The sequence below is a fragment of the Coregonus lavaretus genome (assembly GCF_964263955.1).
Source record: "Coregonus lavaretus genome assembly, chromosome: 27".
Lineage (NCBI taxonomy): Eukaryota > Metazoa > Chordata > Actinopteri > Salmoniformes > Salmonidae > Coregonus > Coregonus lavaretus.
Window position 1 is genome coordinate 42,137,941 of NC_140014.1, and position 66,040 is coordinate 42,203,980.

Sequence of the window (66,040 nt, forward strand, 5' to 3'; positions counted from 1 at the left end):
TATGGGACGGAGTGGACTGAGCTCCATATGGGACGGAGACGACTGAGCTCCATATGGGACGGAGACGACTGAGCTCCATATGGGACGGAGTGGACTGAGCTCCATATGGGACGGAGTGGACTGAGCTCCATATGGGACGGAGTGGACTGAGCTCCATATGGGACAGAGTGGACTGAGCTCCATATGGGACGGAGTGGACTGAGCTCCATATGGGAGTGGAGTGGACCGAGCTCCATATGGGACGGAGTGGACCGAGCTCCATATGGGACGGAGACGACCGAGCTCCATATGGGACGGAGACGACCGAGCTCCATATGGAACGGAGTGGACTGAGCTCCATATGGGACGGAGTGGACCGAGCTCCATATGGGACGGAGTCGACTGAACTCCATATGGGACGGAGTGGACTGAGCTCCATATGGGACAGAGACGACTGAGCTCCATATGGGACGGAGTGGACTGAGCTCCATATGGGACAGAGACGACTGAGCTCCATATGGGACGGAGTGGACTGAGCTCCATATGGGACGGAGTGGACTGAGCTCCATATGGGACGGAGTGGACTGAGCTCCATATGGGACGGAGTGGACTGAGCTCCATATGGGACGGAGTGGACTGAGCTCCATATGGGACGGAGTGGACTGAGCTCCATATGGGACGGAGTGGACTGAGCTCCATATGGGACGGAGTGGACTGAGCTCCATATGGGACGGAGTGGACTGAGCTCCATATGGGACGGAGTGGACTGAGCTCCATATGGGACGGAGTGGACTGAGCTCCATATGGGACGGAGTGGACTGAGCTCCATATGGGACGGAGACGACCGAGCTCCATATGGGACGGAGTCGACTGAGCTCCATATGGGACGGAGACGACTGAGCTCCATATGGGACGGAGTGGACTGAGCTCCATATGGGACGGAGACGACTGAGCTCCATATGGGACGGAGTGGACTGAGCTCCATATGGGACGGAGTGGACTGAGCTCCATATGGGACGGAGTGGACTGAGCTCCATATGGGACGGAGACGACCGAAAGCTCCTCTGTTTAGTCAGGCTTTGATGTATTTTTTTTGGCTTCGTTGTCGCTGCTGATTAGGCTTCAAACACCTTTAGCCTGCATATGCATATAAGAAGCCCTTGTTCATTTTAAAATGTGTTATTCTGTCTTTAAAGGGGTTTCAAAAGGCTCTTGGTATATCTAGCACTACGAGTGGCTCTGCCATGCCTCTGGTGTTTGAATAGCTCAAGCCAACTAGTTGTTCAATGTGTGTTCATGTTTTAATCTCATTCACTCAACAATGGGGCGATTCCACTAAATCTACACTGAACAAAAATAGAAACGCAACATGCAACAGTTTAAAAGATTTTACTGAGTTACAGTTCATATGAGGAAATCAGTCAATTGAAATAAATTCATTAGGCCCTAATTTATGGATTTCACATGATTGGGCAGGTTTGCATGGACACACACACACTTGGGAGCCAGGCCCACCCACTGGGGAGCCAGGCCCAGCCAATCAGAATCCTTTTTCCCACAAAAGGGCTTTATTATAGACAGAAACCCCCCGCCTCCGCCACACAGGTAAAAAAGCTGGATGTGGAGGTCCTGGGCTGGCGTGGTTACACGTGGTCTGCGGTTGTGAGGCCCAGTTGGACATGAGTGTGTTCTAACAGGGTGAGGAGGCAAAGTAACCTCAGACCACGTGTAACCATGCCAGCCCAGGACCTCCACATCCAGCTTTTTTACCTGCGGGGCGGAGGCGGGGGGGGTTTCTGTCTATAATAAAGTATGACTGGCGGGGTATTGGGGCTGTGTGGTGATCAGTTTCCATTACTACAGTTCGCTATAGGCAGTAGGGATGTTATCTCAGCCTGAATGATGCTGGGGATACTCCTGTAGTGGGATGGTTGTGGTTGTCTGGTTGTGAAGGACAGTCTGTGAAAGGGCTGTCACAAAACAGACCTGCCCTTAGATCTTTCCAACAGCTAATTGGCCTGTGGATGGAGTTTTTCTATGTTGAATGTGGCAACAAAAAAAAAAAGTATTGCAGGTCACATCCTACATATTGCTTTATATTCCTTTGGAAGTCGGGTAGGATGATTATTTGGCCGATATTAACTGTGGATGGTTGGCGTTGTTTACGGTCTGGGGCAGGCCCAGCAGGAGATGTGGAGAGGGTGACCTCAGGCTACTTAGAGGTTAAATCAGAGTGTATCTAGGTCACGGGCTATGATTTTAAGAATCGTTGGTTGTGAGGGACATAGCACAACTCGACACACACATATATACATTTGTACGTGGGCTAACGTAATTGCAAGAGGAGGGGCTAAACATATAAAAGTCACAGAGGAACCTTTTGACTGGAATAAAAAGGACAGTTTTCAGTTTCTTTGAGCCCACTTTCCTTTGGAGAAAATTACAATAGCCACAACATTTAAAAAAAAACACGTGTAACTGCAATATTGGCCCACCAGCTTTCAACAAGGCATTATTCTACACTTTTTTTGAGTTTAGGGGGTGTTTTCCTTAGAGCTGATTACAATAGCAACATCATCAACACAAATGTTGCTGTATTTCTGTCAGGCAGCACTGAATGAGAGCACATTTGACTTGGAAAGTTGTCTATTGATCAGCTACCAAAAAGCGAAGTTTACATTCATCACGAATATTCATAGTTGGTATTTTCCGCCTGCTGTATCGCTGCGTTTACAGGTCTATATTTCCCAAGATGCTTTGAGATATCCTAATGCTGTTTGTTTCTGTATGCAGGGCAGACAATTCACTACTTTGTATTCTCAATTTGAACAATATCAGAGCAATATTGGGTTACATGAGCTTATGTGTCTCGTCTCGTCTCGTCCCCCCAATATTTTTATACAACCATCCATTTCAGATACAGTACCAGTGAAAAGTTTGGACACCTACTCATTCAAGGGTTTTTCTGTATTTGTACTATTTTCTACATTGTAGAATAACAGTGAAGACATCAAAACTATGAAATAACACATATGGAATCATGTAGTAAACAAACAAAAAAAAGAGTTAAATCAAAATATATTTTATTTTTGAGATTCTTCAAAGTAGCCACCCGTTGCCTTGATGACAGCTTTGCACACTCTTGGCATTCTCTCAACCAGCTTCACCTGGAATGCTTTTCCAACAGTCTTGAAGGAGTTCCCAAATATGCTGAGCACTTGTTGGCTGCTTTTCCTTCACTCTGCGGTCTGACTCATCCCAAACCATCACAATTGGGTTGAGGTCGGGGGATTGTGGAGGCCAGGTCATCTGATGCAGCACTCCATCACTCTCCTTCTTGGTAAAATAGCCCTTACACAGCCTGGCGGTGTGTTGGGTCATTGTCCTGTTGAAAAACAAATGATAGTCCCACTAAGCCCAAACCAGATGGGATGGCGTATCGCTGTGGTAGCCATGCTGGTTAAGTGTACCTTGAATTCTAAATAAATCACAGTGTCACCAGCAAAGCACCCCCACACCATAACACCTCCATGCTTTACGGTGGGAAATACACATGCGGATATCATCCGTTCACCCACACCGCATCTCACAAAGACACGGCGGTTGGAACCAAAAATCTCCAATTTGGACTCCAGACCAAGGACACATTTCCACCGGTCTAATGTCCATTGCTCGTGTTTCTTGGCCCAAGCAGGTCTCTTCTTATTGGTGTCCTTTAGTAGTGGTTTCTTTGCAGCAATTCGACCATGAAGGCCAGATTCACACAGTCCCCTCTGAACAGTTGATGTTGACATGTGTCTGTGTCTGCAATTTCTGAGGCTGGTAACTCTAATGAACGTATCCTCTGCAGCAGAGGTAACTCTGGGTCTTCCATTCCTGTGGCGGTCCTCATGAGAGCCAGTTTCATCATAGCGCTTGATGGTTTTTGTGACTGCACTTGAAGGAACTTTCACAGCTCTTGAAATGTTCCGTATTAACTGACTTTCATGTCTTAAAGTATTGATGGACTGTCGTTTCTCGTTGCTTATTTGAGCTGTTCTTGCCATAATATGGACTTGGTCTTTTACCAAATAGGGCTATCTTCTGTATACCCCCCCCCCTACCTTGTCACAACACAACTGATTGGCTCAAACGCACTAAGAAGGAAATAAATTCCACAAATTAACTTTTTAAGAAGGCACACCTGTTAATTGAAATGCATTCCAGGTGACTACCTCATCGTGGTGCTCTTAAAGCCGTCGTCTCAGTGGACTAGACACTAGACAAACCCTCTTCCATCCTGATAGGTTGGCGCTTCTGCACATGCTCACTCTGTGCCTGTTTCCCCATGTCTCCTGTCTGTCTGATATCTCCTGGTACCACTGTCCAATCTACAGCCCAAATGAGGACTCTTGTCAGAGGTTCATCCCCTTCATCGGGGTAAGTGGCTTTTTTTCCCCTTTCACCTTATTGTAGAGACGGATACATTTTTATCCTTCAACCTGATCATTTCAACTTGTGTCCATGGGTCCATATTTTTCACCCTGACCTCCCTCCCCAGATGGTGAACGTTGGAATGGTGGAACAGTCATCAGCGACATCAGGTTAGTGATGGGTTTCACACCAGTGGCTGTTTGCATGTTACTACTTTCATGTCGTCAATCAGAACTTTTTGATGTGATACTGTATTTATACTATATGGTTTCCTGGGCACCAATTAAACCTAATCCTGTACATTTCATCTAGGCATAGGTTTACTCTTGTGTCCCGGGAATCTGGCCCCTAATCTAATCTATCACGTGATGTAATTGTACCCCTGTGTGTTGTCCAGCCTGATGTAATTGTACCCCTGTGTGTTGTCCAGCCTGATGTAATTGTACCCCTGTGTGTTGTCCAGCCTGATGTAATTGTACCCCTGTGTGTTGTACAGCCTGATGATGATTGTGATCCCTGTGTATTCGTCAGGTGACTCGGACGATGCAGCTCCCATGGCGACGGCCCTCCTCTCCTCCACCCCTCCTCAGGTGTCCCCCGCCCTGAAGGAAGCCTCGCCCACCCCTCCTTCCTCCCCCTCTGTCCACAGCTCATACAGGTACAGTACAGGTACACCACCACAACTGCTTCTGGAGGAGTAGAGAAGATAACCGTCTGGGGGGGTTGAATAGTTTAGATTGTGGCGTCCATATTGTTCATTTCGCCAACGGATTTGATTTTCTACCTTTCCCCCCCCCCCATCTTGTACCATTCTCCCTTTTCTCCTCATGCCCCCTTCCTCCCTCTGTGGTGTGATGTCTGCTGGGTGTTGTAGTTCTCCCCAGGGGGAGCTGATGGGACTACAGGTTGACTACTGGGTGGCTCCCTGCCCGGCTGACAGGAAGAGGGACGTGGAGAAGAGGGACTCTTCCTCCTCCTCCTCCTCCTCTAAGAACACTCTGAAGTGTACGTTTCGCTCGCTGCAGGTCGGCAGGCTCCCCCAGGCCGGGGCCCAGCCGCAGACCACCATGTCCATGACCGTCGTCATGAAGGAGAAGAACAAGAAGGGTAAAGGTTATAAATAAAGTAAATCAAGTATCTTTATGGCTAAGAGCTGGGATTGACCGTAACGCTCCTCATGAAGGCCAACTGCAGACTCAACACAGACACACTAGTGTAGGGTTTCCCCGTGACACTCCCTTTAATGAATGGAATCACTCCTGTATATATTGTTATCACTGATTAGTGAAGCTATTCGAAGGACATGAATGAAATCACAATTATCTTGAAATGTAAAGCCCGAATCCTAACTTGAGTTTTTGCGAGAAAAAAATAAATAAAAAAAAACGTTTGTCGTCATCGTTGATTGTGATGATTAGCATTCACATCTTAAGTTAGGAATCCTGACTCTTCTGTTCTCTCTTCTCAGTCATGTTCCTGCCAAAGAAGACTAAAGACAAGGACATGGAGTCCAAGAGCCAGGTCATCGAGGGCATCAGTCGACTGATCTGCACAGCCAAGCACCAGCAGACCATGCTGAGGGGTAAGACTCCTCCTAATCTCCGGACCCAGACAACCAAATCTAGTCACGTTAGCATTCATGTGTTTACATCTGACTCGTTTTATACCCAAAAGAGTTTAGACCATCTTGTCTTTAAACAGATGCTGACAAGTCTATCTGATTCAGGTATTAAATAGATACCCAAGAACTAGTATAAGAACATGTATTGTGGGCCTCCCGAGTGCCGCTGCGTCACTACAGACCCGGGTTCGATCCCAGGCTGTGTCATTACCTGGTCGTGATCGGGAGTCCCATAGGGCAGCGCACAATTGGCCCAGTGTCGTCCGGGTTAGGGGAGGGTTTGGCCCCGGGGGGGGGGCTTTACTTGGCTCATTGCTCATCTAGTGACTCCTTGTGGCGGGCCCCGGGGCCCCTGCAGGCTGACTTCGGTCGTCAGTTGAACGGTGTTTTCCTCTGACACATTGGTGCGGCTGGCTTCCGGGTTAAGCGGGCGGGTGTTAAGAAGAGCGGTTTGGCGGGTCATGTTTCGTGGGACGCATGACTCGACCTTCGCCTCGACCCGATCCCTTTGGGGAGTTGCAGCGATAAGACAAGATCATAATCACGAAATTGGGGAGAAAAAGGGGCTAAAAATTAAAAAAAAATTGTATTGTAATATATTATATTCTGTGATTCAGGAATGTATGTATGTATGTGTATATATATATATATATATATATATATATATATATATATATATATATTATTATTATTATTATTTCATCTTCTCTCTTCTTCCAGTGCTGATTGATGGCGTGGAGTGGAATGATGTCAAGTTTTTCCAGTTGGCAGCACAGTGGTCGTCACATGTCAAACATTTCCCCATCGGGATCTTTGGACACACTAAAGGCCCTTATTAACAAGCCACGCATTTTCGACTGGTCCCAGATCTGTCTGTGCTCTTTCCAACTCCTATGGTCATTGTCAAGCCAAACGTTGGCAAGGCAGCACAAACAGATCTGGGACCAGGCTACGCACCCCGCTGTCTTAATTTAAGCCCCAGCTTTACCTATTGTTTAAGTTCATACTTCTTTTGTGTTTTCTTCTTCTTGTTGTTGTTTTTATATATTATAAAACTTCTCAAGGCAAGGCTGTCGCAAGGAGATTTAGTTCTCACCAAGCTTTTTAAACCCTGCTGATGTTTTATAGACTTTTGAAGAAGGAAAAAGATGAGCGGAAACCTAAATGAAATAATTGTTTGGAAAATGAACGACTTAACTCTTAACTAGCGATGCGCAAACCTCCGGCACCCTCCCTCCCCCACTTTGCTTTTTTTATGTGGCGAAGATGGATAGTTTCAAACACTTTCCCAGGCACGTCCTAATTCAAGATCACTTCGTAACCAAAGGCACTGAAAACGATGGACAACACAATAACATATGTTATCTTGTCAGCCTTGGAAGAAGTGGTCTGGATCCTCCACTGAAATGACTTTAACCACCCTAGACACCCCTAGTCCTGGGGTGTATTCACTAGGAACCAAAACGGAAGCAAACATAATGAAAACGGGACAGGAACCTACCAGAATGTGTCCAAAATAAACTATTTTTCGTTGCAAAACGTTTTGTTGCACTGCGGTTTGCTACGCTGTGCACTAATGAATACTCCCCTAATGTCAGTGGCTCCTGTTGTTGAAGCAGGCCACAGACCCTTTTCACTCATCGGAAGAAGAGTGAAATGTGCAATAGACTTAGCCTGAAATCCAGACCTGCTTTGTGCTATTTTTCCACTCCTTTTACTCTGTGTCATATGTTTGGCAATGACAAGGAGTGGCATGATTGCACAAACAGACAGGTACCCAGGCTACAATATACTGTATATGTCCTGTACATCCAATCGATTATATGTAAACGCAGCTCATAATTGAGATGGAACCGACCCTGCACTGACTAATGGTTGGTGCATCCCTTGCTCTCTCGCACTCTATCCTGTCCTCTTATCTTCTTCTTTAGAAAGGGAGCAGTGGACGTACCACCAGCCATCACCAAGCTATCCCAGAGAATATCTCATACATATCCCCTCCTTCTTTATCCGTCCGTCCTTGTAACCCCATCTCTTTATCTCACAACAACCACACACACACACACACACACACCTTCTGGCAGAACACTAGACATACAGTTAAGACTGCAACTCACAGATGACCTGATCCTACAGCCATTATATTTAGAGAATTGGGACAGTGACGTTTCTGCATTATGATGTATTTACACGACACCTCAACGTTCTATGGCAGCCATGTTAGCTCCCCATTAAACATTACATATGGAATATTTAAACAAAGCTATTCAACTGAATGTGTAGGATTAGAACAATATTCAGAATTCTAAATCTGTGGCTTTGTTTACCCGCTCCGGATGATAGTCTACTACTTCATGATGTAGAGGTGAATGTATACATTGATGAAAACCTTAATGTAAAGCACTTTTTTAAAAATGTTTAGGTCCATTCTAGAGGGTCAGTGTTTTTAAACCCCCCCCCCCCCCCCCCCCGGAAGAAAATGGGGTGGGACTACGTGAACTTGTCCAATAAGAAACTTGTTCGCAATGGCGCGTGCCACTAATGAATACACCACTGATGCAAACTAGCTGCAGATCACTAATGGCACATAGACAGGCATTATATGTAATCTGTCATATTTCTGAGCTGACCAGACATAAATAAATAAAAACAGTACGGTTAATTTAACGTGTGCATTAAAAAAGCCATACAATAAAACTGCACTGCGTCACTGCTGTGACATCAGATCGTCCCTTATTTTGCTTGGTCTCTTGGATGCCACTCAGTAAAACACTTAGTGCTATTTACAATACTAATTTCAAAACACTTTTTTAAAAAACAGTCGGGCTTCATCATATTTTCAGAAGTTAGAGAAGCTTTTTAAAAACTGTAGCAACCAAATTACTACTTATTTGTTGAAGTATTGTCAACCACTCCTTATGTAAACGTTGTACTAGTTAGTACAGTCCTTGGTGATACTTCCTCATAGTAACACTATGAAATACATTTATAGCCTACTGTTGTAGCAGCGATTTCATTGTGTGCCGAATATTTAAACCATTACCAAGATAATAATAATAATATGCCATTTAGCAGACGCTTTTATCCAAAGCGAATTACAGTCATGCGTGCATACATTTTTGTGTATGGGTGGTCCCGGGGATCGAACCCACTACCCTGGCGTTACAAGCGCTGCGCTCTACCAGCTGAGCTACAGAGGACCACAAGATGATTTCTTCTTGACGTACAGAAGTGCCTCGAAATGCCCCCAACCCTACCCTGCTCAGTATACCAGGGGGAGGTATCCCCCAACCCTACCCTGCTCAGTATACCAGGGGGAGGTATCCCCCAACCCTACCCTGCTCAGTATACCAGGGGGAGGTATCCACCTACCCTGCTCAGTATACCAGGGGGAGGTATCCCCCAACCCTACCCTGCTCAGTATACCAGGGGGAGGTATCCCCCAACCCTACCCTGCTCAGTATACCAGGGGGAGGTATCCCCCAACCCTACCCTGCTCAGTATACCAGGGGGAGGTATCCCCCAACCCTACCCTGCTCAGTATACCAGGGGGAGGTATCCCCCAACCCTACCCTGCTCAGTATACCAGGGGGAGGTATCCCCCAACCCTACCCTGGCTCAGTATACCAGGGGGAGGTATCCCCCCAACCCTACCCTGCTCAGTATACCAGGGGGAGGTATCCCCCAACCCTACCCTGCTCAGTATACCAGGGGGAGGTATCCCCCAACCCTACCCTGGCTCAGTATACCAGGGGGAGGTATCCACCAACCCTACCCTGCTCAGTATACCAGGGGGAGGTATCCCCCAACCCTACCCTGCTCAGTATACCAGGGGGAGGTATCCCCTAACCCTACCCTGCTCAGTATACCAGGGGGAGGTATCCCCCAACCCTACCCTGCTCAGTATACCAGGGGGAGGTATCCCCTAACCCTACCCTGCTCAGTATACCAGGGGGAGGTATCCCCCCAACCCTACCCTGCTCAGTATACCAGGGGGAGGTATCCCCCAACCCTACCCTGCTCAGTATACCAGGGGGAGGTATCCCCCAACCCTACCCTGGCTCAGTATACCAGGGGGAGGTATCCACCAACCCTACCCTGCTCAGTATACCAGGGGGAGGTATCCCCCAACCCTACCCTGCTCAGTATACCAGGGGGAGGTATCCCCCCAACCCTACCCTGCTCAGTATACCAGGGGGAGGTATCCCCCAACCCTACCCTGCTCAGTATACCAGGGGGAGGTATCCCCTAACCCTACCCTGCTCAGTATACCAGGGGGAGGTATCCCCCAACCCTACCCTGGCTCAGTATACCAGGGGGAGGTATCCCCCCACCCTACCCTGCTCAGTATACCAGGGGGAGGTATCCCCCAACCCTACCCTGCTCAGTATACCAGGGGGAGGTATCCACCTACCCTACCCTGCTCAGTATACCAGGGGGAGGTATCCACCTACCCTACCCTGCTCAGTATACCAGGGGGAGGTATCCCCCCAACCCTTCCCTGCTCAGTATCCCAGGGGGGAGGTATCCCCCCAACCCTACCCTGCTCAGTATACCAGGGGGAGGTATCCCCCAACCCTACCCTGCTCAGTATACCAGGGGGAGGTATCCCCCAACCCTACCATGCTCAGTATACCAGGGGGAGGTATCCCCCAACCCTACCCTGCTCAGTATACCAGGGGGAGGTATCCCCCAACCCTACCCTGCTCAGTATACCAGGGGGAGGTATCCCCCAACCCTACCCTGCTCAGTATACCAGGGGGAGGTATCCACCTACCCTGCTCAGTATACCAGGGGGAGGTATCCCCCAACCCTACCCTGCTCAGTATACCAGGGGGAGGTATCCCCCAACCCTACCCTGCTCAGTATACCAGGGGGAGGTATCCCCCAACCCTACCCTGCTCAGTATACCAGGGGGAGGTATCCCCCAACCCTACCCTGCTCAGTATACCAGGGGGAGGTATCCCCCAACCCTACCCTGCTCAGTATACCAGGGGGAGGTATCCCCCAACCCTACCCTGCTCAGTATACCAGGGGGAGGTATCCCCCAACCCTACCCTGGCTCAGTATACCAGGGGGAGGTATCCCCCCAACCCTACCCTGCTCAGTATACCAGGGGGAGGTATCCCCCAACCCTACCCTGGCTCAGTATACCAAGGGGAGGTATCCCCCAACCCTACCCTGGCTCAGTATACCAGGGGGAGGTATCCCCCAACCCTACCCTGCTCAGTATACCAGGGGGAGGTATCCCCCAACCCTACCCTGCTCAGTATACCAGGGGGAGGTATCCCCTAACCCTACCCTGCTCAGTATACCAGGGGGAGGTATCCCCCAACCCTACCCTGCTCAGTATACCAGGGGGAGGTATCCCCTAACCCTACCCTGCTCAGTATACCAGGGGGAGGTATCCCCCCAACCCTACCCTGCTCAGTATACCAGGGGGAGGTATCCCCCAACCCTACCCTGCTCAGTATACCAGGGGGAGGTATCCCCCAACCCTACCCTGGCTCAGTATAACAGGGGGAGGTATCTACCAACCCTACCCTGCTCAGTATACCAGGGGGAGGTATCCCCCAACCCTACCCTGCTCAGTATACCAGGGGGAGGTATCCACCAACCCTACCCTGCTCAGTATACCAGGGGGAGGTATCCCCCCACCCTACCCTGCTCAGTATACCAGGGGGAGGTATCCCCCAACCCTACCCTGCTCAGTATACCAGGGGGAGGTATCCACCTACCCTACCCTGCTCAGTATACCAGGGGGAGGTATCCACCTACCCTACCCTGCTCAGTATACCAGGGGGAGGTATCCCCCAACCCTACCCTGCTCAGTATACCAGGGGGAGGTATCCCCCAACCCTACCCTGGCTCAGTATACCAGGGGGAGGTATCCCCCCAACCCTACCCTGCTCAGTATACCAGGGGGAGGTATCCCCCAACCCTACCCTGGCTCAGTATCCCAGGGGGAGGTATCCCCCAACCCTACCCTGCTCAGTATACCAGGGGGAGGTATCCCCCCAACCCTACCCTGCTCAGTATACCAGGGGGAGGTATCCCCCCAACCCTACCCTGCTCAGTATACCAGGGGGAGGTATCCACCAACCCTACCCTGCTCAGTATACCAGGGGGAGGTATCCCCCAACCCTACCCTGCTCAGTATACCAGGGGGAGGTATCCACCAACCCTACCCTGCTCAGTATACCAGGGGGAGGTATCCCCCAACCCTACCCTGGCTCAGTATACCAGGGGGAGGTATCCCCTAACCCTACCCTGCTCAGTATACCAGGGGGAGAAATGTATTATTCCAAATAGTCTACGACTCCTATGGTATACGTCTCAATTATCTCTCCTTCCTCCTGAAGTGTGCACTCTTTCACTACTCCCCACAAATCTAAAAGCATTGGATTGGTGTAGGCGCGGGTTAGAGGGAGTTTTCCATATCCTGTTTATCTTGGGAAAATGGATTGTAATGAATGGAAGGTTCCCTTATTAAAATAATAATATGTATTGTTGTGTTTTTTTTAAGACTACCACTGTAATCCCAATGTCGGGAATGAAAAAACTACACACTACAATGTGTGCTTTTGATTTACTTATTTAAAATGTGATATTAATCTTATTTAGGTTGTGTTTGTTATCTGTGAGTTTTTTTTTTTTTTTTTGTGCAAAATCAAGTGACAGTAATGTTTAATTTATTATTATGGTCAGCCAGCTTTGCCAAATGTGATATCATTAAAAAAAACATGTTGTCCAATGCATGGTTCAAGTGACGTGAATTATGTAGGCATATTATTGGGAGGCAACTTTGTCAAAGTTGGCTAATTGACTTGAATGGGGGGGGGCATCCCAAGGACCCCGGATAGCGGGACGGGTTGCGAGGTAAAAATATTTTTATTTTTATTTCACCTTTATTTAACAAGGTAAGCCAGTTGAGAACAAGTTCTCATTTACAACTGCGACCTGGCCAAGATAAAGCAAAGCAGTGCGATAAAAACAACAACAACACAGAGTTACATATGGGGTAAAACAAAGTCAAAAATAAAACAGTAAATATACACTGCTCAAAAAAATTAAGGGAACACTAAAATAACACATCCTAGATCTGAATGAATGAAATAATCTTATTAAATACTTTTTTCTTTACATAGTTGAATGTGCTGACAACAAAATCACACAAAAATTATCAATGGAAATCAAATTTATCAACCCATGGAGGTCTGGATTTGGAGTCACCCTTAAAATTAAAGTGGAAAACCACACTACAGGCTGATCCAACTTTGATGTAATGTCCTTAAAACAAGTCAAAATGAGGCTCAGTAGTGTGTGTGGCCTCCACGTGCCTGTATGACCTCCCTACAACGCCTGGGCATGCTCCTGATGAGGTGGCGGATGGTCTCCTGAGGGATCTCCTCCCAGACCTGGACTAAAGCATCCGCCAACTCCTGGACAGTCTGTGGTGCAACGTGGCGTTGGTGGATGGAGCGAGACATGATGTCCCAGATGTGCTCAATTGGATTCAGGTCTGGGGAACGGGCGGGCCAGTCCATAGCATCAATGCCTTCCTCTTGCAGGAACTGCTGACACACTCCAGCCACATGAGGTCTAGCATTGTCTTGCATTAGGAGGAACCCAGGGCCAACCGCACCAGCATATGGTCTCACAAGGGGTCTGAGGATCTCATCTCGGTACCTAATGGCAGTCAGGCTACCTCTGGCGAGCACATGGAGGGCTGTGCGGCCCCCCAAAGAAATGCCACCCCACACCATGACTGACCCAACGCCAAACCGGTCATGCTGGAGGATGTTGCAGGCAGCAGAACGTTCTCCACGGCGTCTCCAGACTCTGTCACGTCTGTCACGTGCTCAGTTGGAACCTGCTTTCATCTGTGAAGAGCACAGGGCGCCAGTGGCGAATTTGCCAATCTTGGTGTTCTCTGGCAAATGCCAAACGTCCTGCACGATGTTGGGCTGTAAGCACAACCCCCACCTGTGGACGTCGGGCCCTCATACCACCCTCATGGAGTCTGTTTCTGACCGTTTGAGCAGACACATGCACATTTGTGGCCTGCTGGAGGTCATTTTGCAGGGCTCTGGCAGTGCTCCTCCTGCTCCTCCTTGCACAAAGGCGGAGGTAGCAGTCCTGCTGCTGGGTTGTTGCCCTCCTACGGCCTCCTCCACGTCTCCTGATGTACTGGCCTGTCTCCTGGTAGCGCCTCCATGCTCTGGACACAGCAAACCTTCTTGCCACAGCTCGCATTGATGTGCCATCCTGGATGAGCTGCACTACCTGAGCCACTTGTGTGGGTTGTAGACTCCGTGGGGGTTGTAGACTCCGCTACCACTAGAGTGAAAGCACCGCCAGCATTCAAAAGTGACCAAAACATCAGCCAGGAAGCATAGGAACTGAGAAGTGGTCTGTGGTCACCACCTGCAGAACCACTCCTTTATTGGGGGTGTCTTGCTAATTGCCTATAATTTCCACCTGTTGTCTATTCCATTTGCACAACACATGTGAAATGTATTGTCAATCAGTGTTGCTTCCTAAGTGGACAGTTTCATTTCACAGAAGTGTGATTGACTTGGAGTTACATTGTTGTTTAAGTGTTCCCTTTATTTTTTTGAGAAGTGTATATACAGTGTGTGCAAATGTAGCAAGTTATGGAGGTAAGGCTATAAATAGGCTATAGTGCAAAATAATTACAATTAGTATTAACACTGGAATGATAGATGTGCAAGAGATGATGTGCAAATAGAGATACTGGGGTGCAAATGAGCAAAATAAATAACAATATGGGGATGAGGTAGTTGGGTGGGCTAATTTCAGATGGGCTGTGTACAGGTGCAGTGATCGGTAAGGTGCTCTGACAACTGATGCTTAAAGTTAAAAATGGCGGAAGTGGATGCGGAGTTCGAATCAAGCAGCGCGTCGAGCAAAGCTGGTGAAGACGAATGTTCTGAATGGACAACAGCGAAAACTGGAACAAACAGGAAATTGTCTAAAATTGGAGTGGAGGATACGTGTATGAATTATAATGAATCACTTCTTGTTGGGCTGCGTTTGTTGAGTAAGGATGCATACCTTACAGCCTTCTGTCTGTACTGGGTCTGAAGTTCAAATGTATGCAGATGATACAGTGATATATGTGCATGCAAAGAGCAAACAACAAGCTGCACAAGAACTCACTACTGTAATGGTCCAGGTTACAAAGTGGCTCAGTGACTCGTGTTTGCATCTCAATGTGAAAAAAACTGTTTGCATGTTCTTCACAAAGGGGGCAACAGATGCTACTGAGCCAGAAGTCTATGTGTCAGGGGAGAAGCTCCAGGGGGTATCTGATTTTAAGTACCTTGGCATCATACTTGATTCCAACCTCTCTTTTAAAAAGCATGTGAAAAAGGTAATTCAAATAACCAAATTCAACCTAGCTAATTTCCGATTTATACGAAATTGTTTGACTACAGAGGTAGCAAAACTGTACTTCAAATCTATGATACTCCCCCACTTAACATACTGCTTGACTAGTTGGGCCCAAGCTTGCTGTACAACAGTAAGACCTATTCAGTCTGTCTACAAACAGGCTCTCAAAGTGCTTGATAGGAAGCCCAATAGCCATCATCACTGTCACATCCTTAGAAAGCATGAGCTCCTGAGTTGGGAAAATCTTGTGCAATACACCGATGCATGTCTTGTATTCAAGATTCTATGGCTTGGCTCCCCCTCCACTCAGTATTTTTGTTAAACAGAAAACCCAAACATATGGCAGCAGATCCACAAGGTCTGCCATGAGAGGTGACTGTGTAGTTCCCCTAAGGAAAAGCACCTTTAGTAAATCCGCTTTTTCTGTGAGAGCTTCCCATGTCTGGAATACACTGCCATCAGACACACATAACTGCACCACATATCACACTTTCTCAAAATGCTTGAAGACATGGCTAAAGGTCAATCAGATTTGTGAACATGGTCCCTAGCTGTGTGTTGCCGCTTTCCATGTCTGTTGTCTGTAACTTGTGAGGTGTGGAAACACTTTGTTGCTTTTATGAATTTTGTCTTGTTGCTTTTTGTTCTATGTTGCTCGGTCTGTATGCTACGTCTTGTTTGTACTATGTTGCTATGTCTGTATGATATGTCTTGTTCTATGTTGTTATTGTCTATATTGTAATTGTTTTTAATAACCTGCCCAGGGACTGCGGTTGAAAATTAGCCGGCTGGCTAAAACCGGCACTTTTACTGAAACGTTGATTAATGTGCACTGTCCCTGTAAAAATAAACTCAACTTAAAATACAGTGAGGGAAAAAAGTATTTGATCCCCTGCTGATTTTGTTCGTTTGCCCACTGACAAAGACATGATCAGTCTATAATTTTAATGGTAGGTTTATTTGAACAGTGAGAGACAGAATAACAACAAAAAAATCCAGAAAAACGCATGTCAAAAATGTTATAAATTGATTTGCATTTTAATGAGGGAAATAAGTATTTGACCCCTCTGCAAAATATGACTTAGTGCTTGGTGGCAAAACCCTTGTTGGCAATCACAGAGGTCAGACGTTTCTTGTAGTTGGCCACCAGGTTTGCACACATCTCAGGAGGGATTTTGTTCCACTCCTTTTTGCAGATCTTCTCCAAGTCATTAAGGTTTTGAGGCTGACGTTTGGCAACTCGAACCTTCAGCTCCCTCCACAGATTGTCTATGGGATTAAGGTCTGGAGACTGGCTAGGCCACTCCAGGACCTTAAATGTGCTTCTTCTTGAGCCACCTTTGTTGCCTTGACCGTGTGTTTTGGGTCATTGTCATGCTGGAATACCCATCCACCACCCATTTTCAATGCCCTGGCTGAGGGAAGGAGGTTCTCACCCAAGATTTGATGGTACATGGCCCCGTCCATCGTCCCTTTGATGCGGTGAAGTTGTCCTGTCCCCTTAGCAGAAAAACACCCCCAAAGCATAATGTTTCCACCTCCATGTTTGACGGTGGAGATGGTGTTCTTGGGGTCATAGGCAGCATTCCTCCTCCTCCAAACACAGTGAGTTGAGTTGATGCCAAAGAGCTCCATTTTGGTCTCATCTGACCACAACACTTTCACCCAGTTCTCCTCTGAATCAGTCAGATGTTCATTGGCAAACTTCAGACGGCCCTGTATATGTGCTTTCTTGAGCAAGGGGACCTTGTGGGCGCTGCAGGATTTCAGTCCTTCACGGCGTAGTGTGTTACCAATTGTTTTCTTCGTGACTATGGTCCCAGCTGCCTTGAGATCATTGACAAGATCCTCCCGTGTAGTTCTGGGCTGATTCCTCACCGTTCTCATGATCATTGCAACTCCACGAGGTGAGATCTTGCATGGCCGAGGGAGATTGACAGTTCTTTTGTGTTTCTTCCATTTGCGAATAATCGCACCAACTGTTGTCAACTTCTCACCAAGCTGCTTGGCGATGGTCTTGTAGCCCATTCCAGCCTTGTGTAGGTGTACAATCTTGGCCCTGACATCCTTGGAGAGCTCTTTGGTCTTGGCCATGGTGGAGAGTTTGGAATCTGATTGATTGCTTCTGTGGACAGGTGTCTTTTATACAGGTAACAAGCTGAGATTAAGAGCACTCCCTTTAAGAGTGTGCTCCTAATCTCAGCTCGTTAACTGTATAAAAGACACCTGGGAGCCAGAAATCTTTCTGATTGAGAGGGGGTCAAATACTTATTTCCCTCAATAAAATGCAAATCAATTTATAACATTTTTGACATGTGTTTTCCTGGATTTCTTTGTTGTTATTCTGTCTCTCACTGTTCAAATAAACCTACCATTAAAATTATAGACTGATCATTTCTTTGTCAGTGGGCAAACGTACAAAATCAGCAGGGGATCAAATACTTTTTTCCCTCACTGTATGTGGGAAACCCGTTTGAGGTGTCAAATGGTAAAGTATGCGCTGGGAGAAGTGGAGTCTATCAGAGTGACCAGGAGTGGTCTTATTTTTGATTCATTGTATTTCTGAAGAACAGAGGAAGATTGCAGTGGGGCCTCAAAAAGAATCAGAACAACAGAAATGTTGTGTTTTGAACTTCAGAGTAGAGCACCCGTCAAAGGAGTCATCTCAGGAGTGACGACGGATGTTCAGGTTGAATACCTGAAGAAAATTCCTGGTGTGGTCGGGGCCCGACGCCTGACCCGCTGGGTGAATGGAGAAAAATAAGAAAAGTCTGTCGGTCCTGTTGTTTTTTGAAAAAGAGCAAATACCTACCCATGTGAAGCTGGGTTATGTAAGATATGCCGTAAGTGCTTTCGTCCCCAAACCATTGCAGTGTAAGAATTGTAAAGGATTTGGCCATGTTTCAAGTGTGTGCAGAGTATAAAAAATCAAATCAAATTGTATTGGCCACATGCGCCGAATACAACAGGTGCAGACATTACAGTGAAATGCTTACTTGCAGCCCTTAACTAACAGTGCATTTATTTTTTTATAAAAAAGTATAATAAAACAAAAAAAAAGTGTTGAGAAAAAAAGAGCAGAAGTAAAATAAAGTGACAGTAGGGAGGCTATATATACAGGGGGGTACCAGTGCACCGGCTAGTTGAGGTAGTTGAAGTGATATGTACATGTGGGTAGAGTTAAAGTGACTATGCATAAATAATTAACAGAGTAGCAGCAGCGTAAAAAGATGGGGTGGGGGGGGGCAGTGCAAATAGTCCGGGTAGCCATGATTAGCTGTTCAGGAGTCTTATAGCTTGGGGGGTAGAAGCTGTTGAGAAGTATTTTGGACCTAGACTTGGCGCTCCGGTACCGCTTGCCGTGCGGTAGCAGAGAGAACAGTCTATGACTAGGGTGGCTGGAGTCTTTGACCATTTTGAAGAACGGTGTGTAGAAGGCCGACGGTGTTGCATTTGTGGTAGGGGATCATGATCCTGAGTTCCTGGAGTGCCCTGTAAGGGTGAAGGAGATTGAGGTGACAAAAGTTAGAGCGGTCAATCGAATCTCCTACGCGGAAGCGATTTAAAATCATTGAGAAAACAAGTGATTCTAGTGAAGATATGGTAGTGGACCCACCACAGCCTGTAGTAAATGTCTGCTGCCAGTCAAAAGATACCCTGTGTGTTAAAAAAGGTAGATTTTTGTGGCGTTCATTGCCACAGTTATAAACTGTACAGCACAAGTGTCAAAGAAGTCTTAAGAAACTGGACATTATTGTGGCTGCGGCAGAAAAGTTTTTGGGACTTAAGGATTTTACGTCTGAAGACTTTCAAGGTGTACTGGTGCCGGAAGATCCGCCCTCCCAGGTTCCCCTTGAGCCTGTGTAGGGGTCAGAGCCGTTTTATTTTTTAACAGAAAAGTTGTCCGATTTAGTTTAGTATTCTGTTCCATTTTTGGGAATCCTGTTTCCATCCCGCACAGTAAGTGGCGGGATGCACATTAAATCGTGCGATTGCCAATATTCCATTGAAGCAGAAAGAAAGAAAGACTTGAATGGGTCAGCTGGCACGTGATGATGTTTGTGACAGGGATCTAGGATCTTGAAGCAGGCAGAATCGCATTAGTGGAAACCAAGACTGTTCTCAGAGCAAGCCTGGTTGTAGCTATTGTAGATGTGTTCGAGTCGTGTCAGGGACAAATTCAGCATTTTATCTACCCCTAACCCTTTTCCTAATTCTCCTAACCTGCCACACTAGTTCTCCTGACCTGCTACGAAAATTCACTTCTGTTAGTCAAACCCGGCAGACCTGCCCTGACAGCAGTGTGAGTATCCACTAATGCGATATATTGGCTATGTCGTAAAAATTCGTGAAAACAAAGATGTGCTTTTGTCTTCATTTAGGGTTAGGCTAGCCCAAGATGTACTCTTAATCAGCCTACCATTACTTTGGGATTTTGGCAATGAGGCTCTTTATCTACTTCCCCACAGTCTGATGAACTCATGGATACCATTTTTATTCCTCTGCGTGTGGTTTGAAGGAAGTTGCTCTCTAGCGTTAGCGCAATTGCTAACTAGTGTTTGTGCAATGACTGAAAGTCTATGGGTATCTGAGACTTCCAAAATGTGATTTGATTTCATTCATACTGGACACAGACACATAAAAATGGTATCCACAAGTTAATCTGACTCTGGGGAAGTAGATACAGGTTATATTGCCAAAATCCTGAAGTTTCCCTTTAAGGTCTAAGGACCATATGTTATTTTCAGATGTAGACTGGCTCTGGCAGTCAAGAGCCAAATACTTTATCTAAACATGAATCGAATCTCAATTGCGATATGGTTCTAGAGACATAAATCCCTTTACTATCACATCAAAATAATTTCACAAATTAAAAATATACACTTACTGTACTGTTTTAACCGGCTTTATCACAGTATTTTTCAGAGACAACACGTTTCCTACACACAGGTGTTATGCGCACGCTAGATAGCTAATTAGCACAGGTGGTCCCTCTGTCTTCCATACACACACGTAGTAACAAGATGATATGGCCGTGTGGGAACCTTTATAAAGGTGTGTATCAATTTAACCTTTTGTTTTTTGAAAATGATTTCTCCCTGATATGAAAGATAAGGTCCTATGCTTCCAAAAATGGTTAAGGTTAGGTTTAAGGTCACACTTTAAGAAAGATAAATTGTATAGGCGGGGTTTATGACTGAAGGGGAGCGGAGCAGGAAGCGACTGGGACTACGCGGAGAGAGAAGGAGCCGCTGCTAATAAACGACATCAACAGCGGTACTCTCGGGGATATCTCGCTCTTCTCCATAATGTAGGTTGGAGACCAACAGATTGCAGATATGAACTTGGAAACATTTACAATATATTGCTAAAGTGCACAAGTTGGTGAGGAATCGCAAGCTATCTTCCTGTTGTGTCTAGCTGACAAGCTAACCGGGCTAGCTAGCTAACGGCTCCAGGAAAAATGAAGGAGGTGAAGGGTTGCGGTATGAGGTCCTCTGTGGGCTTTCTGTCCCAGAGAAGGCTTTTCGGGAACCCGCTGATGAAGGAAGAATTCCAGAGACTCCGGTTGGCAGGATGCACAAGCCTTTACAAGAAGGATATGCTGGGACATTTCGGATGTGTAAACGCCATAGAGTTTTCCAACAATGGAGGTGAATACCTTGTGTCCGGTAAGTTGGTAACTAGATCACTAGTTATGGAGTTGCTAGCTAGCTACAAATTCCAGCAAGCTAGCACGTCAGAAATCAAGCTTAGCTGGTCGAGACAGCGAATATGCACATTTGGCTCTCTCTCAATTATGACCACGAAAAGACTGGCATGTACAGGCCAAGCCTGCATGGGTTAAAAAAACGGACATTCATTTTGGCTAACTAGGTTAGCATGTTATCCATCTGACAAACTACCACAACATGACCTAAGAGTTTTATAACTAAACCAAGATAGACCACAGCCTGTCGTTTCAAATGGGAACAAATGAGCCATAGTGGGCAGAACAACCAAGGAGGTGGGCAGAGCCAAGCACGACCTAGCGAGATCCTATTGGCGCGTTTTTTTTTGCATGCATTTGCATGTTTCCGTTAGGGAACGCCTACTCTGAAGTGCGCGTGTGCAATAACGCACTCCTAAACAATGCAATTTTTTTTTAACTTTAGCAAAGGGTAAGGTCTACAAAAACTTTGTCCACTGTGTTCGTAAGAGATTGTAGTTTTGGGAACAGAACTGTATCGATGGGCTCCCGAGTGGCGCAGCGGTCTAAGGCACTGCATCTCAGTGCTTGAGGCGTCACTACAGACCCCCTGGTTCGATTCCAGGCTGTATCCCATAGGGATAGTCCCATAGGGCGGCGCACAATTGGCCCAGCGTCGTCCAAGTTTGGCCAGGGTAGGCCTTCATTGTAAATAAGAATTTGTTCTTAACTGACTTGCCTAGTTAAATAAAGGTTAAATAAAAATTAAATTGAGATCAAATGTATCCTTGATGAGTAAATGATAAGAATGTTGGCCAAAATCCATCTGTGACATGACTGTAGCAGCTAGCTAGCAACACCACATTCCTGCCCCTTCCTTCGATATAGGGGTGATTCTCACCAAACTGTCACTGGTCTAAGGTTTTCATCCTCTCTAGGGCCAGAAAAAAAAAAAACGGATTTAGAAAAATCATCTGGTCCCATCATAGCCCAAATAAAACCGTTTTTTACAGATGGTTCATTACCATGTCATAGCTACAACTAGGGTCGGAGTTGGTTAGGTTAGTAGCTTAGTGGTTATGGGCGGCAGGTAGTTTAGTGGTTAAGAGCGTTGTGCCAGTAACCGAAAGGTCGCCTGTTCTAATCCCCGAGCCGACTAGGTGAAAAAAATCTGTCGATGTGCCCTTGAGCAAGGCACTTAACCCTAAATTGCTCATGTAAGTCGCTCTGGATAAGAGCGTCTGCTAAATGACTAAAATGTAAATTTAAATATAGTATATTCTGTATCTGTATACACTATATAGTATATTCTGTATCTGTATACACTATATAGTATATTCTGTATCTGTATACAATAGTTGACATGTACTCATAAGTACTAAAGTACCCACCTTGGTATGAATCACATAATTCAGAGGAATAAGAAGATGGATAAAGTGGCCGTGCAAGGCTAAAGCAGATATACAGTGAGGGAAAAAAGTATTTGATCCCCTGCTGTAAAATGTAACAAGATGGTCTACTACCAGATCAGGAAAAACTCTGGGCCACTCGGAAATCCCCACACAATGTTAAAATGAGAACATCCTATTTGTATGATCTACATTTTGCGTGTTTTTGGTGGTGGTGATGGGCTTCCATATTTGTACCATGCTCAGTGCAGCAGGCAGCTACTGCGACAATTTCAGAATGTAACAGGCTGTTTACTGCAATTTCAGGTAAAAAACGAAATAAAACAAGTCTCAACTATTAGGAAAAAGTCTGCATTTCAGCTGTTTAAAAAAAACATTGCCCTGCTATTACCATTTATACTGTAGGAGTGTTGGCTCAATTAGTATTTTTACATTTGAGTAGTATGTGTAGCCAACAGTATTTTTACGAGAAGTGTAGTAAATGTGAAGAGACTCTTAGTTATTCCAGTTATGGTGTGGTAGCTAGGGGAGGTAATGGTGTGGTAGCTAGGGGAGGTAATGGTGTGGTAGCTAGGGGCGGTGATGGTGTGGTAGCTAGGGGCGGTAATGGTGTGGTAGCTAGGGGCGGTAATGGTGTGGTAGCTAGGGGCGGTGATGGTGTGGTAGCTAGGGGCGGTGATGGTGTGGTAGCTAGGGGCGGTGATGGTGTGGTAGCTAGGGGAGGTGATGGTGTGGTAGCTAGGGGCGGTGATGGTGTGGTAGCTAGGGGCGGTGATGGTGTTGTAGCTAGGGGCGGTAATGGTGTGGTAGCTAGGGGCAGTAATGGTGTGGTAGCTAGGGGAGGTAATGGTGTGGTAGCTAGGGGCGGTGATGATGGTGTGGTAGCTAGGGGCGGTGATGATGGTGTGGTAACTAGGGGAGGTAATGGTGTGGTAGCTAGGGGCGGTGATGGTGTGGTAGCTAGGGGCGGTGATGATGGTGTGGTAGCTAGGGGAGGTAATGGTGTGGTAGCTAGGGGCGGTGATGGTGTGGTAGCTAGGGGCGGTGATGGTGTGGTAGCTAGGGGCGGTAATGGTGTGGTAGCTAGGGGCGGTGATGGTGTGGTAGCTAGGGGCGGTGATGGTGTGGTAGCTAGGGGCGGTGATGGTGTGGTAGCTAGGGGAGGTGATGGTATGGTAGCTAGGGGCGGTGATGGTGTGGTAGCTAGGGGCGGTGATGGTGTGGTAGCTAGGGGCGGTGATGGTGTGGTAGCTAGGGGCGGTGATGGTGTTGTAGCTAGGGGCGGTGATGGTGTGGTAGCTAGGGGCGGTGATGGTGTGGTAGCTAGGGGCGGTGATGGTGTGGTAGCTAGGGGAGGTGATGGTGTTGTAGCTAGGGGCGGTGATGGTGTGGTAGCTAGGGGAGGTGATGGTGTGGTAGCTAGGGGCGGTGATGGTGTGGTAGCTAGGGGCGGTGATGGTGTGGTAGCTAGGGGAGGTGATGGTGTGGTAGCTAGGGGCGGTGATGGTGTGGTAGCTAGGGGCGGTGATGGTGTGGTAGCTAGGGGCGGTGGTGATGGTGTGGTAGCTAGGGGCGGTGGTGATGGTGTGGTAGCTAGGGGCGGTGATGGTGTGGTAGCTAGGGGAGGTGATGGTGTGGTAGCTAGGGGAGGTGATGGTGTGGTAGCTAGGGGCGGTGATGGTGTGGTAGCTAGGGGCGGTTATGGTGTGGTAGCTAGGGGCGGTGATGGTGTGTTTCTCTACCGGTGGGCCTTGCAAGAGTAAAAACCCCAGACCAAACCAGACGTTTGTTGTACTGGTTTTGTTTACTGTGTGTGTGTGTGTCTTTTCAATCCACAGGAGGAGATGATCGCAGAGTGTTGCTATGGGATCTGGAGAGAGTCCTCCATGCCCGCTCGGCCAAGCCTCTCATACTGAAGGGAGAACACCTCTCCAACATCTTCTGCTTGGCCTTCGACAGTACCAACAAGAGGGTGTTCTCTGGGGGTAAGAGAACATAAAATGATCCGTTTTAGTTAACATACAAGGTGTTTCTCAAAATGCATACAACCGTGCTCCGGGCACGGGAGGGTCTGAGTGAGTCCAAATCAAAGTATGCGAAACGGAGCACGGAGGGCACTTCTCCCGACGCGTACTCCAGTTGTACTTATTTTGAAGCATCCATCTATTCAAGCTTCAACGGGAAGTATGCGCAGAAATATGACGCAACCACATAAAAAAACAACGCAACATTTCTTGGAAGTCAATGGCAGACATTTATTTGAGCTGAAGCGAGAGAGAATAAAACTGACTTCAGAATGAAAAGTTCCCCATTCACATCTCAGCTTGATATGTTAATAAACACATACTGTATTAATTTTGGCATTTCTACCTGCCTACAATAGCAACTGTAGTGTGCATAGATCGCAAGTCAATAGGGCTAACTGGCTAGCTACTACTGTTAGCTAGCTAGCTACCCACAAAGAATTTAACATCTACACTACCGGTCAAGTTTTAGAACACCTACTCATTCAAGGGTTTTTATTTTATTTTTTAAAAACTATTTTCTACATTGTAGAATAATAGTGAAGACATCAAAACTATGAAATAACACACATGGAAATCATGTAGTAACCAAAAAAGAGCCACCCTTTGCCTTGATGACAGCTTTGCGCACGCTTGGCATTCTCTCAACCAGCTTCATGAGGTAGTCACCTGGAATGCATTTCCAACATCTACCTGCCCTCTATGGGTTATGAATGGGTTATGAAGTTCTTCGTGTAGGTACCGTTCAACTAAACTGTTACTATTGTCTCTTTTTAAAGGCAACGATGAACAGGTCATCCTTCATGATGTAGAGCGGTGAGTGTTATTATTCATCCTCCTCGGTGTGTACGTGCCTACTTCCTTCTTTGGGAGCATAGGCCATGGACGACCCCTTTCCTTCTCGCTCTGGGCTGGGTTCTCCAGCTCGTCCCACCCTGCTGGTTCTCCCGCAAAGTGTTTACTCTGTCTAAAATACTCCTAATGCGTTTAGCTGCATTTTAATGTGTTAGTCAGAAATTTTATGTTTTTATGAAATTACAACTAATCTCCCCATATACCAGCAAGACATTAATGCAGACATTGGTTCCCACTCCAGCTCGCTACTTGGAATGAATGTGGGTCTTTCTATAAATAAAGGGGCCAAAATCAGGGTCAACATTTTTTTTAATGGTTTGATATACATTTAAATATGATTTTCTTGCAGCTTCACATGTGTAGTTACAGGAATAATAGTCTAGATGGGCACAATGAAACCATAACTCCTAGCAACAACAAAACATCTACCTGCCACTAGCAACAACAACACATCTACCTGCCACTAGCAACAACAACACATCTACCTGCCTCTAGCAACAACAAAACATCTACCTGCCACTAGCAACAACCAAAACATCTACTTGCCTCTAGCAACAACAACACATCTACCTGCCTCTAGCAACAACAACACATCTACCTGCCTCTAGCAACAACAAAACATCTACCTGCCACTAGCAACAACAAAACATCTACTTGCCTCTAGCAACAACAACACATCTACCTGCCTCTAGCAACAACAACACATCTACCTGCCTCTAGCAACAACAACACATCTACCTGCCTCTAGCAACAACAAAACATCTACCTGCCACTAGCAACAACAAAACATCTACCTGCCACTAGCAACAACAACACATCTACCTGCCACTAGCAACAACAAAACATCTACCTGCCTCTAGCAACAACAAAACATCTACCTGCCACTAGCAACAACAAAACATCTACCTGCCACTAGCAACAACAACACATCTACCTGCCTCTAGCAACAACAAAACATCTACCTGCCACTAGCAACAACAACACATCTTCCTGTCACTAGCAACAACAACACATCTACCTGCCACTAGCAACAACAAAACATCTACCTGCCACTAGCAACAACAACACATCTACCTGCCACTAGCAACAACAACACATCTACCTGCCACTAGCAACAACAAAACATCTACCTGCCACTAGCAACAACAAAACATCTACCTGCCACTAGCAACAACAACACATCTACCTGCCACTAGCAACAACAACACATCTACCTGCCTCTAGCAACAACAAAACATCTACCTGCCACTAGCAACAACAACACATCTACCTGCCTCTAGCAACAACAAAACATCTACCTGCCACTAGCAACAACAACACATCTACCTGCCTCTAGCAACAACAAAACATCTACCTGCCACTAGCAACAACAACACATCTACCTGCCACTAGCAACAACAACACATCTACCTGCCTCTAGCAACAACAAAACATCTACCTGCCACTAGCAACAACAACACATCTACCTGCCACTAGCAACAACAACACATCTACCTGCCTCTAGCAACAACAAAACATCTACCTGCCACTAGCAACAACAACACATCTACCTGCCACTAGCAACAACAACACATCTACCTGCCTCTAGCAACAACAACACATCTACCTGCCACTAGCAACAACAACACATCTACCTGCCTCTAGCAACAACAAAACATCTACCTGCCACTAGCAACAACAACACATCTACCTGCCTCTAGCAACAACAACACATCTACCTGCCTCTAGCAACAACAACACATCTACCTGCCACTAGCAACAACAAAACATCTACCTGCCTCTAGCAACAACAAAACATCTACCTGCCTCTAGCAACAACAAAACATCTACCTGCCACTAGCAACAACAAAACATCTACCTGCCACTAGCAACAACAACACATCTACCTGCCTCTAGCAACAACAAAACATCTACCTGCCACTAGCAACAACAACACATCTTCCTGTCACTAGCAACAACAACACATCTACCTGCCACTAGCAACAACAAAACATCTACCTGCCACTAGCAACAACAACACATCTACCTGCCACTAGCAACAACAACACATCTACCTGCCACTAGCAACAACAAAACATCTACCTGCCACTAGCAACAACAAAACATCTACCTGCCACTAGCAACAACAACACATCTACCTGCCACTAGCAACAACAACACATCTACCTGCCTCTAGCAACAACAAAACATCTACCTGCCACTAGCAACAACAACACATCTACCTGCCTCTAGCAACAACAAAACATCTACCTGCCACTAGCAACAACAACACATCTACCTGCCTCTAGCAACAACAAAACATCTACCTGCCACTAGCAACAACAACACATCTACCTGCCACTAGCAACAACAACACATCTACCTGTCACTAGCAACAACAAAACATCTACCTGCCACTAGCAACAACAACACATCTTCCTGTCACTAGCAACAACAACACATCTACCTGCCACTAGCAACAACAAAACATCTACCTGCCACTAGCAACAACAACACATCTACCTGCCTCTAGCAACAACAAAACATCTACCTGCCACTAGCAACAACAACACATCTACCTGCCACTAGCAACAACAACACATCTACCTGCCTCTAGCAACAACAAAACATCTACCTGCCACTAGCAACAACAACACATCTACCTGCCACTAGCAACAACAACACATCTACCTGCCTCTAGCAACAACAAAACATCTACCTGCCACTAGCAACAACAACACATCTACCTGCCACTAGCAACAACAACACATCTACCTGCCTCTAGCAACAACAACACATCTACCTGCCACTAGCAACAACAACACATCTACCTGCCTCTAGCAACAACAACACATCTACCTGCCACTAGCAACAACAACACATCTACCTGCCTCTAGCAACAACAACACATCTACCTGCCTCTAGCAACAACAACACATCTACCTGCCACTAGCAACAACAACACATCTACCTGCCACTAGCAACAACAACACATCTACCTGCCACTAGCAACAACAAAACATCTACCTGCCACTAGCAACAACAAAACATCTACCTGCCACTAGCAACAACAAAACATCTACCTGCCACTAGCAACAACAACACATCTACCTGCCACTAGCAACAACAACACATCTACCTGCCACTAGCAACAACAAAACATCTACCTGCCACTAGCAACAACAAAACATCTACCTGCCACTAGCAACAACAAAACATCTACCTGCCATTAACATTGTGTCCTGCCTAGTAGCCAGGTCTGTTTGTGCTTTAGTCAACTTCTCTAGCATTTATAGCCATGCAGAAGCTTCCAGAAGAATGAAACGATTTCTATATGTTTTAATAGTCGATAGAATATAATACAATAGGTTCTGTCAACAAAATCATTGACAATAATAATAATAATAATAATAGCCATTAATGACAATATTATAATCGGTAAACTCTTCAAGGTGTGTGTGTGTGTGTGTGTGTGTGTGTGTGTGTGTGTGTGTGTGTGTGTGTGTGTGTGTGTGTGTGTGTGTGTGTGTGTGCTAGACGTCACATTCTTGCTTCCTCTCCTTGATAGTGTATTGGAGCCTGAGAGGAGGAACCTCCTCTCCTCCAATGGGCTTTGAGAGGGAGGTGAGGAATGGGGGGGAAACAAGGGGAGAATCTCAATTACACGTCCTTCATTCCTCACGTCCTCTCTCTTCGCCGCCTTCTCAAAACCCATTGGATAAGAAGGTGAGAGGGGAGGGACCTCTGACCTTCTCGTCTAATGGGTTTTGAGGAGACGAGGTGAGCAGATGTAACGAATCAAGGAAATGCAATTGAGGTTCTCCCAAGGACAGACGAAGCAAGTATTTGACAGCTATTCATTTTTATTTTATTTTCTGACGTTGCCAGACTGCCTGAGCTACCATAATACCCATGGCCTGTCCAGAAACAGTCTAGACACTACCCATGGCCTGTCCAGAAACAGTCTAGACACTACCCATGGCCTGTCCAGAAACAGTCTAGACACTACCCATGGCCTGTCCAGAAACAGTCTAGACACTACCCATGGCCTGTCCAGAAACAGTCTAGACACTACCCATGGCCTGTCCAGAAACAGTCTAGACACTTCGGGTGTGTGGTGGACCTACAGCACGACCCAGGCATTGGTTGGGATCGTTCATTCCGTTGCTATACACAGATTTGCACAGGTGTAAGCTGGACACACCCACAGCACCTTATCAGGCTGATCAGGCAGGTCTGGGTAGCTGGAGACCACACCCACAGCACCTTATCAGGCTGATCAGGCAGGTCTGGGTAGCTGGAGACCACACCCACAGCACCTGATCAGGCTGACCAGGCAGGTCTGGGTAGCTGGAGACCACACCCACAGCACCTTATCAGGCTGATCAGGCAGGTCTGGGTAGCTGGACACACCCACAGCACCTTATCAGGCTGATCAGGTAGGTCTGGGTAGCCGGAGACCTGCTGTAAACAGTGAGATTATATATTTACACGTCTACTATTCACACCCTGGCTTCATTCCAGCTAGTTAGACGTGCAACCACTGACTAACTACAGCTAAGGGAATATCTCTAGTCTAGCAATAGATACAGTTTTTTTTTTTTGGCTGTATAGCATCATTTAATACGATGACTAATGGTTAGCTAGGCTATATCAGTCAGCTAACCATATACAGTAACAGCAGTTCATTAATAAACCAATACACACTAAATCTTATGCAAAAATGTAGAAAGCTTACCTTATCTTGGCGCTGTGGCACGTCATGGGCAGCTATTAATAGGTCATAGATTCATAGAATGGAGTTAAAGGTTGACCTCTTACTTTGAAAGGACAGGAAGTGTTGGCTGTGCACTTGACCAGGCATTCCACCTTTAACCCCACACACATTTTAACATCGAAATATCAAGTCATCTTTTGGTTTTGTATGCAAAAATAAGCATATTCAAACAGTCCATTTTCACATTCCCAATTGCTTAATTTTAACTCGGGAAAACAAATGATCAAAACTTACAAGAACTTACCTCAGGAATCTTGATTTTAATGTTGTCCATGAAGTAAGCTAATTAACTTGACCGTTGTAACAACATATACACCAGAATGTTCTGTCAATCCTCCAGAATAATATGAATGAATGTACTTTGGCTGCTGTTAAATCGCATGCAGTATCATACAAGCTCTAGGATTAATACAAGGCTTCATTCTAAGTGGGAAGTTAGTATTAAAACAAGGCTTCTTTCTATGTGTTATGTTAGTATTAATTAATATATGGGATTTGGAACATAGTCTGAAACCGCATTTAGATAACACATCTCCTCAAATAGGCCTATCGGGGAAAATATTGACACAGATATTGACTTTGCTATGGTACATGAAGCAGCTGTATTCTGTTCTTCCAGAGGTGAGACTCTGAACGTGTTCCTCCATGACGATGCGGTGTACGGCCTGTCAGTCAGCCCGGTTAACGACAACGTGTTCGCCAGCTCCTCTGACGACGGACGTGTTCTCATCTGGGACACACGGCAGCCGCCACACGGAGGTAATAATAATATACTGAACAAAAAATATAAACGCAACATGTAACAATTCCAACGATTTTACTGACTTACAGTTCATATGAGGAAATCAGTCAATTTAAATAAATTCGTTAGGCCCTAATCTATGGATTTCACATGACTGGGCAGGGGGCGGAGCTATGGGTGGGCCTGGGAGGGTATATGCCCACCAACTAGGGAGACTGGCCCACCCACTGGGGAGCAAGGCCCAGCCAATCAGAATTGAGTTTTCCTCCACAAAAGGGCTTTATTACAGACAGAAATACTCCTCAGTTTCATCAGCTGTCCGGGTGGCTGGTCTCAGACGATCCCGCAGGTGAAGAAGCCAGATGTGGAGGTCCTGGGCTGGCGTGGTTACACGTGGTGTGCGGTTGTGATGCCGGTTGGATGGACTGCCAAATTCTCTAAAATAACGTCGGAGGAGGCTTATGGTAGAGAAATTAACATTAAATGATCTGGCAACAGCTCTGGTGGACATTCCTGTAGTCAGAATGCGAAATTGCTCGCCCCCTCAAAACTTGAGACATCTGTGGCATTGTGTTGTGTGACAAAACTGCACATTTTTTAGAGTGGCCTTTTATTGTCCCCAGCACAAGGTGCACCTGTGTAATGATCAGGCTGTTTAATCAGCTTCTTGATATGCCACACCTGTCAGGTGGATGGATTACCTTGGCAAAGGAGAAATGATCTCTAACAGGGATGTAAACAAATGTGTGCACAAATCTTTTATTTCAGCTCATGAAACATGGGACCAACACTTTACATGTTGCGTTTTTTATATTTTTGTTCAGTATAAAACGGTGTATTTTCAGTGTATTATTGTATATAAAACATATTGCAATAGGCCTTCCCCTGATCAATGACCATGTCATCTGAGTTAAACACATGTCCTTCCCTGTGTTTTTCAGAACCATTCTGTCTGGCCAATTACCCGTCAGCCTTCCACAGCGTGATGTTCAACCCGGCAGAGCCCCGACTGCTGGCCACAGCCAACTCCAAGGAGGGGGTGGGGCTGTGGGACATCCGCAAGCCTCGCACGTGAGGCTTCTGTTAAATGATGATGTAAAAACTGTCACACTCTGAATTTTCAGGCTGTAATCCAGCATCTGTTTTACCCAATTTGTCCACCAGAGGGCACTCTTTTATTATTTAATTCACCGATTTCTCTCATTGCTTCTATTCTGACCGTATAAGATTGAAACTGCCACTAAATATAATCAGACCTACTAAGGACCCTCTCTTTATATTGCTGCTTTCTATCTACCTGTAGCGGCAGGTGGCTTAGTGGTTAAGAGCGTTGTGCCAGTAACCGAAAGGTCGCTGGTTCTAATCCCCGAGCCGACTAGGTGAAAAATCTGTCGATGTGCCCTTGAGCAAGGCACTTAACCCTAAATTGCTCATGTAAGTCGCTCTGGATAAGAGCGTCTGCTAAATGACTGAAATGTACGCTGTCTGTCGATCACATTTTATTTTCTAAAGCCCCTTTTTCACATCAGCAGCTGTCGCGGTGCTTTAACAAACAGTCGGCCTAGAACCCCAAGAGTCAAGGCAGCAGCGCAAAGCACAGTGGGAAGAAACCCAGAGAGGAAACCCGGCTCCTTCCTAACCCACCTCTCTTTCTTTTTGTCTGTCCCAGTTCTCTGCTGCGGTACGGTGGCAGCATGTCCCTCCAGAGTGCCATGTCAGTGCGTTTCAACAGCACGGGGACCCAGCTCCTGGCCCTGCGTCGCAGGCTACCCCCAGTCCTCTACGAGCTACACTCACGCCTACCCAGCTTCCAGTTCGACAACCAGGGCTACTTCAACTCCTGTACCATGAAGAGCTGCTGCTTCGCTGGAGACAAGGACCAGGTGAGCTTCGGGGCTATGGGTGCATCACAAATGCCACCCTATTCCCTGTACAGCTTGTAGAGCCCTACGGGCTCAGGTCAAAAGTAGTGCACTATATAGGGAATAGGGTGCAGCATTTGTGACCTTCTCAGAGCTTTTCTGTTTTCCTACAGAACTGCTGCTTTACCCTCGGTGTTTGTAGGGCTGTGACGGTAATTGAATAACCGTGTAACTGACGGTCGTGGATGAAGCCTGCCATGAAAATAAAATAACCGTCAAAACCGTTACATAGGCCTACATTCATTTATTTTTTTGTATATATATTTTTTCCATTGAACTTTATTTTCATGTAGAGGAACTTTATAGCGGGAGTGTTTACTGATGACCAGTTGTTTGGTCTGTCTACATCTCCTTTTTCTTCTAACTGTCGTTTGATTCTCCGGCAGCCAGTCCGCTAGATGTGCAGGGTCTAGTCTATTCACTATGACACTTCAGTCAAAACATTGTTTGATGTTTTGGAGTTTTATTTTATACAACGTTTTCATTGCTTGCTAGTAAATAAATAAATCAGTCTTCTTTTAAAAAAAAAAAAGGTTGGAAGTGTCTGAATATTCATTCATTATTCGACAGCAGTCGACAAAGTTGTTCTTTGCTCTAAGCTGTTGACCAATCAAAATTGTTATCTGGGACACTGCCCAGACCGGGTTCATTGTGTGAATTAATAATGCATCGGTTTTCAATGCATCAGTGTAGCAAGGTATCAATTTAGTCAATGTGATCACACCAGAGCTGGGCTACACGTCATTCTCGCCATTCAAACTTCCCTGCCAGTTCATTGCCAACGCTGTAGCAAGCAAGAGGATTGGGGCCTCCCGAGTGGTGCAGTGGTCTAAGGCACTGCATCGCAGTGCTAGCTGTGCCACTAGAGATCCTGGTTCGAGTCCAGGCTCTGTCGCAGTCGGCCGAGACCGGGAGACCCATGGGGCGGCGCACAATTGGCCCAGCGTCATCCAGGTTAGGGGAGGGTAGGGGAGGGTTTGGCCGGCAGGGATGTTCTTGTCCCATCGCGCACTAGCGACTCCTGTGGCGGGCCGGGTGTACAGTGTTTCCTCCGACACATTGGTGCAGCTGGCTTCCGGGTTAAGCGGGCATTGTGTCAAGAAGCAGTGCTGTTGGGTTGTGTTTCGGAGGACGCACGGCTCTCGACCTTTGCCTCTCCCGTGTCCGTACGGGAGTTGCAGCGATGGGACAAGACTGTAACAACCAATTAGATACCACGAAATTGGAGAGAAAAAGGGGTAAAAACAAATATATACACTACCGTTCAAAAGTTTGGGGTCACTTTGAAATGTCCTTGTTTTCGAAAGAAATGGCTATTGTAGCTGGAAACTGCTGATTTTTAAAAAAATGGAATATCTACATAGGCGTACAGAGGCCCATTATCAGCAACCATCAGTCCTGTGTTCCAATGGCATGTTGTGTTTGCTAATCCAAGTTTATCATTTTAAAAGGCTAATTGATCATTAGAAATTGACTAGAGTATCTGGAGCATCAGCAATTGTGGGTTTGATTACAGGCTCAAAATGGCCAGAAACAAATAACTAACTTCTGAAACTTGTCAGTCTTTTCTTGTTCTGAGAAATGAAGGCTATTCCTTGCGAGAAATTGCCAAGAAACTGAAGATCCCGTACAACGCTGTGTACTACTCCCTTCACAGAACAGAGCAAACTGGCTCTAACCAGAATAGAAAGAGGAGTGGGAGGCCCCAGTGCACAACTGAGCAAGAGGACAAATACATTAGTGTCTAGTTTGAGAAACAGGCGCCTCACAGGTCCTCAACTGGCAGCTTCATTAAATAGTACCCGCAAAACACCAGTCTCAACATCAACAGTGAAGAGTACTCCTGAGTGGCGCAGTGGTCTAAGGCACTGCATCGCAGTGCTAACTGTGCCACTAGAGATCCTGGTTCGAATCCAGGCTCTGTCGCAGCCGGCCGCGACCGGGAGACTCATGGGCGGCGCACAATTCGTCCAGGGTAGGGGAGGGAATGGCCGGCAGGGATGTAGCTCAGTTGATAGAGCATGGCGTTTGCAATGCCAGGGTTGTGGGTTTGATTCCCACGGGGGGCAAGTATTTAAAAAAAAAAATGTATTCACTAACTGTAAGTCGCTCTGGATAAGAGCGTCTGCTAAATGACTAAAATGTAAATGTAAGAGGCAACTCCGGGATGCTGAGAAAAAGCCATATCTCAGACTGGCCAATAAAAAGAAAAGATTAAGATGGGCAAAAGAACACAGACACTGGACAGAGGAAGATTGGAAAAACGTGTTATGGACAGATTAATCGAAGTTTGAGGTGTTCGGATCACAAAGAAGAACATTTGTGAGACCAAATGAAAAGATGCTGGAGGAGTGCTTGATGCCATCTGTCAAGCATGGTGGAGGCAATGTGATGGTCTGGGGGTGCTTTGGTGGTGGTAAAGTGGGAGATTTGTACAGGGTAAAAGTGATCTTGAAGAAGGAAGGCTATCTCTCCATTTTGCAACGCCATGCCATACCCTGTGGACGGTGCTTGATTTTTAGCCAATTTCCTCCTACAACAGGACAATGACCCAAAGCACAGCTCCAAACTATGCAATAACTATTTAGGGAAGAAGCAGTCAGCTGGTATTCTGTCTATAATGGAGTGGCCAGCACAGTCACCGGATCTCAACCCTATTGAGCTGTTGTGGGAGCAGCTTGACCGTAAGAAGTGCCCATCAAGCCAAGCCAATCCAACTTGTGGGAGGTGCTTCAGGAAGCATGGGGTGAAATCTCTTCAGATTACCTCAACACATTGACAACTAGAATGCCAAAGGTCTGCAAGGCTGTAATTGCTGCAAATGGAGGATTCTTTTGACGAAAGTAAAGTTTGAAAGACACAATTATTATTTCAATTAAAAATCATTATTTCTAACCTTGTCAATGACTACATTTCCTATTCATTTAGCTATATTTCCTATTCAAACTCATTTCATGTATGTTTTCATGGAAAACAAGGACATTTAAGTGACCCCAAACATTTGACCGGTAGTGTGTATATATAGATTTAGATAAAGATGGAGGCGCGTACCACCGAAAGGACGCATGGGTTTTCTACCAACAAAACTGTGGTTGTATGTAGAAATCAGACAAAGTTTAAATGAAGCCTCAATATATCCTCAAGCAACAGAGAGAGTGAGCAGTCTGTTTTTGTACAACAGCGAACCAATCAGTTGGTAAAATTGCGCGGTGACACAAATCCAGCAAGCCGTGGCTTCCCCCAGGGGGAAAAGACGAGGAGCAACTTGGAGAGTTACACCCAAACGAGGGCATTGCGTTCATCCACCTCTGGCCTGCTGGCTCCCCTTCCTCTGCGGAAGCACAGTTCCTGCTCAGCACAGTCAAAGCTATTCGCTGCTCTGGCACCCCAATGGTGGAACAAGCTCCCTCACGACGCCAGGACAGCGGAGTCACTCACCACCTTCCGGAGACATTTGAAACCCTACCTCTTTAAGGAATACCTGGGATAGGATAAAGTAATCCTTCTACCCCCCCCCCCCCCCCCCCCCCCTTACCTCAATATTTTTTTTTTTTATATACTTTGTAAAGTGGTTATCCCACTGGCTATAAGGTGAATGCACCTATTTGTAAAACAGCTCAGAAATAAGGATTTTTAATTGAAAAAATAATTGTGTCTTTCAAACTTTACTTTACTCACCAAAACAAACAAACTGCTACAGTCTTTTTTAAATAAGTAGATTTGCTCTAAGAGAAGGAGTCTATCGTGCCAGACATGCGCATTCAAGGCGTGCGCATGAATGAACAAGACAACAAAATTAGCCTTCTGGAAAAAAAAGTTTCAAACTTTTAGAAGATTAATTGGACCAGCAAGAAAACCGAATGAGACGAAACAACATGAATATTGTCCTTACTGGAAGACGAGGACAAAAAAGGATAGGAAGTTGACGTGGATATATCACCGAAGAATCTGGAACGATGCCATAGGATTGCGGTGAAACATAATAACGGTAAATACCCTCGCATGGTAATCTTCAAGCTGTGGAGCTATCAGACCAAAGTCAACATTCTGAAGCCACAGAGGGGAAAATTTAGATAAATCCACGGCCAGTCCATTCGATTCATCCAGGACCTGTCTGCCAAGCTGAGGAAAAAACACAAGTAATGCATTCCGATCAGACAGTCACCGGAGGAAAAAGGATTCAAATCTCAACGCCGCTTCCTGGCAGTGCTGTGGGTAATAGAAGGGAACGCAATGGATGGAATTCACAAGCGCCTTAATCAAGCTACAATAAACGATGTGCGCACTAGGCTACATAGTGAGTGATGCCTGAGACCGGCTTATCATTCATTGAGACCATATCCTTTCCTCCCCCTCCCAACAATACAATCTATACTCTACTTTCCCCCAAGTATCTGTTCTTCTCTATGAAGTAACTATAGAAGTAGCCAGTGGACTACATGGACACTGAAAAGACAATTCAAAGGGGGAAATATAGCATATGTCAATAACTGTTCTCTCGTGTGTGTCAGAATGGGAGGGTGAGCCATGGTGAATATGTGTAGGATGGTGGGAGAGTGGGTGGGTGGATGCATAGGGTGACCGACCGGCTCAAAACGAAAAGTAGAGACTCAGAGCTAGAAAATTGTATATCATACACTACAGTTGAGGAACAATGGGAAAGTAATTCTGCTTTGAAAGTTGATAAACTTGTAACCTCACGTTTGAGAAAATGGCCTTTGAATGTTTTGGTACCTACTGAAGAGTTCTTCTTTGTCTAAACCCATTCAGCATCGTTCACACCCTCTTAAGCTTGATCTGAGAATTCTGTCCTAACAACAGCAGTCAATCACCCAAGCTAACTGGCTAGCTTGCTAGCTACTTCCAGAAACAAATGAGAGAACAGCTCAATGACCATTTTACTCGCCCTAGCAGAGCTGGTTAGGCTGTTTTTATGTTATCCAGAGCGTTGGTGACGGCAACTGCTGCTAGCAACAATTTACGCTTTTTTGCCAAAGTTTACTGACACCGGCAATATTCAATTGGTGTTGGTAAATTCGTCAGTTATTCTGCGCTCTGGCACACTCAGACGAGAGTGCTCTGAAATCGGAGTAGATAGCCAGAGCAAATTTACAAGCTACGTCTATCAGTTTTCGCAGTGACATAATTAACATTCAATTGAAATGGTTACTTGCATAGTGAAGTATTTTGTTAAGACATGTAGCTAGCTAGCTAAACAATGAACCATAATCCCAACTCATGACGTTACTACCCTGCATGAATCTGCAGATAGCTAACCAACCAGGTTCAATGTTAGCTAGGTAACATTAGGCTATAACTAGCAAAGCAAATGGCTCTGAGATACGAATAATATTACTACACAGATCATACATGTAACGTTAGCTAGCAAGCCAGCCAGCTAACGTTAGCTAGCTAGAACACTATAACTTGAAATGAAAACTACTTCCTGACAAAATTAGAAACTTGAAATATATGAAAATGTAGCTAGCTAGACTAGATCTTACCCGTATACATGGACGGACGCTTCTCACTCTTTGTCACGGATGCCATGGTTGCCCTTAGTTTGAAGATGTAATCCGGAGACGGGTGTTTTCGCCATCTCCTTAGCTATCATACTGTCATTCCACTTATTTCAAAACTCGGTCCTCCAGAAAGTGGAGAGCAACACTTATGCAGTTCCACTACGCAATGTATATTAATTTTTTTAAAGCCGTGTTACACAGGATTACCTGCACATACTGATCCGCTCAAATAGACAGAAGCGTGCTACATGGCAGACCAATCCGAACTCATCTCTCTGCATTTCCAGCCCATTCATTATCTCAGCCAATCATGGCTAGCGGGAAGGTTGCTGTCTTTTTCTGTAGCTAAACCAACAGGGCTCGTAATTTTAACAATTTTATTCGTATTCGCATACAAGTTTGTTATTAAGGCACATGAAAATTCACACGTTCCAGAAGGCATTTCTGCCAAAAAAAAAAGTTTAAGTTCAAATGGCTCTCCTGTGAAGTAGTGACCCGTGACATACGCCTGGTTTCCTGAAACAAGTCACGTATGTAGGCCGGGAATTATTGAGAATGGATGAGTAGGTCGATGAATGGATGGGATTAAGTGTATCCGAGGGTGGGAAAAGATGGGAGGTAGGGACAAGCTTGGCTTGGGTGGCCAAGGATGGGAGGTAGGGACAAGCTTGGCAAGGGTGGACAAGGATGGGAGGTAGGGACAAGCTTGGCTTGGGTGAGAGGTTGGGAGAAGCTTGGGTGGGGTAAAGGGGGGAGGAAACAGGGAGGGGGAGGTGGAGACAAATGGGTTTTGCTTGGGGGAGAGAGAGAGAAGGAAGGATTTAACTATACTACAATGTCATTTTATTTATTTTTGTGACTTGCGAACCTGCTGTAAAAAGAATAAGAGTTCTGGACAGATTAGGAGATGATGTCGTGGGCTTCCCGAGTGGTGCAGCGCAGCGCTAGAGGCGTCACTACAGACCCGGGTTCGATCACTGGCTGTATCACAACCGGCTGTGATCGGGAGTCCCATAGGGCGGCGTACAATTGGCACAGCGTCGTCCAGGTTGGGGGAGGGTTTGGCCGGGGGGTGCATTACTTGGCTCATCGCGCTCTAGCAACTCCTTGTGGAGGGCCGGGCGCCTGCATGCTGACCTCGTCGTCAGGTGAACGGTGTTTCCTCCGACACATTGGTGCGGCTGGCTTCCAGGTTAAGCGGGCAGGTGTTAAGAAGCGTGGTTTGGCGGGTCATGTTTTGGAGGATGCATGACTCGACCTTTGCCTCCCAAGCCCATTGGGGAGTTGCAGCGATGAGACGAGATACAAAAAAAGGAGAGGATGTTGAATCATTATTCCTTGTTTGTCATTATAGCTGAATTTACAAGGTAATACAAACTGACCACAATACTTAAGTGGCAGTCTTTCGCCAATGTACAGAACATTTGGAAACTATTCAGACCCCTTGACTTTTTCCACGTTTTGTTACGTTACAGCCTTATTCTAAAATGGATTACCAATAAGAAGAAGAGACTTGCTTGGGCCAAGAAACACGAGCAATGGACTTTAGACCGGTGGAAATCTGTCCTTTGGTCTGATGAGTCCAAATTTGAGATTTTTGGTTCCAACCGCCGTGTCATTGTGAGACGCAGAGTAGGTGAACGGATGACCTCCGCATGTGTGGTTCCCACTGTAAAGCATGGAGGAGGAGGTGTGATGGTGCTTTGCTGGTGACACTGTTGGTGATTTATTTAGAATTCAAGGCACACTTAACCAGCATGGCTACCACAGCATTCTGCAGCGATACGCCATCCCATCTGGTTTGGGCTTAGTGGGACTATCATTTGTTTTTCAACAGGACAATGACCCAAAACACACCTCCAGGCTGTGTAAGGACTATTTGACCAAGGAGAGTGATGGAGTGCTGCATCAGATGACCTGGCCTCCACAATCACCCGACCTCAACCCAATTGAGATGGTTTGGGATGAGTTGGATCGCAGAGTGAAGGAAAAGCCGTCAACAAGTGCTCAACATATGTGGGAACTCCTTCAAGACTGTTGGAAAAGCATTCCTCATGGAGCTGGTTGAGAGACTGCCAAGAGTGTGCAAAGCTGTCATCAAGGAAAAGGGTGGCTTTGGTTACTACATGATTCCATATGTGTTATTTCATAGTTTTGATGTCTTCACTATTATTCTACAATGTAGAAAATAGTAAAAAATAAAGAAAAACCCTTGAATGAGTAGGTGTGGACAAACCTTTGACTGGTACTGTACATGCCAATTAGCAGAACTTTATCCAAAGCGACTTACACTACAGTGAGTGCATACATTTTCAGTATATGGATGTGGGACTTGAACCCACAACCTTTTGCGTCGCTAGCTTAACACTCTTACCATCTGAACCACACAGACTTGTTTTGTTTTCCTGCATACCTAGAAAGTCAACGACCCCGATATATATTTCACAGCGTCCCAAATGCCACCCTATTCTCTACGTAGTGCACTACTTTTGACCGGAGCTCTGGACACTATGTAAGGAATAGGGTGTAATTTAGGGGCTAGTCCCTCCTCGTATGAGACATGACATCACTCTGCAACCATGTGTAGTTTATGTTCACAATATGCTGCGGTGTTGTCAGGGGAGACCTAGCTACAGAAGACTCTTCTACGCTAAAATAACAGAACTGTGCTGCAGCAGGCTGGGTTCTACCAGTGGGTTCTACCAGTGGGTTCTACCAGTGGTGTGTGAGACCAGAATGAAACCGAGAAAGAGGGAGAGGTGAGGCCTGTGGGAGGTGGTGAAGCACATCAGCTGGACAGACCCGAGTGAAATGGCCGCAGCTACATTCAGTAGTGCTTTCTCTATTCTGTGCGCATGGCCCCCTGACTACTTGTTGTGAAGGTGATGATCTTGCTTAAGAGACCCCAAAAAGGCTAGTGCCGGTAATGGCTACAGTCCTACTTGACGTGTCCTGGGGCTCCCCTCCCCTCCCAGGTGTGCTGCATGACCAGGAGTCACCACAGACCTCCTAATGACGCTAGTGATGTCACTAGGAGCCGTTTAGTTAGTAGATATATAATTACCCTAGTGAGAAAGACAAAAACTGCATCCCCAAATGGCACCCTATTCCCTACATAGTTCACTACCCTGGTCAAAAGTAGTGCACTATATAGGGAATAGGGTGCTATTTGGGATACAGTCTTTGGGTCATTTTGGATAATTATTATCTTCTGGCTTCATTGGCTTGGCTCCTCATTGCCTGGCAACAGACAGCACACATATTTCTGCTCAGTGTGTTTTTGTAGAAGTTACACCACATCTCAAATTCTATCTTCTCTCGGAGAAGAGATTTGTCATAAATACGTCGGTGTCCGTCTGTAACTGTGCTGACTGTTTGCTGTATCTACAAATGGATCCTTGATTTTAAATTTAAAAAAAGGAAAGTTTAAAAAGGAAAAATGTCACATTTAACACCGAGGATCTAGGCCCGGATTCATAAAGCGTCAAGAGTGCTGATCTAGGATTAGATCACCCTGTCCACGTAATCTCAGGACAGCGGAGTCACTCACCGCCTTCCGGAGACACTTGAAACCCCACCTCTTTAAGGAATACCTGGGATAGGATAAAGTAATCCTTCTATCCCCCCCCCCCCCCAAATAAATAGAGAATAATATATTGTAAAGTGGTTGTCCCACTAGCTATCATAAGGTGAATGCACCAATGTGTAAGTCACTCTGGATAAGAGCGTCTGCTAAATGATGTAAATGAAATGAATGGTCCTCTGTAGCTCAATTGGTAGAGCACGGCGCTTGTAACGCCAGGGTAGTGGGTTCGATCCCCGGGACCACCCATACGTAAAAATGTATGCACACATGACTGTAAGTCGCTTTGGATAAAAGCGTCTTCTAAATGGCTTATTATTATTATTATTATTATTATTATTATTATCTAAAATACAAAAATGAACTTAACCTAGATCAGCACTTTATGAATTTGGACCCTTATCTCAAAATGGCCGTAATGTTTTAAGTTTAGATGTTCCCTGGCCATCTAGCAGCTTTTGTTTTGGCAATTTGTTTGTTGACGACGGCTTCTCTTTTTAATTAACAGGCGGCAGAGAATATTATGTAATAGCTTTTAACATCATGATGATGTTTTGCTTAGAGGACTATGTCTTACAATGCGTCCCTAATGACCCCCTATTCCCGATGTAGTGCACTACTTTTTCCATCAGGGCCCTGGTCTAAAGTAGTGCACTACATAGGGAATAGGGTGCCATTTTGAGACGCAGCCTCGGTGAACTCTTATGTTTAATCTCTTTTGTTGTCCTCCAGTACATCTTGTCTGGATCAGATGACTTCAACCTCTATATGTGGAGAATCCCAAAGGATCCTGAAGCAGGTAAGAGTGTGCGTTTCCGTATATATCAGTTTGTTGATCTTGTTTGTGTCAATAGCTACGTTTCTGTCCAATTTGTGACAGATAAAACACATCTCTGGTGGCGTTTTCCCACCAGAGATGTTTCCAGCAAACTGACTTTTTTTTTTTTTTTTTTTTTTTTTTTTGCGGGTGAAAAAGGCTGTGCGTGATGGCGTGGTGCACATATAAATTACTTTTGCTGTTAAATTCCTGTGTTCTATGAGTTTCACTCACATTTTCAACTCTACTGATGGTTTTGCCTTATATATAGAGCGGCAGGTGGCTTAGTGGTTAAGAGCGTTGTGCCAGTAACCGAAAGGTCGCTGGTTCTAATCCCCGAGCCGACTAGGTGAAAAATCTGTCAATGTGCCCTTGAGCAAGGCACTTAACCCTAAATTGCTCATGTAAGTCGCTCTGGATAAGAGCGTCTGCTAAAATGACTAAAACATGTAAAATGTATAGCGAGTGCGCTCTAGCCATCGGCTCGCGGAGACAATGTGGGTAGGGATACCTACATGATGAGATTATTATGGATAAGAGAGATTTCTTATTTGTCAAAACTGCAGCCAAGCATCGATCATCATCATGTCACCAGAATAAGACCCTTGATATTTATTGGAAAGGAGCATCAAGCTCATCACCCGTGGCCCTTTCACCACCCTGTGAAGTTCATCATAACTTATTTCATCTGTAGCCTAATAAACGGCATGGTTTCCCGATGAGTCGTAGTGGGAGGACCACACAACATGTCATCGCGTGACTCCAAATTTACTTCGATATGACGGTTATTATATCAATATTTGCACATAAAAGGCGATTCTGCCATTTCTTGCTTTAATACATTTTACCGACACAAAAAGATCCCACCAAATTGTCAGTTGGCATTTATAAAATTGTACCGGCATTTTAACGTTTCCATCTGCCCAGTCGTGACCTTTTTCATGCATCCGGTTATTCATCCGCATGAAATGTTTGGATGGAAACGTGGTTACAGATTACGATCTCTCTTATTCCGTCTCACCCCTCCAGGAGGCCCGGGTCGTGTGGTGAACGGAGCGAGCATGGTTCTAAAGGGTCACCGCTCCATCGTGAACCAGGTCCGGTTCAACCCCAGCACCTATATGATCTGCTCCTCCGGGGTCGAGAAGGTCATCAAGGTCAGTAGTGACGTCGTTGAGGAAAAACAAAAAACAAAAACACGTTTTCATAATCGTACAAAACACAGGTCGGGGTGGGTGTTTTGACTTTGTGTAAAATGACTCGGTACAATGATTTGGTTCATGAAATCATCAGTGACATCATATCAACATTATATCATCACCATGCTTGAATGAACGTCAATTGATTACGTCATCATGATTAGAAGGTCATCAGTTCAGTTGTCTAAGTACTTAGAAAATGCACAGAATCTTGAAGGTAATTGTTTGTTGCAAGAAAAGGAAAAAATGAATCATCATCTCGGCATGAATGAATCAGCCCTTCTACTCCTTAAACCCTTGGAAAGGTAGTTACACCCATCCGTCCCTCTGGCTTGTTTCCCACCCTGTATGAATCTCAGGTCTCGAGTAATGATGACTCATTGTCCCTCATCAATCACAGGGTCTGAGGTGAAGACAGACGGCTCATCGCCTCCTTCACCATCTGTCCACTGTCTGTCTCCTTCACCATCTGTCCACTGTCTGACTCCTTCACCATCTGTCCACTTTTTCCTTCACCATCTGTTCACTGTCTGTCTCCTTCACCATCTGTCCACTTTCTCCTTCACCATCTGTCCACTGTCTGTCTCCTTCACCATCTGTTCACTGTCTGTCTCCTTCACCATCTGTCCACTGTCTGTCTCCTTCACCATCTGTTCACTGTCTGTCTCCTTCACCATCTGTCCACTTTTTCCTTCACCATCTGTTCACTTTCTGTCTCCTTCACCATCTGTCCACTTTCTCCTTCACCATCTGTCCACTTTCTCCTTCACCATCTGTTCACTGTCTGTCTCCTTCACCATCTGTTCACTGTCTGTCTCCTTCACCATCTGTTCACTGTCTGTCTCCTTCACCATCTGTTCACTGTCTGTCTCTTTCACCATCTGTCCACTGTCTGCCTCCTTCACCATCTGTCCACTGTCTGTCTCCTTCACCATCTGTCCACTGTCTGCCTCCTTCACTGTCTGCCTCCTTCACCATCTGTCCACTTTTTCCTTCACCATCTGTTCACTGTCTGTCTCCTTCACCATCTGTCCACTTTCTCCTTCACCATCTGTTCACTGTCTGTCTCCTTCACCATCTGTCCACTTTTTCCTTCACCATCTGTTCACTGTCTGTCTCCTTCACCATCTGTCCACTTTCTCCTTCACCATCTGTTCACTGTCTGTCTCCTTCACCATCTGTCCACTGTCTGCCTCCTTCACCATCTGTCCACTGTCTGCCTCCTTCACCATCTGTCCACTGTCTGCCTCCTTCACTGTCTGCCTCCTTCACCATCTGTCCACTTTTTCCTTCACCATCTGTTCACTGTCTGTCTCCTTCACCATCTGTCCACTTTCTCCTTCACCATCTGTCCACTTTCTCCTTCACCATCTGTCCACTGTCTGTCTCCTTCACCATCTGTTCACTGTCTGTCTCCTTCACCATCTGTCCACTTTTTCCTTCACCATCTGTTCACTGTCTGTCTCCTTCACCATCTGTCCACTTTCTCCTTCACCATCTGTTCACTGTCTGACTCCTTCACCATCTGTTCACTGTCTGACTCCTTCACCATCTGTTCACTGTCTGTCTCCTTCACCATCTGTTCACTGTCTGCCTCCTTCACTGTCTGGCTCCTTCACCATCTGTTCACTGTCTGTCTCCTTCACCATCTGTTCACTGTCTGTCTCCTTCACCATCTGTTCACTGTCTGTCTCCTTCACCATCTGTTCACTGTCTGCCTCCTTCACCATCTGTCCACTGTCTGCCTCCTTCACCATCTGTCCACTGTCTGTCTCCTTCACCATCTGTCCACTGTCTGTCTCCTTCACCATCTGTTCACTGTCTGTCTCCTTCACCATCTGTTCATTGTCTGTCTCCTTCACCATCTGTCCACTCTGTCTCCTTCACCATCTGTCCACTGTCTGTCTCCTTCACCATCTGTTCACTGTCTGCCTACTTCACCATCTGTTCACAAGCTTGTCGACTGGCCTGAGCTTGTAGAGAAGGAAGATGAGTGTTGGTTCATCATCATAGCTCTAGTCTGTTCATCATCATAGCTCTAGTCTCTCCTACAGTAACTCTTGTTCTGTACCAGAAGTGTGAAAGCTGATACAGGCCCAGGTGCACTCTAAACCTGACCCCACCCGCTCCCTCCCTCCCTCTCCCACCCGCTCCCTCCCTCCCTCTCCCACCCGCTCCCTCCCTCCCTCTCCCACCCGCTCCCTCCCTCCCTCTCCCACCCGCTCCCTCCCTCCCTCTCCCACCCGCTCCCCTCTCCTCCCTCCCACCCGCTCCCCTCTCCTCCCTCCCCAGGCGTGGAGCCCCTACCAGCAGCCGGAGAGTGTGGGAGACCTGGATGGCTGTGTAGAGGATAAGTCCAGGAGTCTGTACAGCCATGAGGAATATATCAACCTGGTGCTGAACAGCGGCAGCGGCCTGAGCCACGACTACGTCTCACAGGTAACACACACACACACACACACACACACACACACACACATATTTTGGGGGATTCATTAAGTACGATTGCATCTTTCTTATCTCATCTCAGTCCATCCAGGAGGACCCTCGTATGATGGCCTTCTTTGACTCTCTGGTGCGTCGGGAGATCGAGGGCTGGAGTTCGGACTCGGACAGCGACCTGAGTGAGGGGGCCATCCAGCAGCTCCACGCCAGGGGCCGACGCTCCACGCGGGCTGTAAGAGACGGCTCCGGTGCCCTGGTTGGGACTGGGGTTGGTGGTGCTGCTCCACCTGTACACCCTGCTGCTGCTGCAGGCGACTCTGACCACTCCTCCTCATCTTCATTGGCTGCACCCGAGGCCTCGGGGGCGGAGCGTCAAGAGGGGGTGGAGCCGCTGCTGCCCAGGAGTCGTCAGCGACAACACCAGTCTGCGGTCTTATTGGACCTGGTGGGAGAGGCCTCTGACTCCTCTAGGTTCTGGCCTGACCCCATGCCCCGCCCGCGCTCCCCCAGCCCCCGAGACAACTCCACCCACTCCAGCCCCACATCCTCCCCCGCTGGGGCCTCCTCCAGCTCCTCCACCACCTCCACCAGCTCTGAGGACGAGGAGCGCCGCAGGGCCAGCACCAGGCAACGTAACGCAGCCCGGAGGAGCCGCATGCACTTCCCCTGCCGGCCCAGCGGGGGGCGCCCTGAGTCCGCCCAGGCACTGTACCCCGGGGGGGTCGACTCCTGCTCCTACCCCAAGATCTCCGTCGATGAGGCCTCATCCTCCTCCGCGTCCTCCGCGGAGCTGCAGCAGGACCAGGACTCGGTCCAGATCGTGCTCCAAAGGAGGAGCTCGGAAACGGGGAGACGTACTAGCAATTCAGGCAGACTTGCCGGTTCCAGCCCTGCAGTGTCTCTGGACAGCCAGGACGACCGAGACCGAGCGGAGCAGGAGGGGCTCCACATCACCTCCCTTCTGGCTCAAGACGCCCTGCAGCAGAGGACCGAGTCCTGGGAGGGGGCGGGGAGGGAGGCTGCTTTAGAGAGGATGGTCGAGGGCTTGGAGAGTCCGGAGGAGGACAACAGTAGCTGGGTCTCCCCTTCCTCCAGACATCAGCACAGCCCTGGCGTGAACGGCCTGCGGCACCCTGACCAGACTGAGATGACTGAAGTGCCAGTAGACTCCAGGGGAGAGAGGGAGGCCTTAGAGGAGAAACAAACAGACACTAGGACCCAGGTAGAGGAGAAGGAAGAGGCAGGGTTGTCCTCTCAGAGAGGCCAGCTGAAACGGACTCACCTGGGGTCCGGAGGTCAAGGGGAGTTGGAGGATTTGGAGAATTCGCCCTCAGAGAAGAAGTTGAAGACATGATGATGATGATGCCTGTCTTGGGAAGGTGATCATTTGGTCAAAGATGCTGTCCTACATTGCTCCCTATTCCCAGTGGTTCTCAAACATCTCCTCTCCTCGGGGACGTTTCACAACATCATTGCAACCCTGAACTAGCTCAGCTGATTCACCTAGCCAAGGGCTTGAGGATTAGTTGACGAGTTGAATCAGGTCTGCTAACTCTGGAATAGATTAAACACCTGGAACAGCTGGGGGTCCCCGAGGAGAGGTTTGAGAACCACTGACCTATATAGTGCACTGCTTTTCACCAGGGGCCTTTTGAGCCTACATTTGGGATGTAACCAGAGACTCACCTTAGGGTGGCTTTTCTATGGGTTTTTACAATCCAGTTTCTTGGTTTGGTGACACTAAAAAAGGGTGTCGCAAATTTTGAATTTTTGAGACGTTGGGACGTATTCTGCTAAGAGCAGGACACAGTGGTTAGGAGGGCTTGGCTCTCTGTTTGTCAATCAGAACATACTGGATAATGATTGGTCCAATTATTACTATGGCAGCAACGCATTCTAGAACTTCTAGAAATGGTCATCACTTCTGCGGTCAAACCATAGATGACATCAATAATGAAAAGATCCTAAAATAGAAGTAATAATATTGACATTGACAATAATGGAATTATAAATGCCCTACTAGTTAGTAATTTAGTCTTATAAGGCAGAAATGTTATTATTGTTTTTATTTTTTATATGAAAAAAATACGTCCAGTTTAGTTGTTTTTTGTTGTTGAAGAAAACACTCCTGTAAGGAAGCTCCAGTTCAGAACTAAGGCTTCAGACAGCATATTTAATTTCTATTGGCGTTAGAGACTTGATTCATTTAGATTTGTCAGTGAGCTTCTCTGCTTAGCTTGGTGAAGTGTCAGCTGTTGGAGCCAGGCAAACCGCTGTTTGAGTTGTGCATTAAAGAAGGTATTATGATTGTCCTTGTCTCTCCGTCCTCATCAACCCCCTCTGTCACCAGCAGCACATGTATTCTTTCTGTTTCTTTCTTCAATTAAACAATAATTCACTGCTACCCGATGATTACACTGCTACCCGATGATTACACTGCTGCCCGGTGATTACACTGCTACCCAGTGAGTACACTGCTGCCCGGTGAGTACACTGCTACCCGGTGAGTACACTGCTGCCCGATGATTACACTGCTACCCAGTGATTACACCGCTACCCGATGATTACACTGCTACCATTTCTGAGTCCTTTTTCTATCCGTTATCAGGATTTTTTTGTATCAATCTAAGATGATGATGATGACATTTTACTCCCACCTTTCAAGATACCCAGGGATACTTACAGAGTAAAAAATATAATTACATAGATAACTTAAACATGCCATTACTACCACAATAATTGACATACATTCTGTGTTTAGTGTACTATTGCGTTTCTCTAATTGAAGAGCTACTGGATAATGTTTCTGCACCCACAGTACCAAGTCACCATGGCAACGAAGCTTCAACACTGCAGTGAAAGAAATGTGACCCTGAACAGACCATAGACTGGAGAATGTAGAACACACAATGATGGTTAGATATGCTGCTAGACCAAACCAATTTATAGACCAGACCGATATAGGGAATCGGGAAAATGTCAGTCTTTGTACAATAATAATTATTATTATTATCATGGTACCTGTACTTGTTTCTAATACACCAGATGTACAGTGGCTTGCAAAAGTATTCACCCCGCTTGGTATTTTTCCTATTTTGTTGTCTTACAACCTGGAATTAAAATTGATTTTTTGGGGGGGTTTGTATCATTTGGTTTACACAACATGCCTAACACTTTGAAGATGCAAAATATTTTTTGGGGTGAAACAAACAAGAAATAAGACAAAAAAACTGAACTTGAGCGTGCCTTAACTATTCACCCACCAAAGTCAATACTTTGTAGAGCCACCTTTTGCAGCAATTACAGCTGCAAGTCTCTTGGGGTATGTCTCTATAAGCTTGGCACATCTAGCCACTGGGATTTTTGCCCATTCTTCAAAGCAAAACTGCTCCAGCTCCTTCAAGTTGGATGGGTTCCGCTGGTGTACAGCAATCTTTAAGTGATACCACAGATTCTCAATTGGATTGAGGTCTGGGCTTTGACTATGCCATTCCAAGACATTTTAAATGTTTCCCCTTAAACCACTCGAGTGTTGCTTTAGCAGTATGCTTAGGGTCATTGTCCTGCTGGAAGGTGAACCTCCGTCCCAGTCTCAAATCTCTGGAAGACTGAAACAGGTTCCCTCAAGAATTTCCCTGTATTTAGTTTCCCAGTAAATCGAATTGTAAATCGAATGTACATCCACCGTCATTTTCATATTGAATATAATATCCTTCTCAATTATGAAATAACATTTCTAAATACGCCACTATTTATAGTGCCAACTAACAGCAGCTAGCAATTTCAGTGTAATTGATGGGAGAGAAATTCCACAGGGTTATGGTAGGTCTCTAGCAAAATACTTCATTCACAGTGACTAATAGTGAGCCAAATAACCATAAAAGGACTAAAGTCTTCTGATCAGATAGCAAAGAAGCCACACCCTCTCTGACTGAAACATGATGTGTTCCAATTGACACCCTATTCCCTATATAGTGCCCTGGTCAAAAGTAGTGCACTATAAAGGGTATGAAGGGAGCTTTGACTAGGCCATTCCAATACATTTAAATGTTTCCCCTTAAACCACTCAAGTGTTGCTTTAGCAATATGCTTAGGGTCATTGTCCTGCTGGAAGGTGAACCACCGTCCCAGTCTCAAATCTCTGGAAGACTGAAACAGGTTTCCCTCAAGAATTTCCCTGTATTTAGCGCCATCCATCATTCCTTCAATTCTGACCAGTTTCCCAGTCCCTGCCGATGAAAAACATCCCCACAGCATGATGCTGCCACCACCATGCTTCACTGTGGGGATGGTGTTCTCGGGGTGATGAGAGGTGTTGGGTTTGCGCCAGACATAGCGTTTTCCTTGATGGCCAAAAAGCTCAATTTTAGTCTCATCTGACCAGAGTACCTTCTTCCATATGTTTGGGGAGTCTCCCACATGCCTTTTGGCGAACACCAAACGTGTTTGCTTATTTTTTTCTTTAAGCAATGGCTTTTTTCTGGCCACTCTTCCGTAAAGCTCAGCTCTGTGGAGTGTACGGCTTAAAGTGGTCCTATGGACAGATACTCCAATCTCTGCTGTGGAGCTTTGCAGCTCCTTCAGGGTTATCTTTGGTATCTTTGTTGCCTCTCTGATTAATGCCCTCCTTGCCTGGTCTGTGAGTTTTGGTAGGCGGCCCTCTCTTGGCAGGTTTGTTGTGGTGCCATATTCTTTCCATTTTTAAATAATGGATTTAATGGTACTCAGTGGGATGTTCAAAGTTTCGGATATCTTTTTATAACCCAACCCTGTTCTGTACTTCTCCACAACTTTGTCCCTGACCTGTTTGGAGAGCTCCTTGGTCTTCATGGTGCCGCTTGCTTGGTGGTGCCCTTTGCTTAGTGGGGTCTTTCAGAACTGGTGTATATATATATATACTGAGATCATGTGACCGATCATGTGACACTTAGATTGCACACAGGTGGACTTTATTTAACTAATTATGTGACTTCTGAAGGTAATTGGTTGCACCAGATCTTATTTAGGGGCTTCATAGCAAAGGGGGTGAATACATATGCACGCACCACTTTTCCGTTATTTATTTTTTAGAATCTTTTGAAACAAGTTATTTTTTTCATTTCACTTCACCAATTTGGACTATTTTCGTGTTCAGTCGTGGTCAAACGTTTTGAGAATGACACAAATATTAATTATCAGTCTGCTGCCTCAGTTTTTATGATGCAAATTTGCATATACTCCAGAATGTTATGAAGAGTGATCAGATGAATTGCAAAGTCCCTCTTTGCCATGAAAATGAACTTAATCCCAAAAAAACTTTTTCCACTGCATTTCAGCCCTGCCACAAAAGGACCAGCTGACATCATGTCAGTGATTCTCCCGTTAACACAGGTGAGAGTGTTGACGGGGACAAGGCTGGAGATCACTCTGTCATGCTGATTGAGTTAGAATAACAGACTGGAAGCTTTAAAAGGAGGGTGGTGCTTGAAATAATTGTTCTTCCTCTGTTAACCATGGTTACCTGCAAGGAAACACGTGCCGTCATCATTGCTTTGCACAAAAAGGGCTTCACAGGCAAGGATATTGCTGCTAGTAAGATTGCACCTAAATCAACCATTTATAGGATCATCAAGAACTTCAAGGAGAGAGGTTCAATTGTTGTGAAGAAGGCTTCAGGGCGCCCAAGAAAGTCCAGCAAGCGCCAGGACCATCTCCTAAAGTTGATTCAACTGCGGGATTGGGGCACCACCAGTGCAGAGCTTGCTCAGGAATGGCAGCAGGCAGGTGTGAGGGCATCTGCACGCACAGTGAGGCGAAGACTTGGAGGATGGCCTGGTGTCAAGAAGGGCAGCGAGGAAGCCACTTCTCTCCAAGAAAAACATCAGGGACAGACTGATATTCTGCAAAAGGTACAGGGATTGGACTGCTGAGGACTGGGGTAAAGTCATTTTCTCTGATGAATCCCCTTTTCGATTGTTTGGGGCATCCGGAAAAAAGCTTGTCCGGAGAAGACAAGGTGAGCGCTACCATCAGTCCTGTGTCATGCCAACAGTAAAGCATCCTGAGACCATTCATGTGTGGGGTTGCTTCTCAGCCAAGGGAGTGGGCTCACTCACAATTTTGCCAAAGAACACAGCCATGAATAAAGAATGGTACCAACACATCCTCCGAGAGCAACTTCTCCCAACCATCCAAGAACAGTTTGGTGACGAACAATGCCTTTTCCAGCATGATGGAGCACCTTGCCATAAGGCTCGGGGAACAAAACATTGACATTTTGGGTCCATGGCCAGGAAACTCCCCAGACCTTAATCCCATTGAGAACTTGTGGTCAATCCTCAAGAGGCGGGTTGGACAAACAAAAACCCCACAAATTCGGACAAACTCCAAGCATTGATTATGCAAGAATGGGCTGCCATCAGTCAAACTGCGCATGTTATGTCTCCATCATAATCGCTATGGTAACGCATTAAAACCAAATGAAGTTGATTATGACGGCATCTCATGGAGACATAACGTGCGCGGTCTTCACATATGGTGTCACGTGATCGATGACTTTGTCCATTCATATCATACAGTCATCGGCTAGACCAAATCTATGGACCAAACTCCAGAACAGAGGTCTTACCTTTTTCATTTTATGATGAACATTCCTGTGTCACTGATTTTGTTCAATGAAAACATTAGTCAGCTGTGGTAACTGCCTACATTCCTGTCTCTTATTGTAAATCTAATGAACGTCCACCGTCATTCCTGTCTCTTATTGTAAATCGAATGAACGTCCACCGTCATTCCTGTCTCTTATTGTAAATCTAATGTACGTCCACCGTCATTCCTGTCTCTTATTGTAAATCTGATGTACGTCCACCGTCATTCCTGTCTCTTATTGTAAATCTAATGTACGTCCACCGTCATTCCTGTCTCTTATTGTAAATCTGATGTACGTCCACCGTCATTCCTGTCTCTTATTGTAAATCTGATGTACGTCCACCGTCATTCCTGTCACTTATTGTAAATCTGATGTACGTCCACCGTCATTCCTGTCTCTTATTGTAAATCTGATGTACGACCACCGTCATTCCTGTCTCTTATTGTAAATCTAATGTACGTCCACCATCATTCCTGTCTCTTATTGTAAATCTATTGAACGTCCACCGTCATTCCTGTCTCTTATTGTAAATCTAATGTACATCCACCGTCATTCCTGTCTCTTATTGTAAATCTGATGTACGTCCACCTTCATTCCTGTCTCTTATTGTAAATCTGATGTACGTCCACCGTCATTCCTGTCTCTTATTGTAAATCTAATGTACGTCCACCGTCATTCCTGTCTCTTATTGTAAATCTAATGTACGTCCACCGTCATTCCTGTCTCTTATTGTAAATCTAATGTACGTCCACCGTCATTCCTGTCTCTTATTGTAAATCTAATGTACGTCCACTGTCATTCCTGTCTCTTATTGTAAATCTAATGTTCGTCCACCGTCATTCCTGTCTCTTATTGTAAATCTAATGTACGTCCACCGTCATTCCTGTCTCTTATTGTAAATCTAATGTACGTCCACCGTCATTCCTGTCTCTTATTGTAAATCTAATGTACGTCCACAGTCATTCCTGTCACTTATTGTAAATCGAATGTACGTCCACCGTCATTCCTGTCACTTATTGTAAATCGAATGTACGTCCACCGTCATTTTCATATTGAATATAATATCCTTCTCGATTATGAAATAACATTTCTAAATACGCCACTATTTATAGTGCCAACTAACAAGCAGCTAGCAATTTCAGTGTAATTGATGGGAGAGAAATTCCACAGGGTTATGGTAGGTCTCTAGCAAAAAAAGACTTCATTCACAGTGACTAATAGTGAGCCAAATAACCATAAAAGGACTAAAGTCTTCTGATCAGATAGCAAAGAAGCCACACCCTCTCTGACTGAAACATGTGTTCCAATTGACACCCTATTCCCTATATAGTGCCCTGGTCAAAAGTAGTGCACTATAAAGGGTATGAAGGGAGCAATTTGGGACGCACCCACAGATTCCCTAACAGTGGAAGGATTGTTAGTGGGGCAAATGATGTCATCTACTGTAGCTGTCTGTCTTGGAATCCATGATGCTAGTAGGACGTCTTTAAGACCACTGTCTAGTCAATGGCCTATTCTCATTTTGGTAAAAAGTCTCTCCTCTCTCCTCTGTGACCGGAAACCGATAAGTGGTCAAGGAGAGTGTCAATTAATTAGTAGGCAAACGGAAGATGTTCCCTCTCCTCGCCCCCTATCCTCAATTATCCATGACCCTTTTCAAAAGGAGGCGAGAGAGGGCGGAGGAGAGAGGATTCAGGAGTTGAGCCAATCCAATTAAGAATGGGCCATATTGTTAGAGGTTATCGCCAGAGGATATCCTGGGGCTATGTCTAGAGCACCAACTTACATACCTTTCCCTTCTAGTCATTCTATGTCTGTTCCCTCATGGTGGAGATCTGAGGGAAGACGGACCAGACAGTATTGTTATTGGAGGTAATCAAGCTACTTGCTCTGATCTAGTATTTCTCTGAGTAATCTCCCTTAGTGCTGCTGTCCACAACAAGCTGTCACTGTGGGCGTGTCCCAAATGGCACCCTATTCCCTATTGGTCCTGGTCAAAAGTTGTGCACTATTCCCTCCTATGGGCCCTGGTCAAAAGTAGTGCACTATTCCCTCCTATGGGCCCTGGTCAAAAGTAGTGCACTATATAGAGAGTAGGGAGCCAATTTGGGACTCAGACTTGACAGGAAATAGATGGACATCCTTCACTTCCCCCCCCTCTGACACAGCAGCAACTTGTTGTTTTTGACTGTTTATCTTCTTATAAAGAATTGTGAAATATTTTGCATTTATGTAAAGGGTAAAATATTCGGTTTTTGAACAAAGACAGTCGTATTTAATGCATAGGGCACTAAGACCACACACATTCTCCCCTCCAGGATTTAAAACTTGATCCTTTATTTATACAACCATTAAAAACATTGTCATTGTTTTCCCAGCTAGTTATCCAATACAAGGAATGATATCTGCAACTGAAGGAATGACGGCTGCATTTTGAATTCCCCACGACGTGGTTGGAATGCCTTGGGTAGATGCCAGAGAACGATCAAACACACGCAGTCACGCACACAGGCTCTTCACACGACCTCCGTCTCAGAAACTCAGAAACCCAAACTGCTCGTCTTACTACTTCCAACTGTGATCAGTTCAACACTTTACGTCATCTAGGAAGCGGGTCGACGCCGACGGGATGAAAAGAGTGTCTAGAACTGCCCAGCCTCCTCCTCTTCCTCCTCCTCGTCCTCCTCCTCCTCCTCCTCCTCCTCTTCCTCTTCCTCCTCCTCTTCCTCCTCCTCCTTTGCAGACACAACCTCCTCTTCCTAGATGTCGTTCTCCTCCTCCAGGACAGAAATGGCCCGGTACTGAGTAAGAACTTGAGAAAATGGTAATTAGACAGTAACCTATTAATGGAAGAATGGTGCTGCAATGGATAGCTTCTGTTTTTATAGGCTCCTGACCAACTCTGCAATTATTATAATTTTTTGGTACATAATGATTCCGCCATCGTTTCCTTCTGGACATCAGAACAGCGATCACTAACCTCGATTTGAATGAAGATTTCTACTGCTCCCCCCCCCCCCCGGACCAGGCCTTAATCCCAGAGACTCGGAAACGGAAAAGAGAGGCCGACGTGCGTGCACCCTGACAAAACCGTCAGCGAATAAATAATCTGCCTCTACCCTCCGTTCTATTGGCCAACGTACAATCACTGGAGAACAAACTGGACAAGCTTTTGTTCGAGACTATCAACGGGACCTGAAGAACTGTAATATCCTGTGTTTCTCGGAGTCGTGGCTGAACAAGGACATGGATCATATACATCTAGCTGGTTTTTCTACGCGTCGTCAGGACCGAACGGCAGCGTCGGGTAAGGTTAGCGGGGAGGGGTGTGTCTCTTTTTGTAAACAACAGCTGGTGCGCGATCGCTAACATTAAGGAAGTCTCGAGGTTCTGCACGCCTGAGTTTGGAATACCTCATGAAAAGCTGTCGACCACACTATTTACCAAGAGAGTTTGCATCTATATTTTTCGTAGCTGTCTATTTACCAGCACAAACCGATGCTGGCACTAAGACCGCACTCAACGAGCTGTATAAGGCCATAAGCAAACACGAAAATGCTCATCCAGAAGCGCTCCTAGTGGCCCGGTGATTTTAAAGCAGGAAAAATGAAAATGAAATCCATTTGACCTCATTTCTACCAGCATGTCACCTGTGCAACTAGAGTCGACAAAACTCTAGACCACCTTTACTCCACACACAGAGATGCATACAAAGCTCTCCCTCGCCCTCCATTTGGCAAATCTGACCATAACTCTATCCTCCTGATTCCTGATTACAAGCAAAAACTCTAAACAGGAAGTACCAGTGACGCGCTCGTTACGGAAGTAGTCCGATGAAGTGGATGCTAAACTACAGAACTTTCGCTAGCACAGACTGGAATATGTTCCGGGATTCATCTGATGGCACTGAGGAGTTTACTACGTCAGTCACCGGCTTCAATAATTAGTGCATCGATGACGTCCCCCCCGCAGTGGCCGTACGTACATACAGTGCCTTCAGAATGTATTCACACCCCTTGACATAGCCTAAATTTAAAATTGATTAAATTGAGATTTGGTGTCACTGATCTACCCACAATACCCCATAATGCCAAAATGGAATTATGTTTTTAGAAGTGTTTACAAATGAATTAAAAATGAAAAGCCTAAATAAGTTCTAGAGTAAAAATGTGCTTAACAAGTTACATAACAAGTTGCATGGACTCACTCTGTGTGCAATAATAGTGTTTAACATGATTTTAAAATGACTACCCCATCTCTGTACCCCACACATACAATTATCTGTAAGGTCCCTCAGTCAAGCAGTGAATTTCAAGCACAGACCAGGGAGGTTTTCAAATGGTTTACAAAGAAGGGCACCTATTGGTAGATGGGTAAAAAAAAGAAAAGCAGACATTGAATATCCCTTTTGAATATGGTGAAGTTATTAATTACAATTGCGATGGTGTATCAACACACCCAGTCACTACAAAGATACAGGCGTCCTTTCTAACTCCGTTGCCGGAGAGGAAGGAAACCGCTCAGGGATTTCACCATGAGGTCAATTGTGTTTTTTAAAACAGTTTCAGAGTTTAATGGCTATGATAGGAGATAACTGAGGATGGATCAACAACATTGCAGTAGCTCCATTATATGAACATAAATGACAGAGTGAAAATAATGAATTCTGTACAGAATAAAAATATTCCAAAACATGCATCCTGTTTGCAATACGGCACTAAAGTAAAACTGCAAAAAAATTTAGCAAAAAAATGAACTTTTTGTTTGGGGCAAATCCAGCACATCATTGAGTACCACTCCATATTTTCAAGCATGGTGGTGGCTGCATCAAGCTATGCTTTCCACCAGACACTGGGGGAGTAAATTCACCTTTCAGCAGGACAATAACCTAAAACGCAAGGCCAAATATTCGCTGGAGTTGCTTACCAAGACGACATTGAATGTTCCTGAGTGGCCTAGTTACAGTTTCAAAATGGCTGTCTATCAATGATCAACAACCAATTTGACACAGTTTAAAATAATAATAATCCAGGTGTGCTTAGAGACCCAGAAAGACTGACAGCTGTGTTTTATATTCCATGATTTTTTACATTACAGAATATTTTGTGTAGATCGTTGACAAAAAAATTACAATTAAATCCATTTTAATCCCCCTTTGTAACACAACAAAATTTGAAAAAATTCAAGGGGTGTGAATACTTGCTCAAAGCACTGTATCCCAACCAGAATTCATGGATTACAGGCAACATCTGCACTGAGTTAAAGGCTAGAGCTGCCGTCTTTAAGGAGCGGGACACTAATACGCCGGTTCTGACGCTCGTCGGATGTGACAGGGCTTGCAAACTATCATGGATTACAAAGGGAAACCCAGCCGCGAGCTGCTCAGTGACGCGAGCCTACCAGAGGAGCTAAATGCCTTCTATGCTCGCTTCGAGGCAAGCAACACTGAACCATGCATGAGAGCACCAGCTGTTCCGTACGACTATGTGATCACGCTCGCCATAGCCGATGTGAGTAAGACCTTTAAACAGGTCAACATTCACAAGGCCACAGGGCCAGATGGATTACCAGGACGCGTACTCCGAGCATGCGCTGACCAGCTGGCAAGTGTCTTCACTGACATTTTCAGCCTCTCCCTGACCCAGTCTGTAATACCTACATGTTTCAAGCAGACCTCCATAGTCCCTGTGCCCAAGAACACCAAGGTAACCTGCCTAAATGACTATCACCCAGTAGCACTCACATCTGTAGCCATGAAATGTTTTGAAAGGCTGGTCATGGCTCACATCAACACCATCATCCCAGACACCCTAGACCCACTCCAATTCGCATGCCGCCCCAACAGATCCACAGATGACGCAATCTCTACTGCACTCCACACTGTCCTTTCCCATTTGGACAAAAGGAACACCTTTGTGAGAATGCTGTTCATTGACTACAGCTCAGCATTCAACACCAAAGTGCCCTCCAAGCTCATCACTATGCTAAGGACCCTGGGACTGAACACCTCCCTCTGCAACTGGATCCTGGACTTCCTGACGGGCCGTCCCCCAGGTGGTGAGGGTAGGCAACAACACATCCGCCACACTGACCCTCAACACGGGGGCCCCTCAGGGTTGCATGCTTAGTCCCCTCCTGTACTCCCTGTTCACCCATGACAGCGTGGCCCCGCATGACTCCAACCCCATCATTAAGTTTGCTGGTGACACGGTGGTGGTAGGCCTGAGCTCCGATGACGATGAGACAGCCTTTAGCAGCGTTTCCCAAACTTGGTCCTGGGGACCCCAAGGGATGCACGTTTAGGTTTTTCCCCAGCTGATTCAAATAATGACCTCATCACCTGAGACAGCCTATAGGGATGATGTCAGAGACCTGGCAGTGTAGTGCCAGGACAACAACCTCTCCCTTAGGAGCTGATCGTGGACTACAGGAAACGGAGGGCCGAGCACGCCCCCATTCACATCGACGGGTCGAGAGTTTCAAGTTCCTCGGGGTCCACATCACTAAGAATCTATCATGGTCCACACACACCAACATAGTCATGAAGAATGCACAACACTATCTCTTCCCCCTCAGGAGGCTGAAAATATTTGGCATGGGCCCTCAGGTACTCAAAAGGTTATACAGCTGCACCATTGAGAGCATCTTGACTGGCTGCATCACCGCCTGGTATGGCAACTCCAAGGCACCCGACCGCAAGGCGCTACAGAGGGTGGTGAGTACGGCCCAGTACATCACTGGGGCCGAGCTCCCTGCCATCCAGGACCTCTATACCAGGTGGTGTCAGAGGAAGGCCCTAAAAATGGTCAAAGACTCCAGCCACCCAAGTCATAGACTGTTCTCTCTGCTACCACAGGGCAAGCGGTACCAATGCACCAAGTCTGGAACCAACAGGACCCTGAACAGCTTCTACCCCCAAGCCATAATACTGCTAAATAGTTAACCAAAAAGCTACCCGGACTATCTGCATTGACCCTTTTTGCACTAACTTTTTTGACTCATCACATACGCTGCTGCTACTGTTTACATCTATTGTGTTGCCAAGTCACTTTTAATTCCTAGTTATACATGCATATCTACCTCAATTACTTTGTACTCCTGCACATGGACTCTGTACTGGTGCCCAGTGTATATAGCCAAGTTATTACCTGGTACCCTGTGTATATAGCCATGTTATTACCTGGTGCCCAGTGTATATAGCCATGTTATTACCTGGTGCCCAGTGTATATAGCCATGTTATTACCTGGTACCCTGTGTATATAGCCATGTTATTACCTGGTGCCCAGTGTATATAGCCATGTTATTACCTGGTACCCTGTGTATATAGCCATGTTATTACCTGGTGCCCAGTGTATATAGCCATGTTATTACCTGGTGCCCAGTGTATATAGCCATGTTATTACCTGGTGCCCAGTGTATATAGCCATGTTATTACCTGGTGCCCAGTGTATATAGCCATGTTATTACCTGGTTCCCCGTGTATATAGCCAAGTTATCGTTCCTCGTTGTGTATTTATTATTACGTGTTCTACTTTTCTATTATTTCTCTACTTTCTTTCTCTCTGCGTTGTTCGGAAGGACCCGGAAGGACCCGTTTCACTTACACCTGTTGTTTACCAAGCATGTGAGGAATAAAATGTGATTTGATGTTGTTTCTTTTGAGTAATAATGAACCTAGAAGAAATGCCCTCTGACCCGTCTCTCCTGACCTGTCTCTCCTGCTGCAACCCTTCCTTTTCCTCTCCCTACCTGTGAAAAACAGATGTTGAATACAATCACTGTCTAAACCCTGTTGAAGACAGTAGACTACACTGTCTAAACCCTGGAGAAAGGCTACACTGTCTAAACCCTGTTGAAGGCTACACTGTTTTTCATTGTTTGGTTGAGGTTCTCCTCACCTCTGTCTGCACAGTAGTAAAGCACTCACCCTGCTGTGAAAGGAACTCTGCCTCTTTAAACACAGACCAGTCTGTAGCCTGAGCTTAATCTGTGACATCACTTTCCCTAACATTCACCCGCTTGGAAGTTTGTCCATATATGGAAGAGCGCGCCAGTGTCATGTAGCCACTAAGAACTACGCAAGACTGACCCGTGCTACCCCGTGTAGCCTATTCAGTTTAGTTTTCCCCCCTGCGGAGAGGGAGAGAGACAGTGAGGGTGAGAGAGAGAGAGAGAGAGGCCTTCACGCAGCGAGGAGTTCCAGTATGTGGTTTTACCTTACAAGGTAGAGAGACCGTGGCCACGGCAGCACGGCTCTGTGTGTTTACGTGACAGAGCTGAAGCCGCCCGGTGGTGCATCACCTCGCACAGCCCAGCTCAGCCAACCTTCTTGGTCATCTTGGGGGGACAAAAGAAACTTGGAATGTGAGCTGCGATGAATGACGAGATCTCAAGAGTCACGAGCCGAACTCGGTTGATATGTGAAAACAAAATAAACAAAAGTTTAAAATGATGTAACACGTGGTGGTAGCTATATAACTACCGATAAAATATTAACAATAAAATTCAAAACTTTACAACTCATTGGAATTGTCTTCAAATTGCTTCAGCCATTTGGAGCGATTCCGTAAAAGCGCGTGAAATTGTTGGCTCATTGATTTGTAATTAATGGACAATTAGGCATGTTACAGACTCCATGTCTGCACATAAACTTATTATGCAGCCTTCAGCGTAAAAAAATGTGTAAGCTTTAACCTGCCATTAATGACCGGGAGGGAATTGTCGCTTTATGGACATCTGTTAACAAGTTGTCTAGATCGCGTGTGTGTATGTCCATGGAGGCTGCTGAGGGGAGGACGGCTCATAATAATGTCTGGAACGGAGCGAATGGAATCAAACACCTGGAAACCATAGAAACCATGTGTTAGATGTATTTGATACCATTCCACATATACCGCTCCAGCCATTCCCACGAGCCCGTTCTCCCCAATTAAAGGTGCCACCAACCTCCTGTGGTCTGTGTGTCAACAAGTTGCCTAGACAGCGCGACTCATATCCACCTATCCTTACTATAGATGACTAGAATGGGGGTGTGGTCTCCTCTTCCAGGTGGGAAGTGCGGCTTCTGAAAATAGCCTGCAGCTATAGGCTATACTGTCAGGAGGATGTGCGTTTTTGGCGTAGCCTATACTGAAAGGGTACATTTACCGTAATACAGGTGCTAAAGTTTGCGCACATTACGCATTTAGGTCTTAAATTACATTGTTTCAAACAAAATGAAACACTTTGACAGATTAGAACGTATCCAATCAAAGTACCCGCATGTCCAGAGCAGCCAACCTATACTAATACAATCAGCGTACAATAAGTATTTGCACTGACAGCTGCTACAGCCAATTATGTGTGACTGGTCGATAGTGGGAGGGACTTATAACTCCCCTATATCCAATCACGTTGTATATTTTCGCCATTGGGGTTAATTTTTTTCTTCCCAGCTACATTTTTGCTTCTGTCCGCAGCAGCGTTCAAGGACCTGCCTACTTAGAATAGCGCTCCAGTTCCGAGGTTGAAACAGATTGATAGAAAAAGAAAGGCGGAGAGAGAGAGAGGACGGGAAAGAGACTCAGCGAGAGAGATACAGTGAAGCCGGGGGACCGTTAATTTTAACCACACCGTCTTGATTGTGTGCCAGTGCGGGAGAGACGGTCGGTAACGTATTGCTGCAACATCATCTCCGGTCCACCCTTGAGTCCCGGAGAATACAGGAGCGCGAAGAAGTATAATCCATGCCTACCTTCGACATGGATCCCTATGATGGAGATGAAAACAATTATATGCCTCAGGAAGATGACTGGGACCGGGATATGCTGTTGGATCCGGCGTGGGAGAAGCAGCAGAGAAAGGTGAATACACTTTACGGTGTGATATATAGTGATCTAGCTCCCTCCTTCCTGGTGTGGTGCGTAAATGCATTTGAATACCTCTACCTCCTGAATGCAGCAGTGAGATGAGAGGGGAGAGGGACATATGAGCGCGCAGCAGGCAACCTGTAGGCTACTTTGAAATTGATACTGCTCTTTTGAAGGTTGGGAACTGGCAAGATTATTATTGTCCAACATAAATGTGCCCATGACAGCAAACAAATAAGCTTTTGCGTATTATTGACATCAGGGGGGTGTTTTTGTAATGATTTTTTACACTACATTTATTTAGCTCAGAGTTAGATAGGCTAACCAATGTAAGTGTCAAGTGTCATATTGCAAATTCACCAAAACTTTAGATTATCCTAATGGTTTGACTAGCCTGAACTTTACATGAAGGATTTAGTCTAGTTGTATCCTAATGTGTAGAAGCAGCGGCCCGCTGTAGTTGAAGCAGCGTAGTGTCTGTTGAGCCCCGACGAATGGCCTAATCTCCAGTTCACCCATCCCCCCCTACAACAAAAAATAACTATTACTACTGGGAATAATCCGCCCACCTCGCAGAGCAACAGATGTCAGACATGTGCTCCTACTGCTGTATCATGTCTCCTCTCCTCTCCGCTTCCCTCCTCATCTCCTCTCCTCTCCCCTCCTCATCTCCTCTCCCCTCCTCATCTCCTCTCCTCTCCCCTCCTCATCTCTCCTCTCTGCTTCCCTCCTCATCTCCTCTCCACTCCTCTCTGCTTCCCTCCTCATCTCCTCTCCTCTCCCCTCCTCAACTCCTCTCCTCTCCCCTCATCTCCTCTCCTCTCCTCTTCCCTCCTCATCTCTTCTTCCAGCCTCATCTCCTCTCATCTCCTCTCCCCTCTCCTCCCCGCTACTCGCTCCCCTACTCCTCCCTTCTCCTCTCCTCTCCTTTCCTCTCCTCCTATTGTAGATCTCCCTATCTACCTCAGCTCCGGTGATGTCAACAGTATTATAATATTCTGTTGATGATTCAGGCCTAATTTGTCATACAATTACAGAACATACTTGTTTTTGTGTTGATGATACATTGTATTGATTGTCCCCTTATAATATAATGTAAGAGTGTTTGGTTCAGATCAGAACGAGTATGACTGGACAGACTAGACTGAGTTCCAATGGAATCATTCAAATGAAAGTATTTAGAGAATGGCTGAAAACATTTGTGCCGTGCTTGCTCTCTCTGTCTGTCTCTCTCTCTCTGTCTCTCGCTCTCTCACACTTTCCTTTTTTTTTTGCTTTGAGAAAATAGGGAAGAAAAAGCAGTGGAATCTGAGTAAGCCGTGTGGTTAGAAGGGTTGGGCTTGGATGGGAGCGAGCGTGCCCTAAAATGGTCATAATCGTCCCCCTTCTCTTGCAGCAGTTGGAAAAACATTTTTCCTTTCCTCGTTTCTTTTTTTGCTGCTTCGAAAGCTTTGGCTTCTAGTTTCCTGAATGATGTTGTCATCCCCAGACGGCTACTGGTGACAGTGAGAGGGAGAGAAGCACTGGGGCGGCTAGGTATGCGAAGTCAGGGGTTACACGTAAATAATTACAGATGCAGGGAGCCGACAACTAGCACGAGCCTGCCTGCCTGCCCTGAGACATCATCTGGAGGCACTGACTACAGCAGTTGGGGTAGTTACCATAGTAATACCATGGAATGAATGAGAATCCACAGCTACTGGTTTAGAACCTCTATTTGAACGATACGACAGTTTGTTTAGACTTAAATTTCATGCAAGGAAAGGGCCACTGAATAGACCAAGGGGTTTTTTGAAAAGACTGAGCAATGTTCATAGTTTATGCCAAGGTAGTCCTTAGATATACAGCAGAGATGCGTTCAATAGAGGTGACGTATAAGCGAGACCAAACAAGGCATTACAGCAATGCAATGCATTATAACCATGTAATGTATGCATTATAACCATGTAATGTATGGATAATAGGCTAACTCTGTAAGGGAAGATGTGCAGACAGAGAAACAGTAGGCCCGAACCAATGGAACAAAGGCACCCTATGAGATTTCCCAGGTGTGGAGTAAAACAACTTTAATGGAGTTTATTTTTTTTTTTGGGGGGGGGGGGACCCATTTGTGCCTCAACCCTCCTCAGTGACTCCTTTATGGGCTGTCACACATAACTGGATTCATAATTGTATCATGTGTTTCTGAATGTGAGGACACAGAGAGAGAGAAGTGGGTTATTGTATGGAGCTCTGACTAGACAAAAAATACAATTATGGGATGGGAGGGAGGGTGCAGGGAGGGAGTAGGGAAGGAGGGTGGGAGCAGGGAGGGAAGGAGGGTGCAGTGAGGGAGGGAGGGAGCAGGGAGGGAGGGAGGGAGGGAGCAGGGAAGGAGGGAGGAAGCAGGGAGGGAGAAAGCAGGGAAAGAGGGAGGAAGCGGGGAGGGAGGAGGAAGCAGGGAGGGAGGGAGAAGGGAAGGAGGGTGGGAGCAGGGAGGGAAGGAGGGTGCAGGGAGGGAGGGAGGGAGGGAGCAGGGAGGGAGGAAGCAGGGAGGAAGCAGGAGGAAGCAGGGAGGAGGGAGGAAGCAGGGAGGGAGCAGGAGGGGAGGGGAGGGAGCAGGGAGGAAGCAGGGAGGGAAGGAGGGAGGGAGCAGGGAAGGAGGGAGGGAGGGAGGGAGCAGGGAAAGAGGGAGGGAGGGAGGAAGCAGGGAGGGAAGGAGGGAGGAAGCAGGGAGGGAGCAGGGAAGGAGGGAGGGAGGGAGGAGCAGGGAAAGAGGGAGGAAGCAGGGAGGGAGGGAGGAAGCAGGGAGGGAGGGGGAAGGAGGGAGGGAGCAGAAGGGAGGGAGAAGGGAAGGAGGGAGGGAGCAGAAGGGAGGGAGAAGGGAAGGAGGGAGGAAGCAGGGAGGGAGGGAGCAGGGAGGAAGCAGGGAGGTAGAAGCAGGGAAAGAGGGAGGAAGCAGGGAGGGAGGGAGGGAGGAAGGAAGGAAGCAGGGAGGGAGGGAGAAGGAAGGAGGAGGGAGCAGGGAGGGAGGGAGCAGGGAAGGAGGGAGGAAGCAGGGAGGTAGAAGCAGGGAAAGAGGGAGGAAGCAGGGAGGGAGGGAGGAAGGAAGAAGCAGGAGGGAGGGAGAAGGGAAGGAGGGAGGGAGCAGAAGGGAGGGAAAGGGAAGGAGGGAGGGAGGAGGGAGGGAG

The 66,040-nt window shown here is 46.2% G+C and overlaps 2 protein-coding genes and 2 long non-coding RNA genes across 9 annotated transcripts in view; 2 read left to right on the plus strand and 2 right to left on the minus strand.

The window, feature by feature from the left end:
• Positions 1 to 6,852, plus strand: part of LOC311103022 (phosphofurin acidic cluster sorting protein 2-like) — a gene marked incomplete at both ends in the record, with an annotated part of 116,806 nt that extends 109,954 nt beyond the window's left edge. The window contains 7 exons of the mRNA XM_084144515.1: positions 1,677 to 1,690; positions 4,266 to 4,398; positions 4,520 to 4,562; positions 4,924 to 5,050; positions 5,267 to 5,499; positions 5,861 to 5,974; positions 6,734 to 6,852. Of these exons, the coding sequence (XP_084000641.1) occupies positions 1,677 to 1,690; positions 4,266 to 4,398; positions 4,520 to 4,562; positions 4,924 to 5,050; positions 5,267 to 5,499; positions 5,861 to 5,974; positions 6,734 to 6,852 (783 nt within the window). The remainder of the gene's footprint in view (positions 1 to 1,676; positions 1,691 to 4,265; positions 4,399 to 4,519; positions 4,563 to 4,923; positions 5,051 to 5,266; positions 5,500 to 5,860; positions 5,975 to 6,733) is intronic.
• A 13,787-nt stretch (positions 6,853 to 20,639) lies between these two features.
• Positions 20,640 to 48,702, plus strand: LOC311102336 (DDB1- and CUL4-associated factor 5-like). 2 transcript variants are annotated; one of them, XM_084143645.1, is made up of 10 exons: positions 20,640 to 21,084; positions 24,367 to 24,513; positions 25,332 to 25,368; positions 30,783 to 30,922; positions 31,847 to 31,976; positions 32,575 to 32,788; positions 42,665 to 42,731; positions 43,779 to 43,906; positions 46,241 to 46,387; positions 46,479 to 48,702. In XM_084143645.1, the coding sequence occupies exons 1-10, from the start codon at positions 20,895 to 20,897 to the stop codon at positions 47,745 to 47,747; spliced, it is 2,469 nt and encodes an 822-aa protein (XP_083999771.1). In that variant the 5' UTR covers positions 20,640 to 20,894; the 3' UTR covers positions 47,748 to 48,702. The 2 variants fall into 2 exon arrangements, with proteins under 2 accessions (XP_083999771.1, XP_083999770.1); XM_084143644.1 differs by having other exon boundaries at positions 20,652 to 21,102.
• Positions 25,830 to 26,822, minus strand: LOC311102671. Of its 2 annotated transcripts, XR_014610026.1 has the most exons (4): positions 26,762 to 26,822; positions 26,454 to 26,621; positions 26,202 to 26,341; positions 25,830 to 25,892 (listed from the first exon to the last, which is right to left on the minus strand). It is a non-coding gene; the product is annotated as an uncharacterized lncRNA (long non-coding RNA). The 2 variants fall into 2 exon arrangements; XR_014610027.1 differs by lacking the exon at positions 26,202 to 26,341 and having other exon boundaries at positions 25,845 to 25,892.
• On the minus strand, positions 26,862 to 27,998 carry LOC311102672. Of its 4 annotated transcripts, none has more exons than XR_014610028.1 (4): positions 27,938 to 27,998; positions 27,714 to 27,769; positions 27,406 to 27,573; positions 26,862 to 27,041 (listed from the first exon to the last, which is right to left on the minus strand). It is a non-coding gene; the product is annotated as an uncharacterized lncRNA (long non-coding RNA). The 4 variants fall into 4 exon arrangements; XR_014610029.1 differs by lacking the exon at positions 26,862 to 27,041 and adding an exon at positions 27,248 to 27,293; XR_014610031.1 differs by lacking the exon at positions 26,862 to 27,041 and having other exon boundaries at positions 27,399 to 27,461; positions 27,518 to 27,573.
• Positions 48,703 to 66,040: the final 17,338 nt, after the last annotated feature.

Coding starts and splice junctions, on each gene's coding strand:
- LOC311102336 (XM_084143644.1), top strand. CDS start 20,895: ATGAAGGAGGTGAAGGGTTGCGGTATGAGGTCCTCTGTGGGCTTTCTG. Junction 21,103..24,366: donor AGGTGAATACCTTGTGTCCG/GTAAGTTGGTAA, acceptor TTCAATCCACAG/GAGGAGATGATCGCAGAGTG. Junction 42,732..43,778: donor CCCAAAGGATCCTGAAGCAG/GTAAGAGTGTGC, acceptor TCACCCCTCCAG/GAGGCCCGGGTCGTGTGGTG.